Below are 72089 nucleotides of genomic sequence, written 5' to 3'. Positions count from 1 at the left end.
CCTCATGGAATAACTTTTCCCAAACTGATTTAAAAATATCTATTAGCAAACCAAAGCTAGCCTTATTGTATTTCTTAAGCAAAGGGTGAGAAGAAATGTTCTCTTTTCAAAACTGTGAAAATGTCACTGGCATTTGGCATTTTTGTCCCATATAGCACTGATCACGACAGAACATAGCAGGTGCCTAATTAAAAAACATTTACTTATCTTTTTTTTTTAATCTCATTATCAGCCCTGAAAGAGTAAGCCCCAGACACATCTATGTTTCATTTCAATCACCTCTCTGTCATTAACGAGTGAACTTTCTCAAACTGCTTTTGCAGGGTTTGCTTGTGTTGTAATCCCTGGAAAAAATTTAAAGGGGCAAAAAATACAGAAGTATATAAATAACATTTTGTACTTTGAAATTATATGCCCTGTGCTGAGGTAAAGGAAAACTGGAGAAATAACTTTGTGATTTACTGAAGTATAAGAAGGGAAGTATTTTGTATATCATTCCATATTTTGGTTTAGAAATGCTAGAAAGCAATGCTAGAAAGACTACCTTGGTCTTTTCCTCTTAATCCTTGGCCACACAAATCCTTTGTCCCACTTGAACTCACTATAAATGGGTAATAAACCTCTCCCATGAGCTACTTAGTTAATCAGGCGGGGGGGCGGGGGGGAATGCTTGATTACAATTTTAACATGGCTCTTGATTTAGCCAGGAGAATTTGTAGTGCCATTCTCTCCAGCAGATCTTTTTTCTCAAGAGATTACATCTAAGGTAAAGAAAAGAGCAGCTAACACATCTTACAATGAATATGGCATGAACAGCTACATGCACCAATTGACTTCATAGGCTGCTTCTATCTGACCAGAGTACACCTGAGCATCTGCTTCTTCAGAATATGGTTGCCACAGTTGCTGGTTGCCTGTCAAATACTACTTTTGAAAGTCTCACACAGTGAACCAAAAATACATTCACAAAGTCACTTTGTTAAACCAGCATCAAGCTTGTAAAGGTCTTTCTCATTAGAAATTTAATATAGGAGAAGATCCAGTTTTATGATTTAAGAGTAAGGGCAAATATGAGAATTTGTAATGTCAAAGTTCAGTCTCCACAAGGCTCTCTCTCGCATGGATTGCTCATCTTCATCACAGCCATGTCTAATGACATGCCTGCTTCTGTTTCTCAGACAATACAATATAATATAAAATGAAGACCAGTTTTGGGGACTGGAATTTCACATTGGGAACTCTAGAGTTCCTGCTCATCTGTGCAGTTCTGCATGCGTACTGGTGGCCACTCTGTTTAGATACCTGTATATACAGACAGCTGCAAAATAAGGACGTTATCAAACAGAATAAAAGCGTAATACAAAGGTCAGAACCACAAATTTCCCCACCCCAAAAATCTGAAACACCCCAACACATCCAAGAATTTTTCTAGGGGAAAAAAAAAAAAAGTTACCATCTCAAGCATTTGTTAAAATTTATTCTCAGTTGCAAAAATTCTATTCAAGCAGAAACAGTTTTTAAAAGAAAACGTCAGTCACATAGAAAAAGAGACATTTTATTCTGTGACCAATCCTTTAGCAGCAACGATAGCACATACCTCCTTCTGTTTTGCTCTGACTTATCAAAAGGCCTTATGGCTTCTGGCAGAGTAACATAGCCCAGCGTTTTATATGCACAAGTATGGCACTCCAGTTCACATGTGGATGTAGCTACAGGATACTTGCAGCCACATGTCACAACAACAGGGCCATATATACATAGGGCATGTAACATGCACACATGTCCATGACTGCTTATGTGCAAAGGCATGCATGAAAATCACAGCAGACTTGGAGCTCCAGTAACACAGGCTGCATTATCCCTCAATCCACCCCAGCAAACCAGATATTTTAGGCACTACAGGAGCACGGGTTACACACGCATACAAAAACAAACATGTGGGGTGACATCCTCTCCACATGAAAAGACGAGTCTGTAAACTCCATGGGTGTCAATTTAGCATAATCCCCACAGAAAGGTTTAGCTTGCTTTAAAATACACAGATGTCCTGTTTAAGAAGGGCCCATTCATTTTGGGCCCAAAATACATAAACATGCCTTGAGTAATAAAGCAAAAAATGCACTTTTTGCTGATGTGTTGTGGTTTAGGATTTCTGAGGAGGTAAAGCATGGAGCTCAGTTGTTGTTTTCATTTTCTGAGGGGTTTTCATTATTATTAAGTTTTAATTTAGTTTGGCTCAATTTTTATTTTGTAGGTATGTAAATACAGGCAATCCAGTGCCAATAGCTAGAGCAATAATTCTGGTCAAAATGAAACACAGAGCTTTAGGCTATAAACCTAAGACAAAAATCAAAGGATTTAAATGAAATCTGACATGGCAACTCATTAAATTCAAGACTATCCATGATATTTTATTAAACATCAGTTAAGTGCATCTTTAAAAAAGATGAATGCAAGTTCAGGAAATGAAACAGTCATTGCCTAAATATTTAACATGCTAGAGACAAAGGAAACACACCACTGTTGAACCAAATCAGAGGAATTGCCCAGCTAGTCCACGGCCTTATCTTCAAGACCTGTCCATATCAGCATCTCTTATTTATCTCTTTTCTAGAATAAACTCTAAAACCCATTTTAAGACTGGATGACTGAACTGAACACTATTTTTGACGAGGTCACATCATGGCGAATATGTCAGAGCATTTAATTGTTGGACATCAAATCTCTTAGGCATCTGACCAATAAGTTTGATTTTGAGGTCTTTGCTGAACTCAAAGCTTTCACAATGACACCCAAACACTGATTTTCAGGACATAAAAAATGCCATACTGGGTAAGAGTCAAAGTCTCAGTACGCAGTCTTGTTTCCAACAATGCCTAGGTGATCCAGTAGAAGACATGTGAGACCTACAGCAAATAACTGAGATGATCTTCCCTCCTCCCATGTTGGAGATCTTCCTAATTGCTGCTGGTTGACTTTAGTTTAAGGTCTTTTTCTGTGATGATGGAGTTAATTCAGAGTTCCAAATGTTTCCTCCAACACATTAATTTATAACTTTTCTTGACTTCTATGTGTCATTCACATTCAGTCATAAGTCAGTTAAGGCCATCTGACATTCTCCCCAGTCACATTCAATGAAATAATGTTGTGCTATTACATGGGGTTTTTTTATCTCTTTTTGCATATCATTAACAAATAAGATGACTTCTATCCCAGGATATGAATTCAGCTCCCTTTTTGAAAATAATTTGCTATAATGTTCTTGGGGTTTAGCGGGGTGGGTAAGGGTATTGACATTCCTGTTTTCTCAGAACACTTTTTTTCTCACACCATGAGTCTAAACCTTTTGTGGAGCCTTGATGAACAATTAAATTACAAGTTTTAACTGACTTTCCTTTATCCATTATTTTATTATGACACAATTTAAGTTTATTAATAGACTGCAAAAGCTGTGCCAGTTACATTTAAGTATATCATGATAGTCTTAATCTTTTATTTCATTTTCAATGTTCTTTTTAAGCAAGAAGAATCTCTCACAGATGTTGCTGCTCTATAACTACTCATATCATCCTTTGCCCTTTTAAAAGATACAGATCCAACACAGTAAATAAATTACAGCAGGTAAATGAAAGTGTATTGGGTTTGCAGGGGGGCCACAGGGGTGGCTTCTGTGAGAAGCTGCTAGAAGCTTCCCCTATGCCCAATAGAGCCAATGCCAGCCAGCTCCAAGATGGACCTGCTGGCAGGACTTGTGACCCTGTGGGGGACCCACGCTGGAGCAGTCTGTTCCTGAAGGACTGCACCCCATAGGAGGGACCCACGCTGGAGCAGTTCATGAAGAACTGTAGCCCATGGGAAGGACTCACTTTAGAGAAGTTCATGGAGGACTGTCTCCCATGAGAGTGACCCCACACTGGAGCAAGGCAAGAGTGTGAGGAGTCCTCCCCCTGAGGAGGAAGGAGCAGCAGAGACAGCATATGATGAACTGTCCGCAAGCCCATTCACCGTCCCCCTGCACCACTCTGGAGGAGGAGATAGAGAAATTGGGAGTGAGGTTGAGCCTGGCAAGAAAGGAGGGGTGTGGGGAAGGTGTTTTAAGATTTTATTTTTCATTACCCTACTCTGATTTGATTGGCAGTAAATTAAGTTATTTTTCCCAAGTTAGGTCTGTTTTGCCCATGACAGTAATTGGTGAGTGATCTCTCCCTGTCCTTATCTCAACCCATGAGCCTTTCATTATATTTTCTCTCCCCTGTTCAGTTGAGGAGGGGGAGAGATAGAGCAGCTTTGGTGGGCACCTGGCATCCAGCCACAGTCAACCCACCATGTAAAGCAGTAAGTATTTTAAAGTAATGAGATCTTTAGATACTTAGCTACTGTCTTAAGCATATAATATTAAGAAACTGGTCTGTTCCTGTATATGTGTAAATAATTAGGATGTAGATGAGGGTATAGCAGAGCTTTTTTAAAAATAAGTGGTTCCATTCCTGGCATTTTGAGAGCTAACATAATGTATGCTGATTTGCACTACAAACAGCCCTACTGTTCATCTCACTGCTCAGACATACATACATTGTATGGCAATTCAAAACAGATTTTCCAAGTCCACCAAATCAAGTCCTCAATCCTCAGAGGATTAAAAGTGGCAAAAAATAGGGAAACTTAAGTAGCTGCCTGAGTGTGGCCGTTCTCTTCAATCTCTCCTGCTCTAACAGGCTATACCAAACATGGCTTGTTTTACCACAGATCTCGGCCAATGGCCACGGCCACACTTTCCAACTGTCAGAGCTCTGCAAGCTGTCTGAAAAGGGTGTGCAATCTGCTTCTCAGAGGACTCAAGACTGCTACAGAGATTATTTTCATCAAAGGTATCACAGGCAGTGTATTAAAATCATAAAGTTTTCTCAACAATGCTTTAGAGAAAAGGAAGGAGGGAAAAAAAGTATTTAAGAAAGCTTACCAGCTGAGAGTAAGATCAAGTCACAAAACACCTGTGATGTTTTGCTCTGACTGATTTAAAGGACCAGTTTCCAAAAAGTACTCCTTGGGAGCAGTATGACAGCCATTATATATGGTTGCCATATAGATGAAGCAATATTCCTCATTTCATGAGGAAAATCAGTAGTCACCACTTAACCAGAAAGGAGAAGACTGCTTTTGTGTAGCTCCTCTGCATTAATCTGTGAACCCTAAGTTATCCATATATACAGAGCAGCCACAGAGCTCCCAGTTACCACTGGAAAGCCAATTTCTTGGTTGCTCATACTGCACTGGCCTTGGACCATCATCAGTATGTCTGAGCTGACACTTGTCTGCCCCTCCATGCAGCCTGTTTTCCACATTTCTGTGGCTTGACACACCTGACACATAACCCAACATAACATATAACCCTGTACACTCTGGCCAGCTTTAAAAACATTGCACAGGTGCAAGTCTTACATGTGTGATATCATCATGTCATCACACCTGATCCATGACACAAAAGCTGATCACCCGGGCCATGACATGGTCCAAAGAGAAAGCCTAAGCCCTCCTCGCTTTACCTAGAACTATGAATGGCACCAACATTTTCATAAAGCCTCCCAAAGCTGGTAGACCTAAGACACGTTTACTGGCAAACTGTCTCAGCAGCATTATGCACAGATCAGCAGCCAGTTCTGTAAGACTAAAGGCAAGAAACACAGCCCCACTTTGGACTGAAAAATTCCTTCTTCAAGTTTGAGGTGTTTCTGACAGTCCACTACTCACACTGTGACCCAACACCCTCCACAGGGCAAAAGGGGATCTCAGCAACACCCAGGAAAAGTAAAAGCCCTGTTCATCTAGAGAGAATGGTGTAAACAGCCACAGCATGAGTGATGTGAAATGTAACCCAGGGAACGGGAAAGTGAAATGGAGCAGAGGGAACTTCTGAGCCTGAGGACTTTTTCAGAGGGCAGTGGCAAAACAATCACATGACTGTGGGAGTTTCTTCCAAAGGACACGCCACCGATGGACTGAGTCCAATAACCATGAGCTCTTTGATCTGAGCTGTGAAAAATAATTATTACGGGGTTAGATGGTATCTTTGGGAGTTCTAGTAGTATTGTCTTTAAATTTCCTTTAGCTGTGCATAACAGATGGGCAACATGTTAGTTTTATTTACAGACAGTCCTCATTTGCAAAACAACAGAGATGGAAGGCGAACAGCCTGTTTAGTTTTGACATGAAGGACTTCTCTTGGAAAAAGTTCTGCTGAGAGGTTTAGGGGGACTTTTTCTTAAATTGTTTTGCATTATCAGTTTGGGACTTAAACATCTATCCCACAGCTCTATTGTTCTCCACTGGAAACTCTTAATCAAAGTTTGAACATTAATCAAAAAGGAAATAAAACTAAAATTACCTCTAAACTACTGTGAGTTATGTCTTAGCAACTCTACCCTTTCGACCCTGCTATTACTTTGAGGAATCCAGCCTATGGTGTTGTGTAGTAAAGTGCTGGCTTGCATGAGCTACAGCACAGGCTGCCAGGTAGTATACTGACTGGTTTGTAGATGCCTCTACTACCAAAGCCTCTAAGTGTGTATAGACAGTGTCATAGGTCAGTTTAAACCAAACTGCTGAATAAAACCAACAGCCAGGCAACAACTCCCATTCATCAGACAGAAGGGGATGACTTGAGCCTCATACTGTCTCATGAAGACCAGTAGCTTCAAATTCTCCTAGATCAATGGAGATGCAAAGTTGCAGAGATAATAGTTTTCCTTAAGAATAATTGGTTGGGATCTACAATTAGAAGATCTACCATTAGTTGATCATAATCAATTAATACTAATAATCCACTGTTTGTACTAACAATCCACTCATCTCACTTGTTTTGTCAAGACAAGTAGCAACTCAAAAGGTCTTTGTCCAACCTGTGTAAGAAATCAAAAATCCTTGAGTTCAATAGCCTTTCTGTCAGGTTGTCACACAGAAATCTGTATCAACATGTCCGGCTGCACCCACAACAGAGAGTTCGCACTGGAGAAGAACTGATATATTCTGTCTTCCTCAGTCAAACCACTGGACGTCTACACTGTAATCATGGTTTCATGTACAAAGGAGACCTCAGGTGCTGTGACCTAGGAAAGCCAGAACAAACTCACAGATCTGCCATTGCTCTGCGGTGGGACCTTACTCATGCCATATCAATGGTCTGCCATTCTCATTGTCTCTGCTTTAGCTTGATGTTTTGCACTAAACCCACATTGGGTCATGTTGGCAGTAAAACTAATAAAATTTTGTCAAGATCTAGATCTAGCAGACTGCAATTAGCCATCGGAAAAGATGCTTTTCTAGTGATATCATTTCAGTGTCATCAAAACTGCCTGAAAGAAATACTTCATTGTTTTATTGCATAAACAGCCTTCTAGGTCCTGTCTGCCTTGACGAACTTTGCCATTAGAGGATGGAAGATGGGAGAGGTAGCCAAAGTGCGTCAGCTCTGCAAACCCACTGTTTCCTGGTTCAGCAGCTAACCGAACTGTGTCCACACATCATTGCTGGGGAGCCGGCTCTTTCCCAGAAGGAAAAGAGAAAACGTACTGTATCATTGTGGGGCAGCTCCAGCACACTAAATAGAGTCATATAGTATCACTTCATAAGCAAAACCTGCTGCTGAGGGGAAAGAAAGGTTATGTTTGTTTTTGAGGTTTTAAAAGCATTTTTTTTCCTTTTTTTTTTTTCTCTTAACCCAAAGGGATCCAAACCAGAAGTTCCTTCCTGTCTGAAAGAATTAGACATAGGACATTTGTGGGCTGATTCTTCTCTCATCTTGAGTTAAGTCAGATATACCTCCAATGAGCTGACAGAGCTACTTCAGGGTAAAACCAGGGCAAGGGAGACAAGAATCTGTGCCACACTAATGAAGTCATAATGGCAGCAGCCATCCAGAGCAGCATCAGCATTTTCAAACCAAAATGATGTTGATCTTTCAGCTGGAACACACAAGATTTTGAAGCTCACTCAAGTACTCTGCACCAAAATATTCAATTCCTTTCCAGCATCATTTTACTGCAGTCGATAATATGGGTCTGTAGTCTGAGGCCAAGAAAAATGGCAATGACTTTACCCTCTTTTCTCTGTTTGTCAGTTTTTAACCCATATGAAAGAGAAGACTAACTAGAATAGGCAACAGCAATGGGTAAGGAGCCCTTGCAGGTGTCACAAGGCGTTACATTCTCCAAAGCATCCTGACATTTGGTGACAAGAGAGACTGTTGTGATCACAGCCTAAGGCATGCAGACCACAGAAATCCTTCAGCAATTCCTGCAGTCAGACCACAACCCTTGGGTGACTTGGAAGTTCTAGATTAGAAGAGTTTGGACACTGGAAATTATTTTGAATATTTGCCTCAAACAAGGAGAAAAAACTACCATCATGTGCTCAGATCTTTTTCTTTTTAAAGCTAGTTATCTTCATGAAGTCTATAAAAAAGAATCTCAGAGGATTGTCTGTGATAAATAAACCTTTTTTCTTTGAAGAAAGACAAGTGCAGCCTTCAAGTTTGGTCCCTGTAAGAATGTGAGACCTGGCACAAAATGAGAGATTCTGGTCCTAGTGAATCCAGTACAGGTAGACTCTGCCATGGGGGATATGTATGTTTTCAGCATATAGTGCTCCTTGTCTGCTCAGTCTTTGCTTTGGCCTTTGAACCTCACTTGTAATTCCCTGCTTAGCTTTTGACCCTTCTTCACAGGCTTCTGATTTGACCTTTGCTAATTTTCTTCCTCCTAATCCTGACCTGCTTGTCTTACACTGCTTAAACCTTATCTCATCTGCTATCCCAGAATCTGCTCTGCAGTTTATAGTCCCTAATCTTGTGGTTAAGTCTCTGAGCACCTTCTTGACCAGACCTTCTGGCTAAGTGCAGCCTATTTCCCAGATTATAGTTGACTACAGTACCTTCATCCCATCTTCAAACCTGATTCCAATTTGACTCTTGTCAGGGGGCCTGATTACTCACATCCTACTGTGCATGTTTTACCTCCCAGGGCAGAGGAACACGGCAAAGTAGCTCCTGAGTCATCTGCGATGATTACCAATATCCAGCCTACATTCATTGCTAAGCCAGCCCATTCATTCCACATCAAAAATTATCCCCCTTTTGGGGAGATTTTTTGGGCTGAAATTGTTTGCATTTCTTTTTACATTCCTGTACTTAAGTATTTGAATCCAGTAGAGGCCCTGAACTATCAGAAGATATACCAGACCCATCTTGCACACTCCAAGTGAAAGATGTCTTTTTCTACATTTTGTTACAAAAGGCATTTCCCACTCTGCTAATGGACAACATCAGTCCAAGGCAGTGTTAACCATTCGAATGTCCAAGTCTCATGTTACCCTTCCAGTCTCATCATATCTTTTGTGATACTCTCCTGTGTTACCTTACCTCTTCTTCCCACCTCCATCCTGGTCTTCATAGTCTAACAACTGTGTTGACCAAGAGAGGATTCTTATGAGGTTATTGGTCCCATCTTGCACAGCATATGGTCCCTGTCACACAGCTGCATATTTGGCGGTATCACAGCGTGGCTGCACACCAAGCAGCCACGAGGGCATTGGCCTTCCTTTTGTCTGCCTCTTCTAAACTGAAGGTCCCTGTTCTCCACCTGAACTACTCCTTCTTGAGCAAGAGAAACTCAACCCCACTGATGAATGCACCTCCGCTCTCCACACCCTGGCTGGATCTGCTGGTTCTTTCCAGTGGCATTGGGTGGAGAAGGTGGGAGGGTTCTCATCTGCATGCCCAAGCTTTTTGGAAGTCTGGGTGCTACAGCACACCCAAACAGCTTAAATTAGACAGCACTGTAAAGTGGGAATAGGACTGGTAGAAAAGCATTGTCCTCTTCCATACCACCAAACTCAGAATCAGCTCAAAGCTGCTCAAGTAAAATTAGCTTTAACTGCTGTTGGTAAAGTCCTGACTATTCAGAAGAAGTTTCCCATGCATGGGGTACTCAGAAATAGGTGTAAAATAATTCTGACTAATATTAGGAAACCAAATATGAACAAGGCAGATACTATGCACAGATTCTTCTCCAAGCTGCACAAAGATTTGTTTTCTTAAAGTCACAGTCAACTTTTAATACGTTCTAGAGCCTGTACTAGATACTTCCTTTAATAATCTCCTAATATCTGTGAAGCAGTGTGATTGAGAAAGTTGTTGGCTTCTCCAGTAAAGAAAGTAGGGATGGGTATATGTTCATGAGTCTAACAACAAGAAGTTATGTGGTTTTCCTCCTTACCTGTGAAAGACACTCACAGGTTGACTTTTTTCTTTCCTTTCTGGGGAAATAATCCAATCTGTATGCACTGGCACACTGATGATTCTTTGACTTTCTCCTTCACTTCTCCCCTGTCAGAGTGCACAAGAAACTAAACAGGTGGAGGTTTAATATTTTATTACTTCTATAGCCTTATTCTGAGATGTTTATAAAGAAGGAAATCGAGCTCTTCCTGGATACCAATGAACTGTCAACTTCCTCCAGCCAACTTCTTTGTAACACATGAAAAGACTTTCTCATAGGCAGGCTTATTAGCTTTGCTCCAGCTATGAAAGAGGAGTGAAAAGAAAGCAAAGGGGTTGGATGAGGAGCGTGCCTCAAATCCTTCCCTTGAACTCCTCATATTCAGCAGAAACAGGTAGGAGCTCGGTATGTGGCACACGTCTCATGCTGCGGTCACGCTTCTTGGATTTGGGAAGAATTTGAGCAAGGAGAAGGCAGGCAGTGTGTCAGAGCTTCCACCGAAGCAAGGGGGCTTAGACAGGACCCTTTCTGCACATCGAAGTACCCAGAATAAACTGTGCATTGTTCCCAAAGATATAAACAAGAGATTCTTTAACTTTCACACAAGCCCTTGCAATTTAAGTTCTTTCCTTCACACATGTATCTGGAAATGCTCTTTGCTAAAATATAAATGCCCTGATTCTCTGTGTCCCAGCAGGAAACCTGGGACATCCATTAACAACATCAGAGCTTGCCAGTACTCTGAAACCCATAACACTGGGTAAAGCACCTGGCCTGACAGTTCCTAGGTTAATTTTTACGTACTTTTTTTCCCCCAGTTAACCTGCAGGCAACTACACATTTTTCTCAACAAGTCTCTGGAGGAGAGTTCTGTCCTCTCTACCTTAAGGGAGGGTTTAGTTTCAATGGTTTTCCAAGCAGGGCTGGAATCACAAATCAAGCTGGAACTATTGACCCACTTCTCTCAAATTCTGGGAGGTAATTTAGAGAAACTCATACTTAATATCAATGTCTGAGCCAGGTGGGGATTCATAATGGCTGGGCCGGCTCAGATGGTACCTTTAGCAGGATTATGACACCAAGCTTGGACAAAGAAATAGTTCTTGACCAAGAACAGTAAATACACACCTCCCGTGATGTGATTTTGAGTCCTCATATATGAGAAAAGGACTGGGAAAAGCCTCTCCTGTACAGTCAGCTGGCTCAGTGGCCAAAATAGTGCATAATGGGAGGTAGATAAAAGCCAAATTTAGTGCAGAAGGTAGGAGGTTAAAATAGATCCCATACCTTAGGGGCAGAGAGATGTCTGAACTCTTTTAGGACAAAAGTAGCTGAAGCTTCAGAAGAAAGAAGATAAAAATACCGGTAGAGACAGCACAGGGGCACAGAGTTGCACCCTTGTGAGGACCCAGGGAAAGAGCCCTTTGTTGTTATTTGTCCTGGTGGATGGTGGTAGTAGGATTTCTGAGTTTTGATATTGGGAAAAGAGAAGAGGCAGTTGCTGCAGGAAGGAGGCTGGGCCTCACCACGCTATGGGGAAAAAAGGGCTAACAGAGAAGCTCAGGAAGAAAGGGAGCCATGGATCTGAGCTTAGGGCACAAATCACGAACAGCTCAAGAAAGCTGCCATGTTGCAAGGGTGGCAGTGCCAAAGGACTGAGAAGACAAATGTGTGACAGGGTCATGGGCTGATAAATTTGACAGCAGGATGCCATGTTAAGGAGCAGGAGAATTTCAGAGTCGTGTAACTCTCTCGGGTTGTGGTTCATTTTCAGCTTACAGAATTTACTGGTGAAAAGTCAGAGCTGCTGCAGCTCCTCTTGATTCCTGGCAAGGGGAGGAGAGAAGGGAAGATAAAAATACCAGAAACTATACAACTATCAGTAACAGCCTTTCTGTAGCCAGCAGGAGACAACAATCAGCAAGAGGCATTTGGCCTCCTCCTCTGGGGAAACACAGCATGTTAAAAACGGACATTTTTCCCTGGATTTTTCATTTATTTTGGGTGGTCCTTCTCTCATCATCTCACTGTCCTGCTCCAAAGATTTAAGGAGATCAGTGAGCACTTTATGCTGGGTCTGGAATAATGCCAGAAAGGCCAAAGTAAGCTGAAAACAGCCATCAGATACCCAAATTTCAGGGCAGTGTTTTTGTCCCCGTGTGTCCCCAGAACTGGTTTTCAGTCCTTAAAGAGCAGGGACAGAAAAAGGTGGACAGGTCCAGACACATCAGCAGAACCTCCCTAGCACATTGACACAACAACTGGTTGCTATGTATATTCTTTTAGTGCAAGGCTGTTAATATAGATAAAAGTAAAATCAATACAAAAAGTAGAATAAATTACTTCGTTTTTTTTTCCCCAGCTGTGACAATTTGACGCAGTTCTGCAGCCTGTGGCTTTCCTTCAAACCACCCCGTTCAGAAAGCCGCCTGCGCACTCCCTTTCCAAGCAGCTCATCGCAGACATCTTCTGATCAAATATGCAATCAATCCTACTAGTCTCAATGTTGTTCATGAAACTAGAGTTAAAGACTGTCCTGCCTATCCACTGGCAAACAATCCTACTTCAAAATTAAAAAAAAAATAAAATAAAACCAGAGTACCAGTACACAAGGTATTTCAGTTCAAAAACCTTTCTCCTCCAAAAGCATCAAGTACGGATAGCTGAGAAAGCACGAGTCAGGCTCAAAACAACTTTAGCGCCTGCCCAGTTCTCACTGACTTCCTTGATGCAGCTCTTTCCACTGCCAGCTCTGAATTTAGGGCCTGATGCAGCAGTGCACTGAGCACATGTTTAATGAAAAGTATGGTTAATGCCCATTGGCATCAATACACATCAAGTTGCTTGTCACAGGCAGGAGCTAAGGAGACAGGAGCTCTTCCCCCAAAGGCACGCTAAACGCCACTGGTGGGCTGGCTTGGCTCTCCAGCATGAAACCATGCCTCTACGCCTGCCTGAAAGGCTCATTTCTGCCTCTCCCCTGCTCTCTCACTGCCAATGTTGTTACAGTCTTGCACTTGCATTTCCTGCGGTGCTCTCACCCTGACCTTTGACAGGCTCCACACAGTTAATTAAGTTTGGCTGTAAGTTGCTTCATTTCTAGTGGGGTTTTCATTTCGCCTCTTTCCCCCTTCACTGCAGGATACAGCTCTTTCAAGGGAGATGAATTCTGTCTTCAGGTGAAAGTCCAGAGGTTTTTTTTTCATTGACCTAAATTAAACTTTAGATTTGCATTGACATCAGAATTTAGTTCTAGGACTTTCAAGTCCTGCCAAATTCTTAGAAATGGAGAGCAGCATGCTTAAAAATCTACCTCCACTCATTAAAGTATTTTAATTAAACAATATTTATAGTACAATTGGACATACATATGTGTATTTTGAGTGAATATTAGTAGTTTATATCATGCAATTAAATTAATTATGAAAATAAATTAGATGCCTGTACTCAGGGAGTCAGCAAAAGCAGGGACAGAAAGGATTTCTCCTCTTTCACATGCTTAAGAAAAGAGTTGAAATTATATATGTTAATGCTAGAAGGTGGTTCTTGAATTAAAATATCACAGGGCTCTCAAACAAGAATAAAGGGCTAGGTAAGAATGATTAATGTGCTTTTACACAAAGAATGATACTTTTTATATATCTTTGACCTTCTAAGGTCAGAGGGATTATAGGACTGTTTGAAGTTCAGGAGGAGCTGAGCAAGGAAACAAGAGGGCTTTTCATGGGGTGATGAGAAGCTGTGGCTGACATTTCAAGAGCAGAAAGCCTATTTTTATTAACTCCTTCTTTCTCAGGTAAAAAATGCTTTAGACAAAACAAAACAAAAAAAAAACCCAAGCATACAAATGTTCAGAAAATAATCCAATTTCCTCTGCAACCTAAACTTGAAGTTCAGCAGAATCAGCAGAACCAGCACTGGCCATTCATGAGAAAGCAGAAAAGAAAGACTGATCAGAGGCAGGTCACTTAAAGTGGGATAGCATGACATTATCAGTGGTTAAATTAACATTGCCCACTGCACTTTTTAAGGACAACTGTTTAGGTTCTGCAGCAGTCATTGTATATTTTTATCTTAGATTTTTCTGTTTAAACATTTGAAGAGTATGTCTTGTACATTTCTGTGCACAACTCAATGGTTAAGCAAATATCAGGGCAGTTATTTGAGCATGCAAATAAAAGCAAATACAACATGTGTGAACTAGAGCAAGGAGTACAGCATAAGGACTCTAGGGTAGATTAGGTTATTTATTCTCAGTGAGTATTTTTCTTGCTGAAAAACACTTTTTGCAAGGGGGCAGGGGAAGGATATGTTAAATTTAATTAACAGGTTTGGCAGTCAGATCTTAGAAAGATGAACAACAGGGCAAAGTGTTCATTTGATATTTGCAGTATTCTTTCCCTTTCTTGTTTCAAAATGGTATTTTTTTATTTAAAATTGTCCAACTACTTTAAAGAGTGTTTTAAAAGAATTTAAAATCCCACAAAGGAAACTGAATATTTGACTTTGAGTCAAATGAAAGGTTTTGATCAGTCTTAAATTATTTTTGTTTTTATAGTATAATTACATATGGGTATGTGGGTTTTAGCATGAATATTAATATTTTGTAAACATCTGCAGTTATATCAAACAAAGTAAATTTTGTGTATCTACTTACTCAGCCCCAGTGGTAAAGTGTGGAGAAAAGCATTTTCTTCTTTCCCTGTTCTGAAACATTCTGAAATTTTGTATTTTAATGCCACAAAAAAAGACCTAATGTTGAGTCCTTGCAAAACAGGAAAAAATTTTCACTTAGGGTTACCACTATAGCAAGAATCTATTCCAGTGTCCTCAATTCAGCTACCAAACTGAAAATTCAATGGAGATCTTGCATGGAACACTTGGGTCAGGGCTTGCTTCTCCCTTTTCACTTTTGTCTAAATTTTTTGAATTTTTAGAGACAAAACAAAACTTTTTCTCTTTTCCAAAATCATTTTTCATCTTCTAGCTCTAACAAAAACTTGGAATGAAAAAATCTCATTTCTCTCTCTCTCCCTTTGACTACCCTCAAGCTATGAATGCTAGTACTTGACTGTTATTAATGCAGCTCGCTCAACTTACATTAGACTTTCTCAGCATAAGTTGAGGTTGCCAATAAAAGTTCTCCATCTGCACATACAAAAACCCATGTACAAGTATCATTTTCTACAAAAACGCAATATGGGAGTTTTTGTCAAGAATGAACTCTTAAAACTGAATTGGAAATAGCCTGCAAGCCGTCACAGTTTAAAGAATGAGTAACTTACTTCCATGCAGAGCAATTGGCTTGCTCTCAGCCTTTTTCCTTCTCCGTAACGGGAAAACACAAGAAGTTTCCGTGTTCATGAAGATGCCACCACAGAGCCATTCAGTCCTAAACCAGGCCTCTCTCAGCTCATCCTCACTGATAGTTTGAAGTGGTTGTTTTGTCATATTCTTCTTTAATATTCTCTCCATAGACACCCAAACTCTGAAGGCAACTTCATCCTAGATTATTCAGTCAGGGGCTTAGACCAAGTACAAAACTATACCTAGAGGATATAGTAGCTACCCTACAAAATCTACAGTTTAAAGTCCTTCACTGCCTATAGATGACTCTGCTACAGCTCTATCTGTGTAGAGAGAAATGCCATATATAGTCTTGACTTCTAGAGCTTTCTGAAAGAAAAGGTGAGTTTCACCTTAAAGGCTTCATTCAGCCCACTGTTTATTCTGGACTCATACTGTAACTTCACACATGTTCAAGGACATTTTTTATTTGGTGGAATATCTGCTGTGTAATACAGGTAGCAAAGGGTAGACTGGTCAAATTCACTGAATCATTTTGGCTTGAAGAAAAGTTATAACTGCCAGACCCAGGGAAGTATTAGTTGTGGTATTCTTTTAACTAGTATTATAGCAGTTGGAGAACGCAGGTCAATGTGAGAAAACACCGCTTTCCTTCCTCTGCCAGAGGAGATGTAACCAATAGCCCTCACCTCCCAGAAGTTCACCCATAATATCAACACTTTTTGTGTTCAGGGCAGAGTATCTGTCTCAATCTGCCTTGTTAACTAGTTTCATTAGTAATTAAAGAACTTAAGAAACATCTAAAGTACAGATTTCCCACCTTTCAGTTGAGCATCCTACCCGTCGGGAAGGCAGCCACATTCACTTACTCTAGTTGTCTCAGTTTCTAAAAATCCTATACAGGGTAGAAGAGTTTCAACAGAAGTGACTCTGGGAACCCTACTAAAACCTGACAGCTTGGATCTTTACTACAAAGATCTGACTTAAAATTCACTGCTTTCTGATTCAGGGGCTTGGTAGCACAGAAAAAGTGAGCTGTACATGTCAGAAGTGGTTAAAGGCTACACCGTGCAAAGAAGGCGTGCATAAAATCACCCTTCATCTTTACCACTGCTGTGCTTCAGAACAAGGATTGGAATGAAGGTGCTGCCTTCTGGTCTACATTTTGTTAAATATTTTTTAAAATCTTCAAGGGAAATAGATACAGGAGAAGGCGTAGGTAGTCTGCAAGTTGGAACACTCCTCTGGGCTCATTTCTGTGTTTCAATAAATATTTATACAAAGTTGAAAAGTGACAAAACAGAAGAGTTCTCTGGCAATAGGTTAAAAGCGTCTGACTCCTCCTTTTCATTTTCCAGTTTTGTGAATCTATCCCTTCATTTCCTTTGCTTTTCTTGCAAATGCTTGGAAAATTAAATGTTTCATTTAGGGTTGAACAGAATGTTTCATTCAACATAAAATGTAATTTTTGGAGTTTTCATTCTTCCTTGGGGAGAAAAAAAAAAAATGGAAAAAAATGGAAAAAAGATTCATTTTAATCCAAACCAAAATCTTGGTTTTTTTTTTTAACCCAGCCACCAAAGAAAAAAATCAACTCTTCAAACAGCCTTAATGATACATTCAATCAATGGCAATTGCTAATTCTCAGTTGTCTGGTTGCTGTAAGAACTGCAGGCTACAAAAACAAAATGCTGCAACAGGAAAAGGTGTCCAAGCATGTCTAAGTAGAAGACAATATGATTATTGTAAGACAAGTGCAAAAGGGAAAAGGGAAAGGGGAAAAGGAGGAGAGGAGAGGAGAGGAGAGGAGAGGAGAGGAGAGGAGAGGAGAGGAGAGGAGAGGAGAGGAGAGGAGAGGAGAGGAGAGGAGAGGAGAGGAGAGGAGAGGAGAGGAGAGGAGAGGAGAGGAGAGGAGAGGAGAGGAGAGGAGAGGAGAGGAGAGGAGAGGAGAGGAGAGGAGAGGAGAGGAGAGGAGAGGAGAGGAGAGGAGAGGAGAGGAGAGGAAGGGGGAGGGGAAGGGGAGGGGAAGGGGAGGGGAGGGGAGGGGGAGGGGAGGGGGAGGGAAGGGAAGGGAAGGGAAGGGAAGGGAAGGGAAGGGAAGGGAAGGGAAGGGAAGGGAAGGGAAGGGAAGGGAAGGGAAGGGAAGGGAAGGGAAGGGAAGGGAAGGGAAGGGAAGGGAAGGGAAGGGAAGGGAAGGGAAGGGAAGGGAAGGGAAGGGAAGGGAAGGGAAGGGAAGGGAAGGGAAGGGAAGGGAAGGGAAGGGAAGGGAAGGGAAGGGAAGGGAAGGGAAGGGAAGGGAAGGGAAGAAGGAAAGAGGAAATTGTCCAATGCTGCCTGCAACAAGATAAGTCCCATTGACAGCCACAGTTTTTCTCACTTAGAGAAATGTGAAAAGCAAGCAGGTAATGGGAAATTTGGATCTACCATTCTGGAACATTAATGAAAAAAATTAAAAAGAAAAACCAGGTGAGCTTACGCCAATTCCTCCCAGTGTGTGTGTTGAGACTTGGCTGATGCTGCATTCCACAAATAATTCCTCTTCTCTGTGCCTGCAAGACATTTCAGTGTAGGAATGGGAACACAACCCAACACTTTCAATTAAAATAATTATTCAAAACTGGCAAACTCAGAGATACTTCTATTGTTTCTTGCTTAAGAGGTAGCATTTAAACTTTCAAAGATACGGAGAGGAAATCCTGCATCTCACTTGCCTCTCCTGAAGATCACGAAACCCTTCTAAGGCCTCCATATAAGAGGACATTGTTAGTATGTACAGATAAGGATCTTATGGCACATCCAGGAAAACGTTTCTAATAAAACATAAACTATATAGCATTGTACAGTAAAAGGACTATCATATAAAATTATTATATTGTTTGCATAGAACAATGCACTATCCCTTTCTAAATATTTAATATTAATTAAATATCTCACCACATTTTTTACATGCTTTACACTAGTTTCTCTATTAACACAGCTCCAAAGAAAATATGAGAGATTATCTGAGTTTCTCTTTAGACTGAGAAAAACTAGCCTTCTTCTGGATTCATGAGAACAGCACATATAAACAAATAGCCTTTTTTAATTACAAATAGCTATTAAGTCTCATTTCTTATGCATGATCATTCTCACAGAGAAGCTGGTGTGGTGGTACAAGACTGTGATTTCTAAGCTCCACTGGTTGGTATGTGTATATGCATTATAGCTTTGCTGAGGCAAGTTCTATTCTTTGACTCTAAATGTCTCCCCTGTGGCTCAACCCTTTCCTGTTGCTTTCATGAAAATGAGAAATAGTCCTTGATCACAAAGTTCCCAGGTTTTTCCTCACATTGACAAAGGAGATTGTTGTTAGCCTGCTGGCAAGTGTTTTGAACTGTACCAAAGCAGTGGGATTCAAGTGTATATTCTCATGGACCAGGAAGGGGTTTTTTAATCCTCTGTAGAAGCATTAAGGACACAGCGATGGGAGCATGTAAGAGAGGCCAAGGGCAACTGTCACTAAACACAGGTCTTTGTGCAGTTTCTCAAATTTTTCCACTCATGACCTCACTTCCCAGTGCACTTCGAGGCTCATGACCCCACTTCTGATTACAAGCCCTACTCCTGCAATCAAGTTCCCATCAAGCCACCTCTTAAGTACCGTGACCTCTTCTTTGTAAACCAGTGTCCTAAGAGTCTGGTAAAGAGGTAACTCCCTTGTGATTCCCCCAGCACAGCCACTGCCAGAAAACCACAGGGATCTCAGGCTGCCTTCGCATATACTCTATTTCCTCACACTGGAGACAAGGATATTTCCACCCAAGATTTTTTCTTGGAGAATAATGATCCTGACATTATACCCCCCTGTCCTAAAACTATAGAAATGAGATATTTAAACCCTTAAAATACATGTAGGCCAAGATGCTCACACAGTCTCCCTCTGGCCAGCCTGTACTCCTGGCCCGCGATTCCTCAGGATCAAAGGAACATTTCCACTGACCACCTGAACCTCCACACAGAATGCTGCAGGGTTGAGCGTGGCCACAAAGAGGGTGTGAAACCGCACTTTGCCACGACTCTTTTGCAATCACTTCACCTACAATTAGCAATATTCCTTGTGTCACTAATAGAGGGAAGGGGAAACTAAGCCACCATGGCAAACCTCCCTTCATTTTTAATCCTTCCTCATATATCAGTTCCTCTGCTGCTGACTCTGTGGCCCTTCATCTCTGGCTTTACTCCATTTTACCATTGAAGTTGGAGAGTTTTCAATTGTATGATCTTTTTCAGAGGCAGTTTTTAAAGGAGAATACACAGCTAATCACAGAACTATAGACTTGGGTCACAATTTAGGACTGAAACTGATGCCTACTCAGCCTCACACATGCTCTCCTCTTCTTGGTATCTCCTCTTCTGAACTGCCCAAAATCCCACTATATTTCATTTGTCGGACTGCAGATGCCACTGCAGATGGGTAGAACCGCACAAGGATCCACATTCAGTTCTGCATGGAACGTCCTTACAGGTCAGTTTCAGGTATGTGCATGCACATCCACTAAAGCAACAGAGTAGAAAATGTATCCTACAAAATGTTTTTTTGTTTTAATAACAAATAATTCCTTATGGGGTGTTGGAACATCTGCCACACACAAAAAATGACATCTCTGACTGCAATAACCGTACAGAGAACCTTGGATTAAACTGGAACTCTCATATGCATGTTAGTAGCAATGCCACATGACTCCCTCTCTCTGACCCTGTCTTTCTGAATACAGGGGAGATCTTCACACCTATGCACAAAAGCATAGAAGCATGGATTGATTTTCCTCCCCTCCCCACCCTTCCCCCACCCCCTCCGGCGCCTTAAGGGACATGCTTGCCAGAACGCAACCCAGAAAATACCAACTTCCATAGGCATTGCCGCTGTGGGTGGTTTGAGGCTGGTGCACCCATCCCTCTGGGGGAACAGATGTTGCCACTGATTCACTTTGCAAGCATGTGAGTCAAAGTCTACATCTGTGACAACTTACAGTAAAGAATTGTGAGCAGCTGCAGAGCAAAAAGCACAGAGTGAAAAGTCAATCAAGATGTAAGGCAAGATACTGCATCAACCCTGAAAACTGACAAATGGAATCCATTTGATTCAAGCTGCAGCAAATCTACCTGAGCAGAAGAAAGGAACAGAAAAAAAGAAAAGAGAGACAGACAACAATTCAAGTGCCCTGTGCACGATCCATGGTGACTGCTTTCTGATGCTTTACATACCTCCTTTCACATTAAAAAAAGCTGGAAGGGCTCTGTACCATACTGCAGGACTTCTGACAGACTTCTGATCCAAGTGCTGCAGCCCCCTGCGCCTTCTCCCCATGCCCTCCCTGACCCAGTGAATCACTCAGAGGGTCTGGCTGAAATGCTGTCCCTTGCCATTTGCAGTCACAAAAAGACCTGAGATGTTCTTCATTGCAATGAAAGTGTTGATTTAAGTCTGCTGGTCAAATTCCATTTCTACCACTTCTTTTGTCCCTTTGATACAATATTGGCATGCTATCAAAACTAAGAGAGGTTGCTTTGAATTGGTATGCCATGTCTACTTCATACCACAGGCAAGTGCAGTTCAGATGACAGTAATGTAATTGAAGTTTATGTATTGCTCGTTGTTTGTAAAAAGGGTTGGAATTCTCTAGGTGAAAAGTATTGCCTACATAAAGAAGTAAAACTACCTCCATACCTACCTAGGGGAATGAATAGTGGGGGAAAAAAAAAAAAAAAAAAAAACAAAAACAACCAAAAAAACAAAGTCTGCAAATATTTGATCAACTTTCTAAACAAATGTTTCCCAGCTGGTTTTTTTCTTTTATGTTTGCTTTTCTGGATATTTATGATATCGGGTTTTACTAGCTCAAATATTTGTAGAAGACAGAAATACACAAGGTAGCATATTGAGGAAAAACAAATTTTAAATGTGCTTTATCCCCTAACTTGACAAGAAGCAGAATTTTATTACTACACTGGTCAGTCACAAAATAGAAGCAATTCCATGAGTCTTAAGTAAATTAAGCCTGTGATGTGAGAACTTTCTCAAACTTAGTGGTAGTATCAGTACACCAAAAGACAGTTATCTTTATAATCTTCAAACAACTTATAATAATAATTAACCTAACTTAGTCAAAGTCAGGGTTTTGGCCAGTCAGAACACTTTTCTGGCAGTTACCAAGACTATAATTTCGCAAAAGGAAGCAACATCTTCAAAATTATGTTCTTTATTAATGTTTTGTCTTTCAAACTTGTGTGATTCAGGGATTTCTTAAGTTTAAAAGAGGCAATTTGCCTACTTAAATAGTTTCTATTTCTTGTGTGGGTAGGACTTTCCCTACTGCATATATTAGTTGTACCAGCTTAGTAGTTACATGCAGGGCAGAGATTTTTCACTTTTTTTCTTTAATTCCTGTAACATAGGACTGTCTACAGCGTACAGAACACTTCTGTACATTTGCACTGCATTTATCTATTGTTTTTATAACTATTACTGCATTTATAAATTGCATTTATCAATACTGAACTTCATTTGCTACGAGTAGTTCATTTATCTATATTTCTTAAGGTTCACCAAACTTTTCTCAGTCTTTGTCTTCCTATCTACTTCTTTCACCTGACTAACCTAAATTATTTGGGGGCCATCTGCTGACTTACTGCCTGTGGGCTCACCATCATTTCCAAGTTATTACTGTATACACTAAACATTGGCCCTAACATGGAAATTTGTCAGACCCTGCTCTTAGGATATTGCAGTGATGAAAACTGATCACTAATGGAAATTGATTCCTTCCCGCTTTTTCAGTAATAACAACTCTTTGACTTTTAGTCAGTGACTACTTATTTTTTTAATAGCTGCTGTCTAAAGTCTTTCAAAGTCTAAACAAATTTTACCAACTCCTTTTTCTTTATCCACTGACCACTTCATTGACAAACTCAGAGAAATCCAAGGATTCAACCAGCACAATCTCCCACTGCAAACATGCATTATGATCTTCCAGATTAATTTTATTTCACTAGTTCAAAGCCTTTTGCAAGGACTGAATGTAAGGTTCACAGCCTCAAACTTTCTGAATTGTCTCTAGTCCAATATAATATTTCTTTTAAAAATAAAGAAAGAAAAATAAAGAAAACTTTTACACAAAGCTTTTTCAAACAAAAGTGTGAAAAGAAAATTTGGGTGAATTGCCCTAAAAATGTTTATTTTCCTTTTGGATTTTTAAAATATCATCCTATCCTGTTTTTCTTAAACTTTTTTGGGGGGTATTACTAGTGTTCAGCTAGCTGGTCTAGTCTAGCTCTCCAGACAGATATAAAATGATGGCCTCTAAGACAATTACCCCTCTAGAGTACAATCCTTTATGTGGATATTTTCACATAAATACAGGTTTGGTATCAAGAAGCTGTCAGTAAGGGAAATCAAACAGTGGGGCTTTTAAAGAAAAGACGAAAAAGAGTTGTTATTATTATGCCACTGCATGTATTTCTCATGTGCCTACCCTGTGTAGTTTTGCTCCTCCGACCCCAAAAAGGATATATTTGAACTGGGGAAGGTTCAGGGAAAGGTCACAAGGATGATCAAAGGTGTGGAACAGCTTCCCCACCAGGAATCACTAAACAGAATAGGCTGGAAACGAAATGACCGAGTCGGGGTACGACAGAGGTCCATAAATCACACACGTATGTCACGGGGAGAGCAAGCTGGGCACAATAGGAGCACTGTCCCCTCAGGGCAGGAACCAGGGGTATAGCATGAATCAAGAAGGTGGCATGTGGAAAACAAAGGAAAGGCAGAGGCTCTTCACGCAATGTGTTATTAAGCTCTGGAGTACTTTGCCTCGGGATGCTGTGGATACCAGCAGTTTCAGAAAGCAACCAGACAAATTCACGAAACAAAGGTTTGCAGAGGACAGCTGCATTTTACAGATGCAACTTCCAGCTCAGGGTGGGTTTGAGCCAGTTGCTGGCTGGCAGGAGAGCATACCAGGCAAGCACCACTCATTAAGCACTAAGCCCTATTCCTCTTTTACCTAGATACCCATGGCTTACCAACACTAGAGAGAGGACCCTAGGTTAGGTGGATGCCTGGTCTGACCAGCACTGCCATTTCTACATTCCTGTTTTCTGTCTCTGATGCTGAAAACTACTTCTAGTGACAAATTTTTGCTAGCATCTCAACCATCTCATATGCAAGTTACCTGCCAACACTCTTCTTGTGAGAACAACAGCTTGTTTTAGACACCCTTCTTCCAACATTTCTGTCCTTCATCTTTGCCACAGAATAGGACCTCTCTGGAGATAAGTCTTCTGTGGAGTCATCTGAGGAACATCCCAGCCATTGATAAGGAACCGCACCCATACTGAAGTCAAGGGGAGCTACACATGCTTGATGACAGTCTCTGGTATTTACACTACAGTGTACAGAAGGCCTGTAAAAAATGGATAAATTGATCACAGAATACCTGATTCCCCATTCTTTGGACACTTAATCGACATGACATGTCAGAGCAGAATGACCAAAGGGTAGGTTGGGCTGAACCCAATCTCTAAGTTTAAAGCTAAAAAGAACCATTTTAATTAAAGAAAGCAAAACCAGAAAATAATCCTGATTTACTGATGTCCTGTATAAATGCCTGTATGATATTTCAAGAGCTACGTTGGATTATTTTGTCCTCCAGGGTAAAGAAAAGTAATTTTTAAAAAAAACCTTCTTGCAGAGAAAACTTCAGATATTATGGAGGAAATGGGTAAATATATTTAATTGTCAAGACAACCTATAATATTTTCAAGCTTGTCTAACTGTCATTAAAAATTCAGGCCTTGTGAATCTTTTGTCCTGTTTACTTACATGAAATCATTACCCCACTTGTTTAAAATAGACATTTTTTAATTTATTTATACACACTGAAAGCATAAACACTAATGCAGCAACAACAGAACATCCAACAACAATCCTGGTTGCTAAATTTGACAAGGTCAAGCTAAAAATCCTCTGGGCTTGCTTAATAAATATTCAGTCTAAAAGGGTCAGTAACACTTATCCTTGACTCATCCCAAACTTCAAACTTTCAGAAGACTCTCAAAATAGGCTTTCCACACTAGTGAGACATCCTGCACTAAGAATTAGCTCTGCTTCGAAAAGAATGGGGCAACGTGGCCTGCTTGACATGAAGAACTAAATTTTCTGGGTTTCATTTCTGGAGCTGTCACCAAACCATAGTATAATTCAGTCAGCAGGATGGCGGGCATTTTTTCAATTAAAGAGAGTTTTCTTCTATCAAAATGTGATTTTTGTAAACACAGAGTTTTGATGTTTGTGCTTTTTAAACAATCCAAACTGCTTTATTTTTTTATTATTTTTTAAAAGCTTTGACATTTTCTGCTTTAAAAGCACAGAAAACTCAAAATCATCTCTGTTAAGTTTTTCTTTGCACTGGAAAGAAAAATGTCATAAAAAGAGGTAAAAAATACGATCGGTATTTTTATCTTTCTATACTCAACTCTGGAAAACTGATGAGAGAACAAAGATGTCAACCAAAAATTGTCTTAAATGCTAGTTATATGATGAAAATTTTTTCCATTTAAATAGTCAGAGTACTGAACCTAAATCTGTCTCACTTCATACATACAGTGTCCTAGAGAATAAACAAATAACAAACTTGGCCTTGGCTGTAAGTCCATTTCACCTGGAACTCCCCACAGTCCCAGACCCACAGTGCTCTGCATCCCTCCTTCCCAAGGATACAACCTTGGGATACTACCTAATCCTTGGCCAGTCCTTCCTAATGCTCCTGGCTCTGGCTTAGGCACAATCTCCTCGTGCGAAAAAGTGACTGGGTTGAGCAGTTGTTATTTTCTGGACAGATCAGTTCTCTGCTCTCTGGTCACCCAGGTGACCAGATCTTGTGCTGGCCAGAGAAAGCAGCTGCTCTCCCAGATGGGAACAAGCATCCAAAAACAGAGAATCCATCTCGGTTCTTTCAGCACCTAGTTTTTAAATTATAGACCCCATTTCTGAGAAGGTTGGGCTGAACCTCCTGGCTCCTATCAGGACATCAGGTTGGTCCTGGCCCCAGGGGCACCAGCAGCCATACTGTGGACAGGCAGCCCCTGGCAGGGCTCCCCAGGAGGTTGCCCTGGGGGAACTGACTGTCCCCTGCAGACAGGCACAGCTCTCCTCCACCTTCCACCATCACGTAGCATGCTGGCCTCCTGGCAGCCCAAAAGCCCTGAAGTAAAGGCAAATCCATCCTTCCATGAGAGCATAGCTGATACTGGCCTCTGTAAATGCTCCATGTGCGTGTGCTGCATGCCCAAGTACACATTATGTCAGAAATGGTTATGCTAGAAATTGATGAAATTATGCATAATGTTAGGAGCTTCCAGAAAGGAAATAGTAATGTTTACAAATATATAAGATGAGATTTCGTCAGAAGTAAACTATGTGGATACGGGATCTTGCTTCTTTCTGCATAAAAATCATGTATCTTACACTGTTGGATCCAATATATTTAACAGACAGGAAACAGACCTCAGTCAAAATTAATTTAGCTGCCTGACCTACAGAGTACACGCATGACAATATACAGTGTGGCTCATCTTTGCCTGTATGTATGTGATAATGCTTACCTACTCCTTAAGGTTATTATGAGAATGTTTTAATCTGATTTAATTCAATGCTTCAGCGCCACTTACCTGCAGTTCTAAAAGTGGAATGGATGCATCAGTTCATTCCACATAGCAGAGTTGTGCACATAGAACGATGTACTCCAGACACAGGTATAGACAGATCCCCATATACATAAGATTATTTAAGAACATAAACAGATTCAAGAACAGGACCTAAATGCTGTCTGTGGTGTCTGGCCAGTACATCAGTATTTGCTGGACACTGATACTTGCTATTATTTATTGGTTCTCTTTTTTATTTCTTATTATTTAATAGCCTGATTTATTTTGCACAGTGGTCCACCATTTCATAGAATAATGTGTCTTTTCTGAAAGGAATCACGAGTAAAATTTTTTTCTTTGTTTCTTTTTAGTATTGTACCACTATCTTTTAAAATTTCAAATAAAAGCATGACTGAAATAAAAGACAGTTAAATTACATCCACATGGATACTAATAAGCAGTCTCTAAAGTCTTAGCCAGTTGCCTAACCAAAACACGAAGCATATGGGAAAGAAGCGGGCCTAAAATTAAAAAACAGCAATTCTGTACTTTGATTGTTTAGTCTGTGTGGTTGAAGGGACATGAGCGTAGGGATAGGAGGGCAAGCATTGGAAACATAGTGTGCAATTATTTGGATGCATAATGATGTTAAAGGGCCCCCACCTGCATGTGTAGACCAATATGGTATACATTTAGGTCTCTACTCTTCTAAAAGCTTCTATTCATTTTTGTTTCCTCTATATCTGTACATCTGAAACGTCCAGGACCTGTTTCAATGTCACTGCATCCAGAGCCTTGTGTGGAAGACTGAATAGCTTTACTCCCAGTAGCTTCACTAAGAGCTCAGAGCTGCTTATAAATTATTATTTTTCCAAGGCCCAAATGTAGGGTGCAACAAACAGTGTGCAAAATGAGTCACACGGAGATGCAAGAGTCCATCAGCCTGACTGAGCATATTTGCAAAAGGCAAAAGGCACACTGCATCGCCACCCAGCCTGCTCCACTTTGAAGTATCTGCAGAACCGGATCCATCTCGCTTCCCAGTTTGTGCATCTTACTAAGGGACAATTAAAGATGGAAAAATGTGAAATTTTTCACAAACACAATTTGCTGTTTTCGTGCTTTCATTGCTACTCAGGCAGATAGAGTGAAAAAACTTTTTCAGAGCCCACATTTCTTTGCTCTGACACAGATTTTGATATGTTGATGAAAAGGCAATAGTTGTCCTCACCCTGCTCTCAGAACAAGCGTTCAAATCTGAGCTATCTTATCTGAAGGGAATCCAGAAAGGACTGAGAAATTATGGTGTAACACGAAGTGATGTGATTTCCAGAGGAGAAGCAGACCTCCACCCACTGCATTATTCAGTTACCGTTGAACAGTACATCAGGCAGCCAATCTGTATCAACAGCAGTAAGAAAGTATGGCAATTACAAAATTCCCTGGTAGATCATAAAGTGATTGTCCTAGATGGGTAAATATATCCTCTGCTCACCAGGAAACAGAACTGAACAGTATCTGGAATTGTTTCTGTCTGAGAAGCAATGATGTCTTGTAGACAAAACAGTGCCATACATCTTGCAGCATTCTTCAAGGGTCGGTATTGGGACCAGCACTATTTAACATCTTTGTTGACAACATTGCCAGTGGGATTGAGTGCACCCTCAGCAAGTTTGCCAACAACACCAAGCTGTGTGGTGCGGTCGACACACTGGAGGGAAGGGATGGCATTCAGAGGGACCTGGACAGGCTTGAGAGGTGGGCCCATGCAAACCTCGTGGAGTTCAACAAGGCCAAGTGCAAGGTCCTGCACTTAGATTGAGGCAATCCCAAGCACAAATACAGGCTGGGTGATAAGTGGATTGAGAGCAGCCCTGCAGAGAAGGACTTGGAGATATTAGTGGATGGAAAACTGACTGTGAACCAGCAATGTGCGCTCACAGCCCAGAAAGTCAACTGTATCCTGGGCTACATCAGGAAAAGTGTGGCCAGCAGGTCAAGAGAGGTATTCTCCCCCTCTACTCATCTCTCATGACACCCCATCTGGAGTACTGTGTCCACTTCTGGGTGGGTCCAGAGGAGGCCACGAAGATGATCAGGGGTCTGGAGCACCTCCCCTTTGAGGACAGGCTGAGAGAGTTGGAGTTGTTCTGCCTAGAGAAGAGACCTTATAGTGGCCTTCCAGTACTTAAAGGGTGCCTACAGGAAAGATTGGGAGGGACTCTTTATCAGGGAGTGTAGTGATAGGACAAGGAGTAATGGTTTTAAACTGCAAGAGGGTAGATTTAGATTAGAGATAAGGAAGAAATTCTTTCCTGTGAGGGTGGTGAGACACTGGAACAGGTTGCCCAGAGAAGCTGTGGCTGCCCCCTCCCTGGAAGTGTTCAAGGCCAGGTTGGACGGGTCTTTGAGCAGCCTGGTCTAGTGGAAGGTGTCTCTGCCCATGGCAGGGGGGTTGGAACTAGATGATCTTTAAGGTCTGTTCCAACCCAAACTGTTCTGTGATTCTATGATCTCAGAAATCTGGGTACCAAGACCTGACTGTAAGACCTGGGATAAATCATGTAGATTATTTTTTAAATGCTCACTAATTTTGGACACCTCAGATGGAGTCATCGTTTTCTGTATGTATAATAAATGTTTTTTAAAGACACATGGTTCCCTTGTACAAGGACTCAGATCCCCAAATCCCCTGTTTTAGCCCCAGGCCTCTTCACTAGGTTCACTGAGGACATTTTCTGATAAGTAAGGTGAACTTTTTCTCTTGCCTTTCACAGAAGTGGTGAAAAATTAATCATTTCTTGCTGAAGTCTTTGAAAAACATGTTTCACCTTAAAGTAGGGACCCAGCTAAGACAGCTCAGAAAATTATGAGCCAGTGAAAACAACAGATTACCATAGAGAACATTATGCAAACTTAATGACTGCAATTCAGGAGAAGGATTTGTTTATTTCAACAGATCCTTTAGCTTCAGTTTCTGAATGTATGTGATGAGATTATTTGAGTTGAAATAATTATAAAAACTTATGTGGGTTAATGTTCATTGAATGCAGATACAGCCTGCAAAAATTTCTTACAATGCCAGGGCCTTTCCAAACAGATGTTTTATTTTAGTTTTACAAAACCAAGCTGTTTAATCTTGTGACACAATCTCCAGTTTAGACATAAAAGGATTTGGCATCGATACATATATATAAAATATATATGTGTATGTGTGTGTATGTGTGTATATATATACAAACACATATATGAGCAGACACATACTTAAGATATATCTTAAGTATTTTAACACTAATATTCATATGCAGAAGAGAAATAGTACCAGGGGTATATAATGTAGTTGTTATGCTAAACTGTACCCCATTCTGCGTAGTGTTTCTTCAGCTGCAACTATTTACCAAGTGTCCTTCATCAGCAGATAAATATTTCTTTACAAAAAGCTTATAAAACTTTTCTTGTTAGCACATCTCTCTAAATGTTAACTGCCACCATATCTCTGAGGGTGTTACTTCCCTATATCATTATAATAAAATATTTTTTGCCTAGGAGTGTTCTGAATTGTCTGTGCTCTATTCAAGTGTCTGAGACTGTTTAGCTAAATCATGGTTTCTTCGACTTCAGCAACAAGTGACTGTGCTATCAATTAAAAGCCTTCTGCTATGCAAGAGGTCAGGCTAGACCAGGGGTCCCTTGGTGTTATCATCACAGAGAGAAAGAGGAGCCTGAGCTCTTATAAGATAAAGTCAAGGTATGAAAAAAGAGTGGAGGTACAAAAGCAGAGGACCAATAAGGGCTCCATCCACTCTTAAAGTCAATGTTGCATTGCTGCAATACAGGCAAATTTCCTTGAAACTTAGACTGTGGAAATATACCTCCATTCCCACTCTTATCATTCATACCTTCTCAGATGCAAGATGCAAAGCATGCATTAAAACTTAGGACTTTGAAAATGAACACTTAAAGTCATTTCATACCCAAAACAGCTCCTAGCCAAAATCAAGGAGGCATAAAAGTGGGTTAAAGAAACACAGTTGTTCACTTAACATAAAGGATTTAAATGTTGGAATTGTTTTCTTAAATTAACATTTGTACAGAGAATTTTTTGTTCCATGTCAAATGTGACAAATTTTATGTGCAGCCCATCACAACGCATACTCAAGCCTGAACCATTGCCACTTCTCCTATAACAGAAGTGAACACTTTTAACTTTTGAATATACAGACAAACAACAATACAACAGCAGAGAAAGTTGAGGACAGGGTCTCCTTTCTGTTGCAAACAAACACCCCAAGAATATTTCTTTGCTATTCCATGATCAAAAATTTCTACAACAGCCTCAGGGAACATCTCCTCCTTTCCTTTTAGTGGGAATGAATCTGCTTCTTTACTTGCAAATTATTTTAGAAGCATTTAATTTGTGGTAATTTAAATTTTTCATGAGTACACCTTTCAAAGTGAAATTCTGAAAAGTTTTGCAAGAAATAAGTATGCCTGTGAGATTCATTATTAAACCAAGGCCCACAGAAATTAAATGAGATAACCAGCATAATGCTAGTTCATGGCTGAGCTAGTACTGGAACTTGAGAGTCCTGCTTCTCTGATGTTAGATTGTATGGATTTGAAAAGATAGACATCTTGGATGCTCAGAGGAAAGTGCGCCAGACGAAATAAATCACTGTCAGAAGTGGGTGAGATTCCACTGAAGTGATGCCAGGGGTGAGTTGAGCAATTCATCTTCAAAGAAGTTCATTGCATCTTATCTCCAGGAAGATATTAATGATATTAATGGCACATTTACGCAATGTAAGTTTCAACATGCAAATTATCTTTATGAAGACATTTCTTTTAGTTGTTTGCACTTGCTTTCAGACTGAACTATAAAGGATTTGTCACTAGCCCTACAACCTACCCCACTTCTGTTGAAATGAAAGGTGAAACTCCCACTGACTGCAGTAGGAAACTACTGAACTGTATAAACCTGGACAAAACCTGGAACAACATACTTGGTGGTAGAAGTGTGCTTGAAAATTGAAAAAGCAAGTCAAGAGATAAACATTTGCATCATCATCAGAGTTGGTAAAAAGTAGACTAACTGCCATCCTTTATTTAAGGACCGCTCTGCATCTCTCTGTTTCTGGGATTCAAGTTATCCTGCATATCATGCCATAAAGCATTCCCCATGTTTACATCTAGGACATTCCACCAGTGAATAAGGAATACATAGCTCTTCAGAGCAAACTTCTGTACTGTGAAGATGCCCAAAACCAAGTATAAGCAAGTAAAAGAAAGTTTGGGGAGCTCATGAATAGCTCATGTCAGACAGGAATAAGATGAGTAATAACAGTTTGGTAATGGCCAAACATGAAAACATGTGAGCAATTAAATTGCACTTCTCTCGAGTTCTTGATTGCCCAACCTTGACGTTCAAGGGAGGAGAGAGTCCATGAATGGTGGAGAGTGTTGCAGAGGGCCCTTTACACCCAGCGTATCTACTCCTCTTCCCCTTACCCTGTATTCCTTGGAGGTATTAGTCCATAGGAATGTTGGCCCTGTTGTGGTGGCATTGTCAGAAAACAGTAGCCATGCTACTGTCTATATTCATAATATACAATGATAAAAATAGCAGTAGCTACAGAAAGGCACTCTGTTTTACACTCTGTGAGTGAAATGTTAGCTCCTACCCACTGCCTGGGTCTCTCTGTGCCCCCCATGGAAAAATGAAAATCCATGAGGCATATCTGGTATGACCTGAGGAATTTGTATGAAGTTCACTCCTTCCTTTTCCTTCCAAACAACTCCACTCATCACAGGAGCTTGCTCCCATTACACACATAACAATTCTCAGAAGGAAATTCTGCTCCCTGTATGTGTGTCAATGCAGAGTCACCGACCAGCCGCTCATTCTGACCACATTAGCTTCCTCCAAATCTGGGAGAGTAGAGACCAAAGTGAAAGCAGCAGCAGCTGTCTGCCCCTGGTTCACAATGGAGGCAACCTCTGCAAATTGCTCATTTAAAAATATCTCAGGGAGTTTACCACACTTGTATGATGAGCAGAGAGCTCTGTGTGTAGACTCTTTCACATCAGACAATTACTACCAAATGTACTTTTCTTTCTGTAACATGATGGGGAACAGTTCAGTAATTAAAGAGTGGGCTGAAGGGGATATTTTTAGTAACTTTATAGCTTTAAGATCACTGAATTATCTGCCAGGAGTAAGTCGCACACACGTGTGGTTATAATTGAAGTAGCTGCATTATTCCAATGGGAAAAACAGTTCCACGGGTCGCCTGCGCACGGGGTGTTTATTTGTGTGTGCATGTGTCCAACAGAGGAAGAGCAGTGTGAGGGTCAGCACACCTTGGATACCTTCTCCATGGTCCACATCTCATGCTCTCTGTTTTCCTCCTGGAGCATCCCACACTCACAGGCCCTTACTGCACAAGGCAACGCCGGTACGAGTATGTCCCTTTTGCCAGGTGATTTTTATAACCTTCCACGGGTGCATGTGCCTTGCTGATGCAAGACTAGGCAGCAGTGCGAAGGGAAGCGGCTGAAGGGAGGGCTGGTGAAGGGGCTGCTGAAGCTCCCAGGGCCACAGCCAGTGGATGGGATAGGGATAAAGGGCTTCTGTGCTGCTCTTAATTCTTCCCACAGCAGGAAGGGAAGGTACTTCCATGCGTTGTTGGACACAAGTTAATTGTAACTTTGTCCAAAAAAACCATAAAAGGCAGGAGAGGAGGTACAAGGTATTCTCCAGACACAGAGACCATGCAACTGCTTGGTGCAGTTATTTATAACAGGCAAAGATGCAAAAGAGTACAGAGCAGCTCTCTGTTACTCTGGGCAGTTACTCACTAGCTATTTTCTAGAGCCTAAATAGCATCGGCCCCAGAAAACACAGAGATGTCTTACACCGCCCCAGCTGTTATACTCCTACTTCTTGTACCAAGCACAGAAACAAGAGAGGAAAGAAATGAGCCAGATTTCAGCTGGTTGGTGTCTTTTTTTCCTCCTTCTCCTCTTTTTCTACTACCTACAACTGTACCTTCCACTGCTCCAAGAAAGTTAGAGCTTCTCTCCAAGAAGCTGCTGGTAATATTTTCTCAACAGATAAGCAGTTTTCCTACAGAACCTGGCAGCTTTAAGTAGCCTAGAGAACACCTTACAGCTGCAGACAGAATTGTCTGGGAAGGCTGCAGTTTAATTCAGGCAGTCAGCAAGCTGGCTGACTGTGTACGGACTTGAAAAGCATGTGCTTGGATAATGCACTATCCAGATGCTTCAAAAATTTTATGCATACATAAAATATATTTTGTGCATGTATATGTATTGTATATGTACATATACCACCTATATAAATATATGTATATAACATACATTTTACATTGGTAAATAGGTGAAGATGATGGAAGGAATTCAAAACTTACTGCAGTTGATTGGGAATACCATGAGATGATGCATATACAGGTTTCCCTGTATAGGTTGTGGGGTCTCCCACCTTGGAGATATTCAAAAGCCATGTGGGCACAGTCATGGTGGCCTTTCTTAAGCAGGAGGGTGGACCAGAGGACCTCCAGAGGTCTCTTCCAACCTCAACAATTCTGTGATTCTGTCATATATCTTATTTACAGCCATATTAATGCCATTCTATCTCTGGGTGAACTCCTATTCTAAGTTACAGTTCACACTGTACATGCATTCCTTTTGGTCCATGAAGTTATCCACAGATTTGGACTCTTTTTCTGCAGCTGGGGAAACTGAGGCCCTGAGAAACCAAGTGACTTGCACTAGCCTTGAACAACAAGCCAGAGCAGAGGCTTGCCCCTGGCCTCTGTTCCAACCCAGCTGCCAAGACTAGAAATGGTAACTTTCCAAGACTTCTTGTTATTTAATTTTTTCCCTCCTCCTTATTTTCAAACTACTTGGGAAAACATATGCTTCTATGTTTCTTTTGTAGCCAGCTGTGCCCTTGGTGGCCATGATGACACCTTGATTATGTCATTGTTTGAAAGTGTGTGGAAGTGGTATCCTTTTGCTGAAAGATGCTGGTTAGACCTCTTTGGGAATGAGCTTTGATAAAACATACTTGTGCTTGAACATACAAGTGGTTTTGAGAGCCAAGACCCCGAGTCTAAAATTCAGTGAATGTTTTGAACAACAGTCAGTTTTGTGATGAATGAAGAAAAAATGCCTACACATGGGTATGCTTGAGATATCTGCAGACCTCCAAGACTGTGCTACCTGTGATTCGAAATCAAGATTGAAAGTGGCTGCTGTAATATCACACTGAGAACTGAACAACCTTAGTAGGAGAATGAGACTGGATATCAGCTGGCCAAAGGGCCACTACATAAACCCAGAGGCACTGTGAGACAGGGTCACACTTTCAACTTGTGTTTGGCCATTTGTGTATCTAAGAGACATTACAAGAGACCCATGACCAAATACAAACACGGAACAAAACAGTGAAAAAAAATTTCCCACCTGCTCCCTCAAGGCAATACTTAGGGTCCACCCAGACCAGCTAACCACTCAGGTCAGCTATGGGCAGAAGGACAGGAGAGCTTCCACCTCTCCTCGCTGTCCTTTAACAGGGCTGCCTGGAATAGGTTCGATTTCCCACTTTATGTATCTCCCCTGTGTGTTTCCCCTGCTGCAGAAGTTTGCCAAGTGGAAGGAAGACCACGGGCAGTGCTCTGCAAGGGATGAAAATCTCATTTCCCCAAGGATGTTATTAACCTGCAGAAGGATTGGCCTCAAAGGGACTGCAAGAAGAATATTAACTAAGAAAGTAGCTCCCGGGTGCATTAGCTGCTACTTGAGACTCTCACACAAGCTTGGCAGGTCACGTTAATCCATTTTTCAGTTTGAAAATGAAATCTGCTTCTTTGGATAGTTTATAAAAAATTGCCAGGACTTCCATTTTCTCTGAGAAATTAATCAAAATCACTTTAATTTCACTCTGTGAAAATAGAAGTAGTAATGAACAACACTGTATGTGTGTTTAAGTTTTTCCCAGAAGTTTTTTCTTGTCTTCAGCAATGGAAACTGTCATTACTCCAACTGGTTGCACGGCACTGCAGAGCAAGAAGATATATGGAGGGCATTTTTGCTCAGATTGCAACAGATTTTCAATCTGCTGCTTTGGCTGTGCGTGGTGGTTTGGTTTTTTTTAAGTCACAACATCAGAAAGCCACTGTGCAAACAATAGAAGGCATAAACAACATTTATGAAGGCATTTTTACCACATTCATTTTCATGGTATTTGAGTGCCATGAATGAATGAAATCAGCAAAGCTGGAGAAGGTTAGGATGGCTGCTTGTACATAGGCTGGAAGAAGAAACATCTTTGGCCCCTGTTTGCCGTGCTTCCAGATGAATGCCATCAGCATACAAGCAGCCCTCGCTGTTCCAGCTGGCCTTTCCAACAGCCTCATCCAGGGCCTGATCCAGCCCTCTCTATAGTCAATGGCAAGACCCCCGTCAAGCTCACTGGGAGCTGGACCCGGCCCTAAAGCTCTGGTTGCAGCAACAGCACCGTGAAATTGTCCATGCTCGTAAAGTAATTCTACACAGAGAAGTTCCTCTTTGGCTCTGAGGAATCACATCACAAGCACATTTTAAATGCCAGAAACAAGTGGAGAAACAAGAAGGAGAGAGCTTATTTTATGGAAAGCCATTTGCTTTGTTTGAGCTCTTTAGATCTTTCTTTGATTTCTTTGTCTAGGATGGCCCAAGCTCTGCAGGGTCTACTCTTCATGTCATATTATACCTTTATTCCCACCTACTCTTCAAACTGTTCTAGGAAAACTAAAAAACCTACTTCAGATAACTATATTTTTGTGAAACCAGAAAGTCTATTCTAGCAGATGGGCTCTGTGTGTGTGTGTGCATGCATGTGTCTGCGTGTATCTGAAAAAAAATGGAGAGAAAAGAGCCTGTCTTGACAATGGCCACAAGACCTTCATTTTTACCATGCATGGTCTATATTTTCTATGCCTGTTACCAGGTAGCAGACCTTCAACATGTGCATTGGGTCTTAGATGACCAAAATACATTCGTTTCCAAAATATACTTGTTAGACTAGTTATCTACCTAAACAAGGAAGAGCAACAAAGGATAGACCTCTGTGGTAATACGCACCACTTTAGAACCACAGTTTGCAGGTGAGCATTACCACAGGTACATACTTGAGAAAACTAAACCCAGATTCAGCATCCCTTAAAATAATCATAAAATTCCACTGGCTCAGTGGCTGTATTGAATATCAAGTCTCTGGTAGGGGAAGGTGAAATATTCTGCACAATCTGGGAGCCGAACATCTAGAAAATATTGCCAAAGGCTTTTTCAGTTACTTCCTTTAACAAAGAATGAGAAAAAAAACAACAGCTTAAACACCTTAAACACCTTAAACACCTGCAGTAGCTGATAAACCCTGCTATACCTCATAAACTCTAGCATTTTCAGTCCGAATTGGAAGGAGAAACAAAACGATTGTCATTTGTTCTACATCCTAAAATGGTTTAACTTCTCCCTCAAACAGCTGAAGCCAAAATGAGAAGTCACATAGCGTGTATTTCTATGTATCAGACAGGCTCCAGGCTTCTCTTGCGGATTCTCACTCAAGCTGGACATGTAGGAAAACTTCTCTATAAATCTTCATTTATTTTGATGAATTTGTCACAGGCAATTCACAACTAGAAACCTGACAGATGTTTGATTCTTTGCGAATTAGTCACTCCACTCCTTTCCAATAAATCTTTACATCCCTCTTCTTTGAATTATTCAAGAGAACATACTGTCTTTTTAAAAACATAATATAGCCACTAGCAACTCATAGTTGTGGCATGGCCAAAGCATTACCGAGTGGAAGAGTGCTGCCCCATGCCATTCTTCTCCATAGCATAAAGTATCCCACATGCTTGCTGCCTCCATTCTTTCCCATCCTCTCTTTTAAATACCTTTCACCACCAGATTGGCATTGGCGGCCAGCCAACCAGCCGGCACTTTAGCTAGACAAGTGCTATGCTGATATGCCTAGATCTTTGAAGTGTCACACAACAAGTCCAACAAGTTAGTTTTCTTCCTATTTTAATACTTTTTGCAGAGGGGCCCAGCCACGAAGTACATTTCCCATCAGTTGTTTTTTTTTTCCAAACAGCTCCTTTTTGTGCAAAATTCTGCTGATGACTTCCTTTTTGAAATGTTTTGACACCTATGATATTTTTGAGACTATGGATGAGAGATGCCTTTGCAAACGATTTTACATTACACCTACATTAGGTATATACCCTGCCCCAGCAGTCCAAGTTCAGAAAGGCACGGTTGGATTGGTTAATACAATTTCTAATGAGCACTGATGTGACATGCTGCTTAGATCAAAGTGCAAAGAGCTGTTATTTGTCACTGCTTCGCATTACAGCACATTCTTAACAGGGGCACAGTAATGGAACAAGTAGGACTGGATATATTTAGAAAAAAATATTGTGCATCAGGCTGAAAAAAACCCATACCCTTAAAATAACACAAAATAAAAAAGATGAGTAAAAGACAAAGTATAGTCTGTGTTGGTTTTGGCAACTTCTCCCATGTCTGAACCCGTTGGATATTGGTTTCACTTTATTTCATTACCACATCTGAAGCTGAACTGATAGTAAATCACAAGCAGAGCCTCATTTACTAACTTGGCCAACGGAGCAGTAAAGTCAGTCCCCTTTCCTCGTATGAAAAGCTGTTAGTGATGCTGCTGTGGGGGGCTGTCACTTCCCAGGGGAGAAACCGTGAGCTTCTGGGATAACTGACTTTTGGGATATATGATTTTTTGCAGGCGATCCCAAGGCTCATCTTTTTGCAGATAATTACGTTGCTCAATCTGGGTACGGGTCTAAAGAAAAAGCCACTCCTTTTGGATGTTGCTGCTTTTATATAATTACAGTTTAAAACTACTAGTCCTTCATTATTGCTCACAGTGATGCTGGCCTGCCTTTTACATTCAGGTAAATAGCAGGTGACTTACTTACATTAAGAGCCTTCCTACACGCTGTATTATCTGTATACCTGCCAAACATGTGAGACTCTTCCAGCTGGCTTCTTCCACCAGGCAGGACCCCTTTGTAATAATAACCTGGTGCTCATGGCCAACAACCGGCCAATCTGCTTTCCCACATACGCTGCCTTTCACTCCTCCTTATATCACCCATTTGCACGCCCGGCATTATCTCACTGATCACCCTGGCAGGAACTTCTTAGGAGAGGCAACCGTCACACACAGATCTGAAGCACATCATGGGTCCTCAAGGCTCAGAAATACAGATGCTTGTACTGTATTTAAGCGAACACTGTTTTCCTTGCTCACCGGATCTGTGTCACTTACTGAACCTTCAGGTAAAGAAAAACTACTTGGGCGCCTTTGCCACTGTAGGATTGTTACAAGTGGTGAAATTGGAATTTTGCCCTGGATTAGTCCTGAAAACAGCCAAGTGGATACACAAGGCTTTTTCCAAATGCACTGTGTCTATGGCAAGAATCGCCTCCCTTCACACACATGCCTGACAAGCACTTCTGTGGCAACTGCAGGCATGGGTTGAAGATGAGCAGCAATGTCGGGTAAGGATATTTTTACAGCCTTACACAGTGTTACTTGTTCACGTTCATAGACACCTGTTTCTTGAAGGATGTTGCTTTTCTCTGCGCATCTCTCTCCAGGTCAGTGAGAGGATGCCTGACCACTACAGGCTTGCACAGACCGCCACCAAGTGCTCTGGAAACTATCCTTTCTGGCTTGAAAAATGTTTGTGTGAAGGCGCAAGCGTTAACCCTGAGAATCCAAGGCACCGGAGCTCTAATTCTGACTCACCACTTACTGCTTTCTGTCTCAGTTTCCTCCCTATACAAGTGAGGAAGATTAAATTTATTCTTCCCTCCCAAGGGAGTTGGAAGGAATCATCATCATTTGTATTTCTTTTTAAGCATGCAGCGTGTAAACACTTTAGCTCAGTTAAACTGTTCAAAACTCAGTTATGTTGATTTTCTCAAAATTTCCTACAATTTGTTACACATTCTTTGCCACGAGGGCCTACAGCTGAGCCCACGAGTCCAAACACAAACTAGAAAACACGATGTCCCTGTCCAGAGGACACTACAAACGAGCGTCCTGTGCTCAAACTCAGGCGCATGAGTCACTCACATGTACAATGTTAAGTCCATGTCTGTTCGCACGACCAAGGCCTAAGACTAGACTAAAAAGCAAAACTAATCAATGACAGACATGGGGAAAAGCACGCAGGAGAGCACCGCACCGAAGAAAGCAATCTTGACATCTATTTTTAGCTTGTAAAATGCCTGATTTACGTGGAAAGTCGCAACCACACAAAGGTTTCTTTTCGAGGCAAGGGCGCATGCTGACCTTTTTCCTCTCCACCTTACGGGCGCAGACCCCTTGGGAAGCGGGGTTCGGGCACCGGGAGCCGCCGCCCCTACCGGCACCTCCCGTCCCTGCTCGGGCCGCTTTCCCCGCCGCGGAGAAAGGACCGACCGCCCCCACACGCCCTCCCACGCCTGCTCCAGCCCCCCACGGGCACATCCTACCGGCCGCCCCATCTCACAACCCCCGGGGCTGCCCGCCGCACCCCCCCCACTACCACCACCACCACCTTCCCCCCTCCAGCCCGCTGCCCGCCGTGTCCCGTCCCGTCCCCCCACCCCTTCCCCCGCCGTGGGAGCGCTGTCCGGCGCGGCCGCCTGCCCAGCGGCGGGGCCGCCCCCCTCCCCGCCCCGGGAGGAGTCCCCACCTCCCGATCCCTCCTCCTCCTCCTCCTGCTGGAAGGGGAAATATGAAGCGGAGCAGCCGCCGCGCTCCGCGGAGACGGCGGGGGACGCAGCGGCGGCGCGGGCATCCTCGGGCACCGAGCGGCGGCCGAGCCGGAGCTTTGGCGGGGCGGCGGTGTGCGGGGCGGCAGCCCTGAGGCAGCGGGAGCGGCGGCGGCCCCCGGCCCCGAAGGGTGCCCGGCGGTCCCCGGCCCCGCCAGCCGCCTGCCCCCCAGCGCCGGGCCGTGGGCTGCCCGCGGCGGCGCTGAGGCGCGGGCGGCGCGGCGGGAGGTGGCGGCCGGAGCGGCGGGGGAAGGGGCGCAGCGAGGCGGGGAGATGTCCGCCCCGTACGGCAGCCTGATGAGATACCTGTTCCCAGCCCTGCTGCTGCACGGTGAGTGCGGGGACTGAGGGACGGGGCGGCGGCCTGGGGGTCCCCGCCCGCTGGGTGACTGCCCGTGGCGCGCCCGAAAAGGGTTGCGAGGGAGCCCCATGACTTCGCCGGTGGGTCTCGGGTGGGTGCGCTCGTCCGTGGGGGCCGCGGGAGTTGGGTCCCGGCTGCTGGGGCCGGGGGGGTCTGGCAGAGGACGGGCCGGCAGCCGGGCGGTGCAGGTAACGTCGTGCAGAAAGCGCCCCGCTCCGAAATTTGTGTCGGCGGCGTTTAACTGCTCGGATGGAGCAGCTGGTCCGGGCACCTCGCCCGAAGATGCTCCCCTCACCTCCAGGCCAAGGCTCTGCCAAACTTTGGGGGGCTTGGCCGAGACATCCTGCGGGAGCCACGTCCCACCTGCAGGCGAAGGAGAGGGTTTAGTCGTGGAGGTGTGAGCTGGGGAGCCCCAGGCAGCAGAGTGTGCCAGCGCCGCGTCTTGCACCCAGCTAAAAATGTCTTGCTGCAGAGCACAGCGATTCTGGGTGTCATTACACCCAGTCCTGCTTTGACACTCTCTCAGCTTACCCCTGGACTGACATTTCTCTGAAACCGCACAGCGGGCAAAATTTTAGTGAGAAAAGCCAGCATATTGAAACTTAAGCTTACAAGTTCATCTTGTAAACCCATATTTAGGCACTTAAACAGATACCCATCTTTCCAGAAAGCCAGTGTTCTTCAAGAGCAACTTCTGAAAAGGAGGCTATTTAATGAGCTGCTTAGGTATGTCTAACATTTGGCAGCCAGATTTGAAAAATCTGGGCGCAATAATTGTTCTGAAAGAGTGACTCAACCTACTCGGTTACAGCATCGTTTTGAAGAGCATTCCTGCTTCTGAAGTACTTTGTAGCATCCAGCCTTCTTCAGTTAAATTTCTTAGGACCCCCTCATAAAAAGAGGAATTTTTTCTGTTACAATGCAAGTGACCTGCGTGGATTCAGTGTGAGATCTGTGAGCTGGAGTAAGGATTTCAAAGCTATTCCTGGGGTTGATTTTCTGGAGCAGGGATTGTCGCTCTCAGTGTTTGTACAAGTGCTAAGCACACAGATGGTATTTAATATATAATAAAGAGCATGGGCTTCTGATTGTGTGTTTTGTTTTGAGAAAGAAAGAGCAGGAGACCCTGTTCCCCAGGAGGGGGTTTTATACCCTTCTCACAGCTCAGCTATGAAACCCAGAGAGCGTAGAAAGGGGCTTAGCTGAGCCAGACCTGCTGGGACGCCAGAGGTGTTCTTTAAAACTCTGCGATCTGAGATGTAAAAGTTGAAATGGGAGGTTTGAAGTTAGAGGGTAAAGAGAGGAGGTGTAATTACAGGGTTGGACTCCCTGGCTCATCTGCTTGGAATTACAGAGCAGAGCTGAACCCTGGCTGGAGCAGGAAACAAATCAGGGCCAGTGATCAGATCAAAACAGCAGCTGCCAAAGGAGGATGAAGGAGGAAAATAATCTATTTCTTCCATCTGTAGTTATATTTCACCAAATACTATAAACCTAAGTTCTTGTATATAAAGATAAACACCTCGGTAATGTAGCAGTGCACGGTTTGGCTCTGAGCTTCAAGTGTTGGGAAACTACTGCCTTCTTATGTATTTGAAAATGACATCAGTGGCATATAGTGCACTGAAATGTATCCCATCTAGATGTATTTACCCTGTTAGCTTTAACTTGGCCTAGAGCTTTTCCCTTTGTGACATAGAGTCAATAGGAACATCCTTCAGTCAGTGGCTCGCCCAAATTAGTAATATGTAAGAATAACCAGCAATCCCAGGGGATCGCAGTGTTAAGCCTCTTTCAGCACGTGATGTTTTCTTTTGCATTTCTATCGCACGTGGCAACTTGGGGGTTAAAAACGAGTGAGTGTGGGTGGGTGGTTGAGGATTTTTAAGGCTTAAAGCTTTATAACACAAGTTAAAATGTCCTGCAAGGCTAAAGCTTTTGCATTCATTACATTAAGAAATGCCTACTTCAACATCACTGAATTGAAATTTTGAAAAACGTGTCTTCATTAATCAAAATAAAACCTGTACAGTGTCAACAACAACAAAAAAAAAGTTTGCAGCTGGATGTTGTCCATTATCACTGTTTTCTTTGCTTAGACAAAAAGCCACGGAAGTTTCAGATGTCAAATGCTAAGATCATTCACCTCCAGAAAACCTGATTAATAAAATTCAGGTGGATTCAAAACAATTTTGGCTAATTTCTTTTGTAAATGTAAACTTTTTTTTTACAGATACAGATGCTAAGAAGAAATTTTAGTGTATTTCTGATTGTGTTACTGTTAGAGTAATGAATTAGAAACTTTAAAACAATTTGTTGATAACATCATGGCAGTAGTACTAATAAAGATGATGAAGGCAGGACTGTTAGGCTTTTCAGAGCAAAACTGTTTATGCTTTTAAAAGTTCTCTGGCAATATTGCTTAAATTAGTTACATAGAAGTGTTTTATTTCAAAACCTGTTCAGGAAAATAAGAAATAAATGTACTGGATGATATAAATACCTGTATCCATAAAATGGACAAATATTGTGCTCCATGCTAGAGGCACATGCGATCTGTTCCCTCAGTAAAATACTGCATTTCGAAATCTGGAAGACAATAAAGAGAGAAAGAGGGGAAGATACACTGCTTAGTGTAAGACTTGTAGAGTTTGGAGGGAGAGTTAGAGGATGGACTCAATTTTATTCACAATTTCTATTTCATTCATCTCTGTAGCTTGACTGTGGGCTAACAGTGGCATGATGCAGGTGTCATGAACAGTAGGGGCAATTTTTGCACTCTGTAGTATGTCCATAAGAAGTCGACTGACAGGCAATGAGGCCCAAAACTTGCCTGAACCACACTGAAGGCAAATACCTTCAGCTTAGACAAGGCAAGGCTACTATTTCATTACGGACACGACACTTTAAGCGGGGCTGATAGAGGGTAGGATTATACATAGTGAGCTTGTTTAGCGTTGTGTTTACTCAGACACAAGTCCTGTTGGCAGTGGGGGCAGTTCCACATGAATAAATCCTGGTGCCAAGGTGTGGGTGGAGGATGGGGCAGAGGTCTCTGAAAGAGAGCAGATGTTTCTTTCAAAGAGGGCAAGACCAAACTATTGTCCATATTGAACTACACTTTCTGCCCAGTGCTGCACCTGCTCATGCCAGTGGCAGAGTTCCTGCTGCCCTGAAGGGAGGTGGGCTTTAACCCTTCAGGGCTTCATAAAGAAGCCCATGCTCCAGGCACCAGCGTTTCACCTTGGAGGGGTAGCAGCAGTCATCCCTGTTAAGAGATGGACTTCAATTTAGCAGAGATTATCGGCTGTGTAGCTGCTTGATGCTGCATTTGTCTGACCTCTTCCAAGACGGGGTATGGAGAAAGGACCGAGCTATAGGATAATAGAGGACCTCAATGCTGGGCCTGTCAGCCTTGGAGGAGTTGCTTTTTAGCTGTCTCATCTGAACATACTTTAGATCTCTCTTCAGGATCTTCCACACTCTGAAATACTCATTCCGCATCTTTTTGAAAGCTGTACCTGGAAACTCTGTACGCACAAGAAAGGCAACAGATACATATGAAAGGAAATCATTGTCCTGTCTGCTTCCATGGCCATAAAACCCAGATTTCCTTTCCCAACCCTTTTGTTTGTAGTAGCTAATTTAGGTCCCAATCCTGCGAAGACTCTTTGAAGTTTCAAGTGCAGGGAAAACACTGGTAAACATGGACTGCGGCTTGGTAACAGGACATTATATTCTCCATGGCAATTACGTAAGTTTGCGCTGTAGCTAAAAGCTGTCATGGGCGTTATCTAACACTGTCCCACATCAAGAAAGAGCGTAATCCAAATGTCTATTTATTTAATTGTGGAGGGCAACTACCCAGATAAGGAGAGCTATAAACTTAATCCAGCCAATTATTCTTTATCTGTCGTAAGGTTTTTCAAGTTTCAAACAAGTTCTAACTTGAAAAGAGTTTGCTGCAGAAATAAAGCACGAATGTTAAAGTGTTTCTATCAGAGACAAAGCCATCATAATATTTTGAACTTGTACTATCACTCGAGGTTGTTTTAATTTGTTATAAAATTGTGCTCTTCGGTATTTAAATTGCTATAAATGAAAGGTTCCTTCTGAGCAATCCCAATCTAAATCCAGGTTTGAATCCTACTTTCAGGTAACATTTACTCTCCCATTTAGAAAAGGGTGAACCTGCTGAACACCTAGTAGCTTTGAGTCTGGTTTGAAGCACTACGCTTGGACGTGTTTGAAGCCATGGTTTAGATTCTGGTAGAGGTGTTCATTAAACTGATTAAATCTAAACAGTTTAAGATTTAAGATTATTTGCATTTGCAAATTTACTTTTCAATCTGGCATAGCTGAGAACAGAATTTGGCCGGGGTGTTCAGGCACGAATTAAATTATAAGAATTTGTGTTCAAGCACAACTCTACTTATCGTTATCTGTGTTGCAATTGTACATTATTTGCATACTATTTTTCAGAAAACCAAAACATTTATTCTAGCAGCTTGCAGTTTTTTGCAGAAACGTTGGCAGAGAGCTTTGTCGTAACCATTTTTGAAACATGTTTGAGTAACGGGCTGCCAACAGATTGCCCTTTTAAGATTTGTATTTTACTTGCAGCTATGTGCAGAAACCTTTGAAGAACTTAAAAGTAACCTATCTTCCCTTAACAATTATTTTTATCTTGAATGGTTGTTCCCACATCAGATACGGGTTTATAGGTGAACCTGAGAGCCTGAAGTCCTCTGTCTGGTGTAGTGCCTGCTCCTATCCACATTTTACTGGAGTGACAGCTGTGCAGACCTCCGCTTTCCCACTAAGATGGATGTTGCATCTGCTCCTGTAAAGTGTGATCTGTGAGGGCCTGAGCAGGGATCCCCAGCTATCTGTAGCACTTCTTATACTATTTTCAATTAGTTTGACGCTGAAGTTGTGATCTACTGCTAGGACTTGATTATGAAAGAGAAGCTGGATATCAACTCATCAGAAAATGCATTTGTTTTGCTTTGTTTTTCTAGCTGTCATTTCTGATGGATTCTGGAATTTTCCTTTTGGATTTGCTCCTTTGCATAAGCAGCCACCATGGGGTGGGTGATACAATCTCATGACCTCTGGTTGTGGTGTAGCTAAAATGAAAGCCAACCAGATGCTTCACAAAATTATTGCTATTAGTGTCATACAAAGATTGGTTTTTGTTCGAAGTCTGTCACACTTTTGAGTAATAACATAGTGGATTTTTTTTTTTTTAACAAGTGGGTAAAATTCCTTCATAACACACAAAAATTTGAAAGTCAGTCAGTCAGAGAGACGCTGGGATACTCTCAGTTGAGTCTGAGATACTTACATGGTGTGTCATGAGGTACTGAAACCTACCATCTGTCCGTGCTGTAGAGAATAGCAGACTTGGATCTCTTTGAATGAAAGTAGCGGCTCCAACTATGTTGCAACTGTGTCTAGGCTCCAAAGTGGGCTTTTAAAGAGTCATGAAATTCTTTTCCCAGTTTTGTGAAAGCACATTTTAACCTTGAGCCTTCCAGCAATGTCCCATTTAACATGACCAAATGGATCTTTTAAAATTACATCATCCCTGCAGGACCTCAGTTTTGCAGAACACCTCGTTGTACACTGCCAAGGGTGGACCAGGGGGACACGGAGCTGCCCCTGAGCACCTGCTGTGAGGAAAAGCACAGGAAGATGGTGTTTGGTTTACTGCCCTGTGTGGGAATCGTATCACCAGTCTCAGTGTTTGATCTTCAGATGGTACAAGGGGAGGTTATGGCTCCTTTGTGTGCTAGTCATACATACAGGCATATGTCAGTAAATACAAAAGCATTGAAATGATTACTTGGTAAGGAAGAAGCCTGTGCTAAATTAAGAATTTCCTTGCCCCAGCAACACAAACATAGGTAAAGGTCCCATCACTGCCTTTTAATTTTATACCATAATTCATATTCTGATATTCACACCCTATGCATGTGATGATGCCTAGCATGCGTGTGTTTCCTACATCACTTCCTCTGTCTCTGTTATGTTCTCATGCCTAAACTTGTTCCTGCCCTCATTTGTCACAGCTGGATGGATAGAGTCCCAAACAAATACCCTCTTTGCAGGGCTCTGGGGCTATAGATGCAAATGTCTCTTCGTCCACTGATTACAGTTTGTCATTTGCAAGTTGCAGGCAGAACTACATACATGTAACAGGGAGAGCTGCAACCCAATTGCTTTTGAGCTATATCAAAGAAAAGACACTGTATAATACCACATTAAGTTTGACTCCTTTTCAAAAACCCCTTCTATTCATTATTTCCTTCAGGGAATAATTGGGAATGTGGTTACTGCATTTTCTTCTTTGATATGTGCACATACAAGACGGTATCCTCCCACAGAAGGATTTTTGCTTAGAGAAATTAAATGCCCGAGTATGTTTAAATGAATAAATCACTCATTTTTAAGTGTGTCTGTATTCATGAATCATATGACATGAGCTAGGCAAAATACAACTGCTTAAAAGCAAGTGGTATAATAAATACGCCTTGGAAATAGTCATTTGAACCATTTCAAAATCCCCTCCTGATGGCAGATTTCAAACACTTAACAACTTCAAGTGAAAATGTAAATTTTCAAAGACTTTTTCAGCATGAGATAATTTGTCTGCAGGAGACATCCTGACAGCTATATTTCTGTTGAAAGTTGGTACTGATGGCTACAGCCTCTACCCTGTACCTTGCAGGAGGTGTCGCTTCTGACCCAAAAGAGGCTCTGAGCTGATGGTCAGGAGCACTCGCTCCATTTCAGAATGAGGCGCTGAAGTAATGTGGGCTTGAGTGTGTGGAGACTTAGAGATGGAGAAGGGTGTTAGAAGTCAAGCTCTCAGTCACTAGCTGTGATTTGTAGTGACAAAAATAAATATACTGGTAAGCTCACCTGTACCTGGCTGAACTTGTTGTCCTGGTGGTGTGAAAGCCTATGATATCTGCCCCATACCGACAAGGTTTCCAATAAACCAAATAAGCCCAAGTTTTTGAGAGTGTCAAGTGCTGCTCCAGGTAAGGTGGGCTGCAGATATGGCACAGCATAAAGCTGCTGTGCAGAGGTGCTGGCTTCAGCCCAGGAGGCTGTACCGCATGTACATGGAGCGCTGACCCTATCCAGTAAATCCTGCCTCTCCAAAGATGTAGTCAGCTCAAGCAGAGCGTCACCTTGCTGTGACCATACCATTTCTGAAGTGGCCGGTACCATTTCTGGCTGCAAAATGGGAGTTGTTGGGCGCTAACATGAGCGACTCTGCTCAGAAATGTAGAAATGCCTGAGAAGCCTTGACTTCCAGAAAGGGAGAAGTATTGACCCCCTGAAAATCAGGTTCCTTTAAGGGCATCTCAGATGGTGTGCTCAAATATCAAAGCATCTCTAGTATTTATTACCCTTTAGAAAGTAAGACCGTAAATTCTCATTTACATTGAAGAATTGTTTGTAACCTGCAACAAAGCTACCAGATTTTCCAGTAAAGACTTTGTGAGGTTGTATTCATTATTCTCGTTAAATCTTGGGATCATTCAGTGGTGAGCACTGTTTACGTTCAGGTATTTATTTTATTCTTTCTGATCATTCTTTGCCCTGCCTACTGGATAAGTCCTTGCATTTGTTTAGCTTAGGAATTGCTATTTTAAAATGGTTGACATGTATTTATATTTTTAGCAATGCCATTTTCCCAGGTGTTACCCAAGTCTCTTCCGGAAGATCTAAGACCCAGCCAACATAATGAATCACTGACACTGTTTTCTTTTTTGCAATAGGAGATGGCAAATGTTTGAAACAGTGTCTACCTAAAACCAAATAATACTGGTTTTCTTGTAACTTCTGTAGTGATGCTGTGTTCTGCCCAAGCATGTGCATAAGTGTTAGATAGGACCTGGGGAATGAAGTGTAGGATCCTGCATTAGGTGGCTTGGCAAGCGTAGGGTTGCACCATGCACTGGTGATCCCCGACAGCCCAGTTCCTGAGCTGAGTCAGCCAAGAGGGCACCAGAAAAATTGGGGGTGAATACCAGACTCTGCCCCTGGGAGCACATGTCAGCAAGACATCCCTCTCCAGAGACAGTCACCCTGCTTTCCTGGGCACACAAGCAGCCCCTCCACCCCACCTGATATTTGTTTTCTAGCCTGCTGGTTCTTAAATTCCTTCTGGCAAAGTAATACAGTTTCTAACCCATTATGTAAGGTTCATGTTTGTCACCTCTTAACCTCTAGATGTGTGTTTTTCTTTTGATCCATGTTTTCCAACATATCTAAGAGCAGGCTGTGCCTAAAAGAGTGAAGACACATTCCTTCTGAAGCTATGTATTCATTTTGTTCAATTAATATTGTGTAGAGAAAGCACTGGTGGGTTTTGTATGTATACATTACTAGAAACCAAAATTACTGTGTGCTGGAGATAAAATTAGCTTTCAAAATTCCTTTTCCCCTTTCAAATAAAAATAGCAGAATCTGCCTTTAATTGACCACCTCAGTCATCACAGAGGCTTCCTGTGTGCAGAGGCTTTGCTTTTAATATCTGTTTTCCCTTGGCTTTAAAGAGTAGTCTTTATTTGCAAGTTTATTATAGAAGCGTTCAAATTAGAGGTGGGCTGAAACCGCAGAGTTTATGTCTGGATCTGGATGCAACTTTCTGAAAGTTTCAAGGTCCAGGTTTTTGATTGTCCTGACCAGAGATTACAGAGGTGTCTATAAAAATCACGTTCAGAGCCACATCTCCTGGATGTGGAAACACAACTCTTTGGTTCAAGCCCTTTCCCCAGTGTATTTTGTAAAGCAAATTTACGAAGTGGATTATTAGTGGGCTGACCAAGAGGAAGAGTTTCCCATATTTTTTTTTTTTTCAGATGAGAAAAGAAATGTAAACAGTACTTTCCCAGACACATAACAATGCGAACAAGTGTCATTCAATGCAAGATGTTCACAACCTCCTTTATCGTGTTGAAGCCCTTCTCAGCAGGTTCTTATGATAATTTACACTTTTCTATCACAGGGCTGGGAGAAGGTTCTGCTCTTCTTCACCCGGACAGCAGGTCCCACCCTCGGTCCTTGGAGAAGAGTGCATGGAGGGCTTTCAAGGAGTCACAGTGTCATCATATGCTGAAACACCTTCACAATGGAGCCCGGATCACTGTGCAAATGCCTCCCAATATTGAGGGACACTGGGTCTCTACTGGGTAAGGAAAGATAAAACAAGATGCTCGAGTGATATATGTGGAAGAGAAGAGGGGAAGGAAGCAGAGAGGGAAGGATGAGTACTCCCACTTTAAGCAGCAGGGGAAATATTTTCTTTAATATGGTGGTGCTCTAAATTCCAGTTGCTTTCTATATGTTTATGTATCAAAGGAGAAGGAGCAGCGTTACATACATTAGAATAGCATGCTATAAAGCTGTCTTGATGAATCAATTTATAGTCTGGATTTTAAACAGCATGCTGTGAAATATCTTTAAATCTCTCTTTGAATAGGAAAGAGCCCAACAAGTTGCCAAAATGGATGTTTATTCAAACATAACATTGTACTATCTTTGACTACATGCATTAGATCCATTGAATGGGTCCTTGTTGTCAGAGCATGTGTCTAGCACAGGTTTTATTAGCAAAAGAAATTAAGAAGCTGTATTTCACCAGTTCTATTGCTCTCTATGCATGATGACTTGTAATTCAGAGAGCTGTTTTGCTTTCTGTGTCTCAGCAGGCAATATTCACATGCTTATTTGAAGTGACTTGTACTAGGAAAGAGTGGGTTTTTTTAACAGAAGGGAGTGTATTGATGTTAAGCAGTGTGGATGTGACAAGGGGGACACGTTTGAAGGCTCAGAAGGACTCTCTACAGGAAGTGGAATTTAACTGCCATTTATGCTTTCAAAAAAACCAAAAACCAAAAAACCCACAAAACCCACAAAACCTGAATATTGCATGGTCCAAATTCAAACCAAATAGAAGTTTTGCGTTAACAGTCAGAAGTTTGCATTAACTGCCACTCCTGTTGAAAGTTTGAGTAGAAAAGCTGAGGACACAATCCTGCACGTCCACTGCAAACCAGAGGTGGTGGATCTCAGATGAGAAGCTTCTGCAGCAGCATAGAAGCTAGTACTTTGTACTGTTCTGTGGATGTTTAGCATTTCACTTTCTGATGTTATCAGTCCTTTTGCTAAATCTACCATGCAAAAGAGAAGAATAGATGTTTAATAAGCTGCTACTTTTTTTCAGAGAAGAATTGAGTCACATGGTGGCCCCTAGACAAAAAGAAAAAGCAAAACATGACTCAGAGCATTTAAAACTACAAAGATAAAGCCCTTAGATATGACCACCATGAAGCAGTATATTAATAACAGCGTAACAGCAGAGGAAATTGTTGGTTAATTGGCAGGCCACAGATGCCTAGTTCTTATTCCCACTCATACCAGAGGAACACTAGTACCCAAGTGTCTCTGTGGACCAATGTGGGTTTGCTTAGTCTTGTTACCTGTAGTGTAACCTGATGTGCCACCTTGCTAAAATTCTTTTTCCATCACTTTCTGTCTTCCCACAGCTGTGAAGTTAGAGCAGGCCCAGAGTTCATCACAAGATCTTACAGGTTCTACCACAATAATACCTTTAAGGCCTATCAGTTTTATTACGGTGGCAATCGCTGCACAAACCCTATCTACACATTAGTTATACGTGGCAAAATACGTCTCCGCCAAGCATCCTGGATCATCCGAGGGGGTACTGAAGCTGATTATCAGCTACGCAACATACAGATCATATGCCACAACGAAGCAGTAGCCAAAAAATTCAGTGAGTTGGTGAACCATACGTGTCCTGGATTTATACCAGAAGATAGCCCCTGGGAGCAGGATGTGAGCTATGATTTGCTGAGAGAGGAGAATGGCTGTGAATGCACCAAAGCTCTGAATTTTGCCATGCACGAACTCCAGCTGATCCGTGTGGAGAAGCAGTACCTGCACCACAATTTAGACCACCTTGTGGAGGAGCTATTTCTTGGAGACATTCATACTGATGCTACTCAGAGGAGGTACTATCGGCCCTCTAGTTACCAACCTCCTCTTCAAAATGCCAAGGTATGTGTGTGTATATATGCCGTCTTTTTAAGATACTAGTGATAAAGCCCACGTTATTCAGCTCTTCTGAGTCAGTGCACTAGTGTAACCTAAAATGCAGATGTGCTTCTAAAATAAGAGGTCACTTGCAGCCTTACAAATGATGCAACCAATTAACAAAAAATCACAGAATGTATTTTGTGATAATAGTAACTTTTCTGTGGTTTATGTGACTGCATCAAATATGCAAAAACTAGTCTGATGGACTAAGGTCAACAAAGGCCACTCTAAAGATGGCATCAAAGACTTGTATGCAAAGGTGGTAGTGGTTGGCTGGGACCACGGCTGTAGTCTAGCAGCTGAGAAGAAAGTTTCATGCAGACTGAGAATGGAGAAGAGAAACAGGCATCAGTGAATGCTTGGATAGCTGTGGGAGTGCCGGGGAGAAAGGAAATGGAATTGTATCAGCATATGGAAGTTGGGTGATCCATAACCTGAAGAAAAAAAGAGAAAAATGGAAGGTAGACACATGAAAGGGGCAACATGATGGGCTGTGCAGGTCATCGATCCAGATGCAGCCACACACATTAATGAAATGAAAACCAGGTGAATTTTGAATGGGGCTCTAATTCTATTTGATAATTCAGTTTTCAAAGGGGCCTCAAAGAGCCCTCAGCTTCATTGGGAACTGATCAACCCATAGCAAGCTAAATAAAAATCAAACAGAAAGACTAGACACTGACGGCCTGTAGCAGGAAGACGGTCTAAAGATCTTTCCTGGTAACATTTCAAAGGCAGGCGGCGATTGGAACCACATTGCTGGGTACCGCTGCCATTGGTGTGCTCCAGCTGGGCACTGCTGCAGCATCACTTAGAGCTAATGGATTATCACCATTTTTAATCATCTCATCACAAGTAATTCAACAATCAGCTACAGCTTATCAGCAGGAAACACAACAGGAGAATCACAGAATCCCAGAATCGTCTAGGTTGGAAAAGACCTTGAAGATCATCCAGTCCAACCATTAACCTAACATTGACAGTTCCCAACTACACCATATCCCTAAGTGCTATGTCGACCCTACTCTTAAACACCTCCAGGGATGGGGACTCCACCACCTCCCTGGGCAGCCCATTCCAACGCCTAACAACCCATTCTGTAAAGAAATGCTTCCTAATATCTAGTCTAAACCTTTTTATTTTCCCATCAAATTTAGCTGATAGATAACATAGTAAATGCTCACGCTTCCACCTTTTAGTAATTTCATTACAGTCAGAATGATCAGATGTACTATCAACCAGCTTTATAAAAATAAGATTTTTGTCCAGGTCTGCTGTAATTTTAGGTCACACTGATGATGATTTTCCTGCCTGTCTCTTCTGCTCCTGTAGCATCACTTTTTCCCTCTAAAATATAATGTTCAAATTTAAGGGATCAAATCTTACATAAGAGGTCTGTTTCTTGAGCTAGGTTAGCTAAATAAACCGTAAGAGCACTGAAACTCTCACTGACGTACACAAAGCCCATTATTTAAGGCATGATCTGATCCATTCTGACCTGAGTGGGCGACATCTCTAGGTGAAAGATAAGAGCAGCCTCAGCATGCCTGCCTGAGTTGCCCTGCATGCTGTTATCCTGCAGTCCCATGTGTCCTGCCCGGGAGTACCTGTGCACTCCAGTTGGGGAGAGTCTGCAGTGTGGATGCCAGGGGAAGCTTCCACATCATATATGTACAAGAACTGGGGGAGAGGAAAAGCAAACAAGCCAACTAGTTATCCATTGGTATTCATGAAGTACAGTCCTTCCAAATATGATTTTTGGTAGCCAAGTCTTGGCAGAGGCTGAATCTTGAGGCTGAATTTATGACACTGGAAGCCCATTCATAACAGTACTATCAGCTACACAAAGTGCTGTTACTATAGAAAGCACAGGTTAACTTTGAGTACATCAAAATACATACAGATTCCAGTTCTCTGTGATGAAACCGCTGTAGTTTAATAAATGGGGGCCCCAGGTCCAGACTTGCAGGCCACTGCTCGACTCCCAGTTTGGCTAGTTAGGAATTCTGACAAGTTACACTACCTCTTGTTCCTCCTCCAAGTGTTGCCTGTATGGTCTGCTTGGCTCCCACAATGTATATATATGGTGTCAGGATTGCTGGGACACGTGTCTCAGCTGGAGCCTTCGATGGCAAAAGATGTGTAGGTTTAATACAAGTTTTAAGTGTGCAACAGTGCAGCTTCTTTTTGTGTTTTTTGGTAGGTTCCTCTTGCTCAGATTTGATGTGAGATTTCATTTTTCTCAAGAGAAGTCGGGGCCTGCTGATACCAGGCTTTCAGAACGATACAAATAACAATACCCCTAAAAAATGAACCTTTGCCTCAGCTGCCATGAAAGACTCCTGGGTGTTGGTTTGTACCTAACTGTGAAGTTCTCTATAGCAACAGGTTCTCAACCCGGCTGTCTGACCTAGTGTTTGCCAAATGTAGGAAGAATAGTAACAGAGATGCTTTTTTTTTTTTTTTAAAAAGTCCAGGCAAACATACTGTTGAAAGGTTATAACCCTTCTTCTTTGAACTCTTTTCCTTTTCTAATTGTTGCTCCACTGGGACCCAGCTGAAAATGAGTTTAAATGCTAAATTGAGTTTAAAACTACAAGTCACAGACTCCTCTGGAAACTGGACACCATGAATAAATAGAAACGTTAAATCAACTTGTTTTTTTAAGGTTTCTACAGTCATACCAAGAGGTTGGGGAGGCCAGGAAATTACTTCTGAAGTGAATCAGGTGTATTGTGTGGAATCTTTCATTTAAGGCTTTTTTCATTTCCTTTTTATTTATTTTTATTTTAAACTTATAAAGGCCTACCTAAAATAAGTTAAGAGGATTCACATTTTGAGTTAAATTTATAGTTCAGCCTCTATATAGAAGAAAGTTCCACCCAGCTCAGGAGTTTACACAGCCTGTAAGTTGGATGTGGTAGCCACATTCATTACTTATGTGGTTGAAATGAATGGTAATTAAAAGCAAATGATTGCTGGATAAGTTAGGAATGCCAAAGCCACATGATCAGGACTTTAAACAAATAGAATTGGATCTTCTCCAAATTCCTGCAGCGATTTCACCACAGGATGGTAAATCAAAACGGCTGTCCAAAAACCAGACAGCTTTATGCTGAGCTACAAATCTGAATAAATTCACAGATTACCATATCTCAAGTGTTCATATAAAATCAGGGAGCTTTTAAGAATATATAATATGTCATCTCTTAAGGCTTTATGAATTCTCTTAGATAAGAGCATACCTTAAACAAAATCCTTCTGTAAAATACGTGGAAGTTCCTGAGTGTAGCTGATGAATAGGTCACTGTATAGATTATCTTAGCTGTCCTCTAGCCTTGCACAAGATGACAATTAGGACTTGCTGATGTATGGGTCTGAACATCTTTGATGTCTCTTGACGTTGCAAGTTTATCAAGGGATTCAGGCTATTGCACGTACAGCTTCTTCAGCTAGCATGACACAGCCAGCATACAGGTGGAAAGGGCAGGACGGGGGAACTGCTTGGCCATTATCTCATGTATTATACAGAATATTTCAGATTAGGACAACAAGGAGCCTGGCTGATTGGTCATAAAATCACAACTTATTTACAAATATGTACAAGGACTTGTAGCATGAAGGAAGGCTTGAATGAAGTATTCATTCACTATGCAGAAGGACAGAAGATGTTTTCAGAGATATCTGCTCTAAAACTACAGGAAATGTGTACAACAGCAATAATGGGACACTTACTTCACATGTAATTGCCTCAGCAATAGTGCTTTGTAAACAAAGAACTCCTTGTGCTATTTTGTTGTCTGACAGAGTAACGGGAAAGATCAGAGTGGGGCTGTGATGACTGGTCATTCTAGTTGGATCATTATTTAGGAATAAGGCTGGAATAGTCTGGAACATCACAAGAAGTCTAAAAGATGGTAGGATAACCTTCCTTCTGCCTTTGCCATGCTCAAACATTTGCCAGCCACACACTTTCAGTAAGACATTTTCCCTTGAAAATTCAATTCCAATGGATCAATTCTCTATTACAAGTTTATTCACCACTGGGAGCTGAATTTCAGCAGCACCTGGCATTTGCAGCTAATACAGATTCAACATATGGAGACTGGTGCTTGGGCCTTCCTTTAGCCAGGCGGTGAAAGAACAAAGTGCACAAAGTTTTTTGTGCTTTTCAAAATTTCATCTCTTTGAAACTCAGTAACTTCATCTATAGGGGAATGCTATGTACTTGAGGAGCTCCCAGGGAAATGTAAGCATGAGTTAATAAATAGATGTTAAACATGTGAAGCGCCTCAGAGAAATATGCAAAACATTATCTCAACCCAAAAGTGTAATTTTGGAGGACAAAACTCCTTTGTTTGCCAGAGTAGTGCCACTAGACTTCTAGATTAAGCCAACACTTGAAGGGTTTCTTTTGTTCATTATTACTTGCAAAAGACTCTTGGTTAGGGAAATCATGAAGGGAAGCGAAGAAAGAATATTCAGAAGAATGTTCAAATAGGTTAATTCCAGGTTTATGAACAATAACAGTGTGATGCCCTGCAGAGACAGGAGAAGCAAACAGCTTCTAGGTGGGGCTGGTCATTGCTGCACTTGGCAGCGCTGTGGGCTGTGGCCTTGCAGAAGAGTGCTCCTCTGAAGGTGCCACTCTGCACTTACTGTCGACACCAGCATTAGTGCTAGGCAAGGGCTGAAGCAAAAGGTTGCTTTTCACTCTCTGTGTGAACCTTCAAAAGCTAAGTGTTGCTTTAAAGCCCTCTTCATTTTTGTTGATTTAACTAACACTGTCTGTTCTGCAACTGCAGTAAAAGCCTGCCCCAACACAAATACAGTACCAGGGATCAAAATTAACTATTTAGCCTAGCAAAATAAAACACGTGCCTTCAGATCAACTCAACATATGTGTCTAAACTACTGACACCTTCCTTGTTGTTGGCACCTAACCGCAATTGCTTCATCTTTTGTAAGAGGGGAGGGAGGACTCGCTGGTAATATTGCTACATGGTTCAGAAGACTATATAGGTTGCTTTTTAAAGGCGTAATAAACTCATAAGGCAGCTATATTTTGGAATACTCTGTTCCTCAAGACAGACATTCAAGCTGTCCCTTCAGGTTTACCAGGATTTTTTTTGTTGATACTTCCCAAAATATTCATGTCACCATAAATTAGTATCATTTTAATGGGATAAATGACATGCAGGCATATTCATCTGACAAAAAGCCTGGGTTTCTCTGTTCTTGTATTTTGTCCAAGCTAAAGTAGTTTATATCAGAAAAGAACAACCAGAAGACTTTTGCATTTCAAGTTGGTTGTGTTTATTTCAGTTTTATGCAGGGTTGTGCAACTCAATCAGCATTGTAGATCAGACAGTTGTGTAATGATAGTGCCTTTAAATTCCTTCACTATCTTTCCCTTCATGGGAGCAGTTAATAAAAAATGTTCCTCAATATCTTAAAATATATGGTACGCATTTGCAGATAAATCTGAACATATCTCCACCCTCCTTCCTGTTTGCAGCTCCTCTGTTCCCCACCAAAAGAAATCCCAAACTGACAACCCTGCAAAGGAGTTACCACTCTCTCCAGCATTTCACTTGCTTCAAGATTTTTAATTAAAGTTTTAAATCTTTGTTATTCTTCATTCTGTTTGGCAGGCTGAATTATAACTGTGTCAACCGTGCTTGTCAACTCCCCAGAGCCAGCCTAATGCACATTAGCCAACTCAGCTTCGTATGAGGTCATGGAAAGCCTGCAAATTATCACTTTTGTGGTGGAGAGAGATCGTAGTCATTTGTTAAAGTGTTGTCTTGGTCTGCAGTTATCTAGAGCGGTGGAGGAGCGGAGCTTGATACTATGCTGAGCAATTCATAAAAGTGTCCTTTCTGCGGACTCGGCTTCTTGGCAATGTGAGGCAAAGCCATCCAACTTTTTTTTTTGTTGAGTTGGAAGTATTTCCTTGAATTGACATTCTCCCAAGGGTTTCCATTTGTACTCATCCTGGGAGCACTCTGTTACTAACACTAAAACCTGGCACCTGGTTTTCTTGGGTGGTGAGGTTTAAAGCATCCTGACCAGGCATGCCTCGTTCCAGTCCCATCTGGCCCTGCCCGTGACACATGGTATTCGAGTGGGTGTGAGAGATCATTGCTAAGCATGGCTTTTCTTTACCCTCTTCTTCAGTGTTTTCCCTCACGGTAATACATGCATTCACATGGCAGGGGTTTCCTACCCCAGCTTTTGTGACTGTTGGACCCTACAAGATCCCAGGTCAGCAGTTAGGTCTATACTGCACACAGAGTTCAGGCCTGAGCCCACACTTGAGGAAACTCGATGCCTGGTCCCTCACCACACATTTTCCTGCAACGAGGATAGGCTGGGTGCCACATGCCAGACCCAGCCACTGCTGCGTGGCCCATCTGGTGACATTGCATAGCCAATGTCAGACAAGCTGGCCACGGGATCCACCCAAAAGGGAAGCCCCCGATGCAAGAGCAACCTTGTGAACAACCAGAGCCTGGGCTGCCTTGTGTGGGCTCCACAGCTTGGTCAGGAGCATCTTCTCCAGTGGTGGGAGGGTGCAGAAGGGAGCCAGGGTGGGTGCTGGGGCTTTTACTTCTTGCACTACTGTAGAGATGAAACCTGTCCTCCTTTTCCAACCATGAACGAGACCTGCTTCTTGCCACGCACCATTAACCAGTGCAAATGAGGGCTGGCCAAAGGCGTTTTTATATCACCTGAGAACCTGGCTCTTCTGAACAAGCTTCTCACGCTACAGCCACCAGCACAGATGTGGAGGCTAAGACAGCAGTAGAGTGTTGTAGAAATATTATTAATGTCAGCACATGACTTGATAAGGCAGGATATTGCTACAGAAATTTGAAATAAGTGACTTCAGCATGGTATTACTGTAAATGAGTGGGGGCGGGGGCGGTGGCAGCAGCCCTTGAGGAGAGACCAGGCCCAACTGGCAATGGTGTGGGGGACAGGGAAGGAAGGGTGTACTTAGAGTAGCCACATAGAATATCTGGGTTTGAATAAAAGGTGAAAGTTGAAAGGCCTGAGCCCCAAGGGAGGTGTTACGGAAAGAAGCCACTGCCTTGCCAAGGGTTTCGGGTTGGGTTTTGGTTTGGCACTGGCATTGCTGGAGGGGAAGAGGAGAGCAAGGAGGAGTTCAAAGGTGGCCCAGCCAGTTGTGAAGAGCCTGTTCTTTTCCATCTTGCTGAGGCAGAGCTGATACTTGAATGTCTTAAACAGGTTATGGTATGAGAAGGATGTGTCCACTGTGCAGTGACTCCAGATAAAAAAAGAGAAGGAGAGATGATTTTCCAAGTAACTTTGGGAAAATGCTGTGTAATTTCATGCAAGTTTAAAGACCTTGCAGGTGTAAAACAAACTGCTACTGTGAAAACTAATCAGCTTCACTGCTTCTCAGAATTGTCCACTGCTTTTCCTTAGCCCGGGTCAGCTCTGAACAGCAGCAGTCCCACGTCTGCCCCAACACCAAGCCTCCCATAACAGGAGTTGCCATATTTTTTGATGGTTTAGGACCTTACTACACATCGCTATCTTCTATGTTTTTGACTTCTTAATGTGTCTGGTCTGGTAAAACACCAACTATTTGCAACTATAAAAGGTGACAGAGAGAGCCTGTCAGAAAATGGTCAAGATTCTCCGTTAAAAATACCAAAAAATCCCCTAAAAATCTGTTCTCATTTTTTGAAGTGAAACATTTCAGAGAAAAATTGAATATCAGAAAACAAATTTTGCTTTGTGTCTCTCTTCCTCCAGATTGTGATACTCAATGAGATATTTTCCCATGTCCTTTTAAAAATAAGAATCTAATAAAAAATATCATATTAATTTTTCGGTCTGTTCTGCTAAGAATGCACTGCATCTCTCAGACTCTAAGTAGTCTGAGAAATGAATCTTCCCTTAAAAAACAGTAAATTATATTTGAGATTAACTAATCTCAAAATTAAATGAATCTCAATATTAAATTGAGATTAGTTATTTTTCCATTATGTAAATAGCCAAATATCAGAATAGTCATCTACTCTAATTCTGCAGAAGAAAGGTTGAGTTACAATTTCAGCTGTTTCAGACAAATAGTGTTTTAAAATTTTCAGATTGAAATACAGACACATTGGCAAGATATAAAGAATAAATAACTGTATTTTCAGACTCCTCTTCGCTATTAGTGCTTGTTTGCTTTGTTCCTAAATACAACTTGCAGTATATCCTCTCCATGATATTAAGCATTGATTTCAGCTTCTGCTTGAACCATAAGGAAAGGGTAGATTTTCTGTACATTTTGGAAAGGGTTTGGTCCCTAGATGTCTTATTTTGTAACAACAGCATAGAAGTACAAAGGTGTTCAAAGAAAACTAGAACACCTTCCAGAAAGATCTTTCTAGGTGTTATTCGAAGCTCATTTCACCAATGCTCAGAGAGCATCCCAGTTGTGTGATACTTTTTTGGCCTGGGCCATAAAAAACCACTATGAATTGATTAGAGGCAAATTAGTCCTAGGCAGCCAGAGAATCCCATAGAACTTAAGAGAAAATTAAACTACGCTGAGAGGGTTTATGTTTCTGACTATCCACAGCGATTGGGAAAAAGATCAAGAAACCTCGTCCTTGTCTGCTTTTTTTTTATTAGAAACCTCTCTGCTTGGCTTCCAGAGCTTTCTGGCTCAGTTACCACTTCAGCTGAGGCAGCAGGAGGGAGGGATAAGGAAAAGTGTTGGTGGAAATTTTCAGATCACAAAGTTTTCTCCCCAAGTACAAGAACTGAGTTTCCAGCCAGAGATTCAGGCTTGTTTCAGCCCACATAGCCTCATGGATTAATTCAGAAAGTGGCTTTAAAGAAACACCCGTGAGGGCAAGGAGTTGGGGCACCATGGATTTGGCATTGCAGAGCTGCAAGGAGGCCCCCTTCATGGGAAGGGATCTTCCAGTCACTGCAGCCATTTCAGGGGTCAGTCCTTCTAGCAAGACGCCACTATTAAAAGTATTGCATTGTGCATCTAAGATAATCAAAACATAGAACAGGTGTTCATCCTGTCCACTGCTCATTTTATTGCTTTTTGGTTTATGTCATGCCCAAATGAGCTTTTTATTAGAGTACATAATCATGTTTCGACTCGAATGTCCTCTGCCTCTGTTCCCTATTTTCTTTGAACGTCTGTTTTTAGAAAATAATCTTTCCCTGAGACACATGAAAAGGGAGTGATTTGAAAAGCCTCAGCTAGTGTAATTAAGAGCCAAAAGCAGCTGACCTAAAAAAACAACAGTGAAAAATACAGTCAATTGTTAAACATAAATTACTCCATAATTAAGTCAAATTGCCTCATAACAAAACTAGATCTTTCCCTCGTCCATTACTTGGATGAAAATTGTGCTGAGGGAGTTTACATGTGGCATATTCTTCCACTAAGAAGTTCGTAACTCTCTGAAAGATAGTATCACAGAAAAAAAAAAAAAAGATTTATGTGGGCTTAGATTAAAGTGCTGGTCTCGGGGAAGTGATGCATCCAGGCTACAGCCATATGAGGTGCCTGAGCCAGCCTGACATCTCACTGCTGTGAAAGGGATACTTCTGCTTCCCTCCTGACCACCCCAACCTCTCCCTGTCCCACTCCCTCTTTGTTTCAAGAAGTGCCCATTCACCTCAGCCCCTTCATCCGGGCACACTATCAGTAACTAGAAGACAGGCAGGATGGACATTTCTTAGCAGTGCAACTGGCCAGACCTTCAGAGCTGGTGCAAAGCCTTCAGAATTAGAAGGGCTGCACAGAGTTACAGCAGTTCAGGACCACAGAGGTCAAAGAGCCAGATGAGCTAGAGACAACTCACAGAAATCAACATGAAGTTTAGCAGTGAGTTAACCTGGACCTTCCTTGAGTTTGCTCAAGGAGTCACCTCCACTCACAGTATAATGGCAGCCAGTTAGTCGTACTGCACAAGTTTTATAAGTTTTGGGAAGTAACTCCTCCTTATGCCTCAAGATGTGTACCCACCCCGATAAGGAAAAAGGGGCTGCTTGTCGTTATGAATTTTTTTCCACCACGGAGCTCCATGGACCTTCTCCTGCCCACTCTGCCACTGGCCACAGCCAAGGGACTAAGTAGCTGCAGGTGTTACTGGTCTGCACCTTCTACACTCCCAGTATGATGAAGAAGACATCAAACTATGATAATATTCCCTGCCCCGCATCAGAGCCTTGACTCATAATACCCATGTTTTTTATTGTTGTAGAGGAGAGATGAAATCTTAAATCATTACTAGAAGAAAAGCAAAAAGAACATTTATGCTTGATAGTCCTTCCTGGTCAAAAAAGTCAAAAAATAATGTTGCCACAAAGAGGATTGATTACAGATCTCCTTCTTGTCCATCCAGTAGACCTGAGAAACAACAGAGGAATCCCACAAACTGTCAAGGGTGACCAAGAAGACAACAGCTTGGGTTTCCCTTTGGTTTTCTTCAGATTTTGAACAAGGGCAACAGAAACCACTGGTTCCCAGGTTAAAGTGCCTTGGCTCACAAACTGGCTGTGGAGGACAGGCTCCTGAGAGGGAAATGTGAATATAAACCAAATCGCCATACTGCTCTGCCAGGGTCTCCTCTGGGAGACAATAAGAACTTTCACCTTCACTTCAATAGAGAAGGAACTGTAACAGAAATTGTCTCTTAATATTGACCAATTCAGCTTATATAAGCTATGTTTATTTTTATAACACTGTCTTTTCCTTGCTTTCTTGCTTCACTTTATGCGAGTGGGGCAATCACAGCAATAAAGTTACTGTCATCAGTGCAGTTTATTAGCCCTTAAAGTGTTAGGGAGCAATGATTCCAGTCCGTCCCATGGCGGGACAGCCACGCTGCAGAAAGGACTGCTTGATAGACACCAGCATCTTCCACAGAGCAACCCCTCCGCCTGGATCACTGCAGGTGTCCATGCAAGGCAGCAGTGGCATCTTTTGGATGTTGATCTCCAAGAAGAAAAAGGTTATATCTATTACACTTCAAAAATGAGTGTTTCCTCAGTGCTTTGCTTAGCGGTGAATGGCATCTTACACCTCATCTGACAGTTTTCTTGCAGCGCCAGCAGCCCTGGCTCAGACAGGTCATCCCTCCTCACGGCTGGAGCTCAAGGTTAACAGGGTGGCTCTGCTGCTGCCTGAGAGGTGCCAAGGCAGCCCCCACCTTTCCCCAGCACCAACTCATTTCCTAGTCATTTATAAGTCATCTGCCCCATAGCAATCCTGAGCCGCAAACAGCCGAGTAAAACAGACTGCTTTCTGGAGAAAAAAACTGACATCCTTTGAAGACAGCTACAGATTCAACAGACTGGGTTTATAAGTCCCAAACAAGCTTGCAGATGAAACCTGGTGAGATTTTATTGCAGCCAAAAGGAAGGTTTTGAAGGTTTGTGCCAGGAATAGAGCCACACACATTTTTTATAATGATTATTACTACTATTTTATTTTTAATCATATCCAGGCCCCTGAAATTTATATCTGCTTTCTGATAGTTCAGTGTCTTTATTTAGCCTCCTACCAGTCCAAAGAGAAGAGCTGTAAACTGTGTTTCTACAAAATGAGGAAGGTCACACAAGAAATCTACAGCAAAATAAGAAAAATACCTGGATCTTGGTTCTGCTCTTGACCATCAGAAAATCCAAACTGAAACTTGCAATCTCAGAAGAAGGCTCAGTTTCACAGTCCTGATGTGTTACCTGTGCTTTCAGTGTTCAGGAGAACTAGATGGCTTGCATCAGCCTCTGCTGTCAGTAGCTATGGCACAAATCTATGCTAACTTCACCAGTTGCAGTTAAATTACTCGATTAAATGTTCCTTGTATTTTCACTAAGATACTAATGGCCCTTGCACCTGCTTGCAGAATTTAGGTGGAAAATGTATCTTTAAATTAGTTAACAAGCCCCATGGTGGAAAAGAGTGGCATCCACTTTAATAGCATGCTGACATGTGGTTCCGAAGACCATGTGTTTTGGGGTGGAAAGACCCTCTGGAGGTCACCAAGTCCAACCTCCTTCCTCCTCAAAGCAGGACTGTTGGCCAGCACTGGTTCAGATCAAACTGAGCTATATCATTTATAGTTATTTTGCACATAGACCATTATTCTACATCCCAGGGATGCAGAACAGCAGACTTTTCATTGATTTCACTGACTTTTGGTGTCTATACCTGGTCTGGGGTGAGGTCAAATATAAACCTTGTTTAATATGTGTAAAAGGCATATATTGTGGGAGTTGTATGTTGATTCTCTGAAGCTACCTATGGTCATATTATTGGAGAAAATCAGGGCAGTAATGAAGTTTGTGTAAATGTCAGCCCTAAAGTGTGCCATGGGCTGAAGGCAGTGAGTGGAGAAATGCTGACTCCGTAACAGCTCACATGGACTTTAAAGTACGAACAATGAATATGAGCATTTGCATTATGGAGAGAGAGCTCAGAGAGATCTCAGAAAAGAATGCTGGAAAAGGGCACAAAGAAAAAGTATTTGTATAAATCTCTTTCCCCAATGGCTTCATGGAGAGCTTCAGCTCTTAACTTAGTGCACTGTGAATTGCACCTCGGGCAAACACCTCGCAGTTTGAACTAGGTGGATGTGAGTAACCCACCAGCACATCCCCCTCTCTCCAGGAAGGATCGAGTAGTGTCCTTGAAAGATGAAGGCACAAGCTGTCTGTGTGGTTTTTGCCTTTCACTCTGAGTATAAGCCTGCTTACAGCTCAGAGCGCTGCCCCTCTGCACCTCACCAGCTGACTAGAAAGCCTCTACCATCAGGTCCCAAGATGTAAACAAACAGCACATCACCAACCCAAAACTAGTAAAACAGAAAGCACTGCTTTTATCTTGCAGCATGGCATTTATTCTTCTTGATCTATTTGTCATAAATTAAGTGAGCTAAAAAATTAGTTTTGTAGTCCTTTATTGGTCCATAAAATTTACTTCAAGGTTTAGCAGAGCAGAGACAAATGCTAATGCTGCCGTCTCTCTTGCAATTGAAAAAGTGCAAAATACAGTTTGAAAAGAGAATAGCTAGACCAAACTCTTTTGCCAACAAGACAAAACCTTGCAGAGGCAGAAACAGCCTTAGGAACAATGTACAAGTCTCTGTAGCTTTATTTTCTGATGTCAGGAGGTGTCAAGTGATGTCAGCACAAAATTCCCTACCATAGTAAATTACCATCTGCCAGCTACTTGTATAATTTGAAGGATAAAGTCAGCCTTTTCTAGATCCTATAAAAAGCTGAACTAAAATGTTAATTTCAGATAAATGCAGATGAGGGAATTAATCTCTTAACTGCTCTCCTGCTGTGCAGCCTTATACATACAAAACCAAATGGTGCATCTTTCAGGTGTTTTGAATGGTGAGAACCTGCAGAACACTAAGATAAAAAATGACAACGTATTCCTTAAAATGTGGAGCTGGTGTCACTTCAGCATGAAACAGACGGCCTGATTCATTGCTCTGTATAATGCCTAACAAGGGTTTCTCTCTGCTTTGTTTCAGAACCACGACCGCACGTGTATCGCCTGCAGAATCATCTACCGGTCGGACGAGCACCATCCTCCCATCTTACCCCCCAAGGCAGATCTGACCATAGGGCTACACGGAGAGTGGGTGAGCCAGCGCTGCGAGGTGCGACCGGAGGTCCTCTTCCTCACTCGGCACTTCATCTTCCATGACAACAATAACACCTGGGAAGGTCACTACTACCACTACTCCGACCCCATCTGCAAGCACCCTACCTTCACCATCTATGCCAAGGGACGCTACAGCCGGGGAGTGCACTCGTCGAAAGTGATGGGTGGCACGGAGTTTGTGTTCAAAGGTAGAGTGGCTTGCTGCACTGGGGGCGGAGGTGGTCGCATAGTTATGGATCAGAGCAGACTTCGCTCCTAATCAAAACAATTTGGTTGCTGATGATTTCATTCTGTCATTTGCAGGAGTTAGTCGTTTCTTGGGCAAGTTCACAGGCTTTGTGTGAGTGCCCAGCCAAACTATACAGCTGCATGGGATTTCACACCACTGAAGCAATACTCTTTTGAGGCAGAGATCTTGAAGTACAGCACAAGAAAATAAGAGTTCACATCACTAAGTCTTGGAGTACAGTGGCCAGACTTCAAGCATCTAAAGCAAAGTGTCTAAGATTAGATCAATGTCCTAGGGCTCCTTCAGTATAGAGAAAAAAGCACCTTCAGAAGGCATTTCAGGTCTGAAGTAGTATGAATAATTTTTTGCCAAAGACAGATGTAGCAGCATGTGTCTTTGCATCAGCTTCCAAGGGGCCCTAGAGCAAGTAAGGATGTCCCTAAAGACTGCTCTGATTAATCCCACCACAGTGAAGACTACATGTATCTAACCAAAACCTCTTGAGTACTTTGGGAAGCAGCACTCGGTGGTGATGCCACCCAGGTCCCTGCAGCTCAGAAGCCTTCCTGTGCAAATAGCCCTGTAGCACCCTGCTTAGAAAGAGCTCAGTGGCTTTAACCACTCACACAAACAAACATCTCCAAAACACGATGTCCTGCCATGGCGCCAGCCCCAGCAGAGCCTCTGGAAGCCCCAAGCACTCTGTGGGCTCTTCTCCTCCTCATTTCAGTTACCATGTGAGAAGCATAACGCTTCTTGCATGGCTCCAATTTAGGAAAGCATCTAACTATAAGAAATAATTTACTAATCTGGGACTTTCATAGGAGCCAGGAGATACCCATGCCCATCAGAGCTTTTTACAGCTGCATGCACCATGTCCCAGCTCAGCTCCTGGGGTGCAATCCAGTTTTCGCTTGAATTTCTGGTTTATGGTATGCCAACTTACCTCACAGATCAAGGTCACTAATTTGGTTTTGCTAAAACTTTTAGGTTCACTTTCTGTAGATGACCTTTCACACCAGCTAGGACAGAGAATGTGAACTGTAGAGTCATTGAGTCGAATACCTGTTTATGAAACCTCAGAATAAAAGTCCCAACAAATCTTACTATAAAATGACCTGCAAGAGAATTTGGGATTTTGGTGTGTTGGGAGGCATGAGAGCTGGTCATTTGCTTCTGTTTTGGTCAGCACCGATCCACTCAGATCCCCTTTTTTTGATATACAGTATCAAACACAAGCCAGGAAAAAATCTCTGTTCAGCTTCCATAGGCTCAGTTTGGATTTTCCCAACATTTTAAACTTGGTTGAAAAATAAAACTTCACATGCCTTAAGCTTCTTTGAAATACAGCCAGGTTAGAACTGCAGAAGCTGCAGCACTTCTACATTTGATACTGCAAGCTTCAGCCACTGTTTAGATATGAGAAAAAGCATCTCTCTGTAGTTCAGCAATACTTTATAATTCATGCAAAAAAGGACAGGTAGTACAGGAACGTAGCACAGCTGTGCTGCTTTCCAAATTTTCCAACTGGACCTAATTATTTCATTAGCTTTACAGGGTAACATATTAAAAGATGATGAAAAATACATTATAAACAGCCCTACTTATGGATTAATACAGATGGTAATAAAACATGAGTAAAGTTTTACTGTTTCCTCTTTTACCTATCTCCTAATATAACCAACCAGGCTTTATCTGTAAAGGATTGTCTGGAATTTATGAAAAGCTCTGCTTAGTCTCTGGCTGAGACATGTGGCCATCAGGTTTTCTTCAGCTGAGTTTGTGTGTGTGTGTTCTGTGCAAGAAGCAATTACATTAAAGACGCAAAATAATGCAAATAAATTCACTGGCCACACCTGCAATATGAAAAATTGATTTAAAGATAACAAGCAGTGACAATTCTGATTTGACAGGTACACGCCAATCCACATGTTGTCTTTGCCTTTGTTTTTGTCCCTCTGCTGATAGCTCCTCTCTTTCTCTCTCACAGTAAATCACATGAAGGTCACTCCTATGGATATATCCACAGCCTCTCTGCTCAATGTCTTCAACGGGAATGAGTGCGGAGCACAGGGGTCCTGGCAAGTTGGGGTTCAGCAAGACGTCACCCATACGAATGGCTGCATCGCGCTTGGCATCCGCCTACCTCACACCGAGTATGAAATCTTCAAAATGGAGCAGGACGCCCAGGGCAGATACTTGCTGTACAACGGCCAGAGACCGAGCGATGGGTCCAGCCCCGACCGACCAGAGAAGAGAGCCACTTCCTACCAGATGCCTTTAATTCAGTGTGCTTCATCAGTACCCAGATCTGAAGAGTCACCAGAGGAGAATAAAATAAGGCTGTATAGCAACAGGGCACCGGAAAAACATCCCAGCACCCCAGCTTTTGCTTTGGTGTTGTTTATTTGTACTGTGTCATATTGGGACATTCTCAGCTAGAAGTGAAAAAAAACCTTATTTTTCATGACTACAAAGCCAGGATTCCACCCGACTGGGGGTTGTTTTTCTTCTGAAAGAAAGGGACATTTATTTTCTTGATGCACTTGAATGCCTGAGAACTGTTGTTCTTTTCCTTATTCCCCCTCCTCTTCGAATCCCAAACAGCACTCGTTTGATGTTTGTGCTTTGAACTTCATCCAGTCTGATCCCTGGCCTGACATGACTGCACAAAAGTAATTGCACTTTAGGACTGCAGACTTTGGGGGGGAGGGAGGAGGTCTCCTTTTATTATTATTTTTTAAATGCTGGGGTGAACGTTATGATCCTGCTTCAGTTGTTTCTGCCATCTTACCATTGTGGTACTCTTCTCCCCAACACCCAGTTTCTCATCAGAATTTAGCTCTGGGGAAGGGCTCGGTGTCGTGCCAGTACTGTGATAGCAACTTCCCCCTCTGACTTCACAGCTCTGATGTAGATATGTATATAAGGAGGAAACCCACAAAGATTTATCTTGTCATTATCTCACAGCTCATAACACAAAAAGAAACAGAAAATCAACAACCCTCCCTTCAGATAGTTGATACCTCCAATTAAAAAAAATATTCCAAGTAATTTAAGCTATTTTTACAATTATTAAGTTGTAAAAATAACTAGTGGTTTAATATTTTCTCCTTCCATGTCCTTAGCTATGTAATTGCTTTGAGGTCTCCCTTTGTATCTAGTGAGTAGTTACAACCAAGCCCCCTTAAAGCCAGAGAGAAGCAGCACGTTTTCTGTCAGATGCACACCGTGTGGGTAAGCTGCCGATACAAGGCTGCAGGGATGACTTCTGTTTTCATATTCTTGAGGCCTTACATATTCGGCGTGCAGGATTTGTGCCTTGGATTTTGTGTCAGACAGGTGGACAAAGTAAAGAAGCAAGCGGGGTCTAACATGTTCCACAGCCCTATTTAGCAGCATATTTTTAGTGATGTGACCTCATGTAGGAACAAGTAGAGGGTTTCAGCAGCAAGCACACCATGACCCCTAGCAGAACAAGCAGGCAGCTGGAAACAAACCCCCATCGGTCTGATGGAGGGAGACTGGCCCAGTCTTACCAGAGGGAGGAGCAAGAGTTGCACAAATGCAGCCACATCCTCCCTTTTCTCCTTGCTGGGCTGTCCCAACACATACCATGTTTCATGGAGCTTAAATCAGCATTGGTTTGGGGAGACACTGCTGGGAAAGTGGATAGGCACAGCCCTCAGAGAGCATTCTTCAACAAAAGAGTGCCCTGGAAACCCTCAGGTTTCTCCCCGTGGCAAATACATCCTTGTGTGCACTGACATGAAGCAGAGCAGATGCTGGAGACAGCAGGGGAGATATTTAAGGCTAGCAAGGAGGTACATTGATGAACCATGCTCCCCTGCTTTAGTGGGGAGCAAGGCGAGGGCATGACTTAACCTGTGGCATTTGGGCTGTGGCTTTCACTGATATACACATGTGTTTTGGCTTGCAGGAGGAGCAGAAACCTGTGTAAAAAACATAAGGAGTAAGGTCATAGCATTTCTTCATCAGTATCAGCAGCTTCTAGCTGCCCAGTCCAGTACTATGTGAGAAAAAAGCCTTTAATGTGTTATTTTCAGCATCATGGGAAAAGTATGTCTTGAATGAAGGTCTTTCAGCTTTACATAAGTGAGTCTCCATACTGTGCTATAGCAAAAACATGCTTTGAAAATACAGTGACAGCATGGACCTTGGTAGCAAAAACATCAGGGAAAAGCCATTCAAGCAGCAAAATGCCTATGTTCAGGCTCCCTACCTCCTTAAAGTCCATGCCTTCTTGACAGTTTTTCCAAGCTGGTATTAGCCTTGGATGTGAATTTTCTCAGAGTTGCAACAAAATTGCTTCACCTGGTTTTGAGACAGCAGGAGGAACAGTATCATAGGCTCACTGCCAGGTCAGATCACATCTTCCACATTTTTTCCTCAGACAGATGAAAAATCACAGAAAACTCATTAAGAGTCAGGAACAGAGCTTAGAATGGCTCAGTAATCACCAGAGAAAGTGTTCATCCATCCATCTGATATCAGATCCTCCTTCAGCCTGCTGGAAGGAGCTGAAAGCCATGACCATGATGATCAAGCCTTATGAACAACAGCTGCTCTGGTCAGCATTTCTTGATGGTTTTCTGCTCCACACAGTCAAACCTACTTGAAGAGTCAGTTCCGGATCAGTTGCTGGTAGGGAAGCATTAGGAGCAGAGTTTTAACTAGAGGGTCAAGAAGGAGACACGATGCCTCTGAAAGAGACACTAGGAACCAGGATGGAGTTTGGTTTTCTCTAGCTAGACTTGAGTTTTGTATTCAGCAGACTGACACCAACATATCTCCAACCAAGTTACTAGCTTCGTTTCTGACTTCTGTTTGAGCCCTAGTGGCATGAGTGAATTCACATCAGTTTTTATTTCTGAGGATGGGTTTGGCAACAGTTTCAAGAGAAGGACCTGCCTAGTTCTTACCTCTAAAAAGCACATTCATGGCTCAGCTGTTTTGATGACTTGCAGAGTTACACTAAATGCAGACATGACTCAATGTACAAACTGGACAAGAACGGCATTTTTTTCTTTCCTGGCATCTAGAGATAGTTAAAAAGGAAGTATTTGAAAAAGGCCTTCATAATGCATTACAAGAAATCTGACTGAGGACTCCTCTAGTTTATTTGTAATGTTGACCAGAAACATAATTTTATGATCTGGGTTCTTAGCATATGCTGCACCAGGTTCCCTCCGTGTGCCTATATTTTTTTTTCTTTATTTTTCTATTAGCCAATCAAGTCAAGTTGGACAAAGATGTAAGTCTTCAGAGTGCATAGTTTATTTGCCAGTCCGTGTTCTCTGCAAGGCTTCTCCTCCATTACAGGCATAGAACTAGGAGTTAAGCTTCCTTGATCTTTTGGTTTCACCACACACTAAATTAACTGCTGCACAGCACTGCATACATTTGTGATACAATATATTCCATTCATTTTATTTCTCCAACCTGACCTCATGCGCTGGCAGCCCTGGCTGCTAAAGTTAAACCTCAAGTGGTTTAGCAGTGGAAGACCTACAAACTGAGGGATCTGTCCATACCAAAATGCAGAAGCTTTAGAAAAATGAAACAATTAATGTTGGTACCTTCAATAACTACCAGTGTTGCCAGGACAGGGGAAGCTTTTTCCCTCAGTAATATCCTGCTCAAGGAGCCACCTGACAGAAAAAATGGTAACCTGCAGTAGTTCTTGGGCAAATTGTTTTAACAGGTTCTACTTAAGAAATAGGCTAAAAGGGATCAGAAAAATCAAAACAAGTGTTCTTGCTCTGTTTCTATACCGTTTACATACTGTGCCTGCTGCCCTGGGGTAGAATGTCATTTCTACAAAGAGAAGTCTGTATTTTAAGATATAACGTCTGTCTTTCCTGAGTTGGAGTGTGCTTGCTTAAAGTGCAGGATTTTTTAAAAAAAAAAAAACTTTTTATTTTTGTAAAGTTATAGAAGATATTTTTCTTCTCATCTATGTTCCAGATTAAACTGCCTGGGAAGTTTAAGCACTTGTTGAACTATTGATTGAAATAAAAAAGCCTAACTGAAAAAGTAAGGATTTTTTTGCCTCCTATACATGGCGGTTTTCTGTTCTGTTGACTTTCTACGTGTAAAAAAAATGATAGATGTCTTGGAAAGCGATAACCAAAAATCCCTCTGTTGAGTAATTTGTGCACAGCAAAGCTCATTTCTTGCTATATACACAAGAAAACACACCACTAGAAACAGCTCTGATGGATACAGCTGGGATGACGGGTTTCACAGAACATCTTTGGGTTCTCTGAATAAAATGGGGGCTGGAAGTGTCCAGTGAGTAATGATGGTGTTGGCTTGCAAGGAGAGTACAGTCAGAGCAGCTGTGTCAGGACAAAGGGTGTGGTTCAACAGAAACCAAATATTTTTCACAAATGAGATGTAAGCAAACAAACCAGCATTACTGCTCTGCTATTGCAGCTCACTTGTTTTAAGGGCTACAACCTGGGGGAGGGAGCAGGGAGGGATTAGAAAGGACACTTCTTAAAAAGGAAGAAAAACCTGAAAGGAACCAAG

At 42.1% G+C, this 72089-nt stretch overlaps 1 protein-coding gene across 1 annotated transcript; it reads left to right on the top strand.

Annotated features, from left to right (window-relative positions):
- Positions 1-40106: 40106 nt before the first annotated feature.
- APCDD1 (APC down-regulated 1) lies at positions 40107-71611 on the top strand. Its single transcript, XM_074822098.1, has 5 exons — positions 40107-40464; positions 49523-49706; positions 51063-51594; positions 65172-65493; positions 67525-71611. Exons 1-5 carry the CDS (start codon positions 40407-40409, stop codon positions 67974-67976), a joined length of 1548 nt encoding a protein of 515 aa, XP_074678199.1. The 5' UTR covers positions 40107-40406; the 3' UTR covers positions 67977-71611.
- The last annotated feature ends 478 nt before the right edge of the window (positions 71612-72089 follow it).

Source organism: Strix aluco, chromosome 1 (genome assembly GCF_031877795.1).
Source record: "Strix aluco isolate bStrAlu1 chromosome 1, bStrAlu1.hap1, whole genome shotgun sequence".
Lineage (NCBI taxonomy): Eukaryota > Metazoa > Chordata > Aves > Strigiformes > Strigidae > Strix > Strix aluco.
This window is presented reverse-complemented; position numbering and strand designations above follow the sequence as displayed.

Excerpts from the sequence above, each read along its gene's own strand:
- APCDD1 (XM_074822098.1), top strand. The coding sequence starts at position 40,407 with ATGTCCGCCCCGTACGGCAGCCTGATGAGATACCTGTTCCCAGCCCTG. Across the intron at positions 40,465-49,522 it reads CCCAGCCCTGCTGCTGCACG|GGCTGGGAGAAGGTTCTGCT; the intron begins GTGAGTGCGGGG and ends TTTCTATCACAG. Across the intron at positions 65,494-67,524 it reads CACGGAGTTTGTGTTCAAAG|TAAATCACATGAAGGTCACT; the intron begins GTAGAGTGGCTT and ends TCTCTCTCACAG.